Here is a 72,089-nt window from a genome sequence, read left to right on the forward strand (position 1 = left end):
GAAAATGACTCCGAGACGATGGGCTATAGCCCATCGTCTCGGAGTCATTTTCGTCTTTTTTTCAAATCCTCGTTTTTCATCATTTATGACCATGGGCTATAGCCCATATCGGACGGCATACTATAGCATGCCGTTTTTCATCATTTTTGAGGATTTGAAAAAAAGACGAAAATGACTCCGAGACGATGGGCTATAGCCCATGGTCTCGAACGGCATACTATAGCATGCCGTTTTCCATCATTTTTGAGGATTTGAAAAAAAGACGAAAATGACTCCGAGACGATGGGCTATAGCCCATGGTCTCGGAGTGATTTTAGTCTTTTTTTCAAATCCTTGTTTTTCATCATTTATGACCATGGGCTATAGCCCATATCGGACGGTATACTATAGCATGCCGTTTTTCATCATTTTTGAGGATTTGAAAAAAAGACGAAAATGACTCCGAGACGATGGGCTATAGCCCATGGTCTCGAACGGCATACTATAGCATGCCGTTTTCCATCATTTTTGAGGATTTGAAAAAAAGACGAAAATGACTCCGAGACGATGGGCTATAGCCCATGGTCTCGGAGTGATTTTAGTCTTTTTTTCAAATCCTCGTTTTTCATCATTTATGACCATGGGCTATAGCCCATATCGGACGGTATACTATAGCATTCCATTTTTCATCATTTTTGAGGATTTGAAAAAAAGACGAAAATGACTCCGAGACGATGGGCTATAGCCCATCGTCTCGGAGTCATTTTCGTCTTTTTTTCAAATCCTCGTTTTTCATCATTTATGACCATGGGCTATAGCCCATATCGGACGGCATACTATAGCATGCCGTTTTTCATCATTTTTGAGGATTTGAAAAAAAGACGAAAATGACTCCGAGACGATGGGCTATAGCCCATGGTCTCGAACGGCATACTATAGCATGCCGTTTTCCATCATTTTTGAGGATTTGAAAAAAAGACGAAAATGACTCCGAGACGATGGGCTATAGCCCATGGTCTCGGAGTGATTTTAGTCTTTTTTTCAAATCCTTGTTTTTCATCATTTATGACCATGGGCTATAGCCCATATCGGACGGTATACTATAGCATGCCGTTTTTCATCATTTTTGAGGATTTGAAAAAAAGACGAAAATCACTCCGAGACCATGGGCTATAGCCCATCGTCTCAGAGTCATTTTCGTCTTTTTTTCAAATCCTCGTTTTTCATCATTTATGACCATGGGCTATAGCCCATATCGGACGGCATATTATAGCATGCCGTTTTTCATCATTTTTGAGGATTTGAAAAAAAGACGAAAATGACTCCGAGACGATGGGCTATAGCCCATGGTCTCGAACGGCATACTATAGCATGCCGTTTTCCATCATTTTTGAGGATTTGAAAAAAAGACGAAAATGACTCCGAGACCATGGGCTATAGCCCATCGTCTCGGAGTCATTTTCGTCTTTTTTTCAAATCCTCGTTTTTCATCATTTATGACCATGGGCTATAGCCCATATCGGACGGCATACTATAGCATGCCGTTTTTCATGATTTTTGAGGATTTGAAAAAAAGACGAAAATGACTCCGAGACGATGGGCTATAGCCCATGGTCTCGAACGGCATACTATAGCATGCCGTTTTCCATCATTTTTGAGGATTTGAAAAAAAGACGAAAAGGACTCCGAGACGATGGGCTTTAGCCCATGGTCTCGAACGGCATACTATAGCATGCCGTTTTCCATCATTTTTGAGGATTTGAAAAAAAGACGAAAATGACTCCGAGACGATGGGCTATAGCCCATGGTCTCGGAGTGATTTTAGTCTTTTTTTCAAATCCTCGTTTTTCATCATTTATGACCATGGGCTATAGCCCATATCGGACGGTATACTATAGCATGCCGTTTTTCATCCCCATCGTCTCAGAGTCATTTTCGTGTTTTTTTCAAATCCTCGTTTTTCATCATTTATGACCATGGGCTATAGCCCATATCGGACGGCATACTATAGCCTGCCGTTTTTACATCATTTTTGAGGATTTGAAAAAAAGACGAAAATGACTCCGAGACGATGGGCTATAGCCCATGGTCTCGAACGGCATACTATAGCATGCCGTTTTCCATCATTTTTGAGGATTTGAAAAAAAGACGAAAATGACTCCGAGACGATGGGCTATAGCCCATGGTCTCGGAGTGATTTTAGTCTTTTTTTCAAATCCTCGTTTTTCATCATTTATGACCATGGGCTATAGCCCATATCGGACGGCATACTATAGTATGCCGTTTTTCATCATTTTTGAGGATTTGAAAAAAATACGAAAATGACTCCGAGACGATGGGCTATAGCCCATGGTCTCGGAGTCATTTTAGTCTTTTTTTCAAATCCTCGTTTTTCATTATTTATGACCATGGGCTATAGCCCATATCGGACGGTATACTATAGCATGCCGTTTTTCATCATTTTTGAGGATTTGAAAAAAAGACGAAAATGACTCCGAGACAATGGGCTATAGCCCATGGTCTCGAACGGCATACTATAGCATTCCGTTTTCCATCATTTTTGAGGATTTGAAAAAAAGACGAAAATGACTCCGAGACGATGGGCTATAGCCCATGGTCTCGGAGTGATTTTAGTCTTTTTTTCAAATCCTCGTTTTTCATCATTTATGACCATGGGCTATAGCCCATATCGGACGGCATACTATAGCATGCCATTTTTCATCATTTTTGAGGATTTGAAAAAAAGACGAAAATGACCCTGAGACGATGGGCTATAGTCCATGGTCTCGAACGGCATACTATAGCATGCCATTTTCCATCATTTTTGAGGATTTGAAAAAAAGACGAAAATCACTCCGAGACCATGGGCTATAGCCCATCGTCTCGGAGTCATTTTTGTCTTTTTTTCAAATCCTCGTTTTTCATAATTTATGACCATGGCCTATTGCCCATATCGTACGGCATACTATAGCATGCCGTTTTCCATCATTTTTGAGGATTTGAAAAAAAGACGAAAATGACTCCGAGACGATGGGCTATAGCCCATGGTCTCGGAGTGATTTTAGTCTTTTTTTCAAATCCTCGTTTTTCATCATTTATGACCATGGGCTATTGCCCATATCGGACGGCATATTATAGCATGCCGTTTTTCATCATTTTTAAGGATTTGAAAAAAAGACGAAAATGACTCCGAGACGATGGGCTATAGGCCATGGTCTCGAACGGCATACTATAGCATGCCGTTTTCCATCATTTTTGAGGATTTGAAAAAAAGACAAAAATGACTCCGAGACGATGGGCTATAGCCCATGGTCTCGGAGTGATTTTAGTCTTTTTTTCAAATCCTCGTTTTTCATAATTTATGACCATGGGCTATAGCCCATATCGGACGGTATACTATAGCATGCCGTTTTTCATCATTTTTGAGGATTTGAAAAAAAGACGAAAATCACTCCGAGACGATGGGCTATAGCCCATGGTCTCGGAGTGATTTTAGTCTTTTTTTCAAATCCTCGTTTTTCATCATTTATGACCATGGGCTATAGCCCATATCGGACGGCATATTATAGCATGCCGTTTTCCATCATTTTTGAGGATTTGAAAAAAAGACGAAAATCACTCCGAGACCATGGGCTATAGCCCATCGTCTCGGAGTCATTTTCGTCTTTTTTTCAAATCCTCGTTTTTCATAATTTATGACCATGGGCTATTGCCCATATCGGACGACATACTATAGCATGCCGTTTTCCATCATTTTTGAGGATTTGAAAAAAAGACTAAAATCACTTTGAGACCATGGGCTATAGCCCATCGTGTCAGAGTCATTTTCGTCTTTTTTTCAAATCCTCGTTTTTCATCATTTATGACCATGGGCTATAGCCCATATCGGACGGCATACTATAGCCTGCCGTTTTTCATCATTTTTGAGGATTTGAAAAAAAGACGAAAATGACTCCGAGACAATGGGCTATAGCCCATGGTCTCGGAGTCATTTTCGTCTTTTTTTCAAATCCTCGTTTTTCATCATTTATGACCATGGGCTATAGCCCATATCGGACGGTATACTATAGCATGCCGTTTTTCATCATTTTTGAGGATTTGAAAAAAAGACGAAAATGACTCCGAGACGATGGGCTATAGCCCATGGTCTCGAACGGCATACTATAGCATGCCGTTTTCCATCATTTTTGAGGATTTGAAAAAAAGACGAAAATGACTCCGAGACGATGGGCTATAGCCCATGGTCTCGGAGTGATTTTAGTCTTATTTTCAAATCCTCGTTTTTCATCATTTATGACCATGGGCTATAGCCCATATCGGACGGTATACTATAGCATGCCGTTTTTCATCCCCATCGTCTCAGAGTCATTTTCGTCTTTTTTTCAAATCCTCGTTTTTCATCATTTATGACCATGGGCTATAGCCCATATCGGACGGCATACTATAGCCTGCCGTTTTTCATCATTTTTGAGGATTTGAAAAAAAGACGAAAATGACTCCGAGACGATGGGCTATAGCCCATGGTCTCGGAGTCATTTTAGTCTTTTTTTCAAATCCTCGTTTTTCATTATTTATGAGCATGGGCTATAGCCCATATCGGACGGTATACTATAGCATGCCGTTTTTCATCATTTTTGAGGATTTGAAAAAAAGACGAAAATGACTCCGAGACAATGGGCTATAGCCCATGGTCTCGAACGGCATACTATAGCATTCCGTTTTCCATCATTTTTGAGGATTTGAAAAAAAGACTAAAATCACTCCGAGACCATGGGCTATAGCCCATCGTCTCGGAGTCATTTTCGTCTTTTTTTCAAATCCTCGTTTTTCATCATTTATGACCATGGGCTATAGCCCATATCGGACAGCATACTATAGCATGCCGTTTTTCATCATTTTTGAGGATTTGAAAAAAAGACGAAAATGACCCTGAGACGATGGGCTATAGTCCATGGTCTCGAACGGCATACTATAGCATGCCATTTTCCATCATTTTTGAGGATTTGAAAAAAAGACGAAAATCACTCCGAGACCATGGGCTATAGCCCATCGTCTCGGAGTCATTTTTGTCTTTTTTTCAAATCCTCGTTTTTCATAATTTATGACCATGGCCTATTGCCCATATCGTACGGCATACTATAGCATGCCGTTTTCCATCATTTTTGAGGATTTGAAAAAAAGACGAAAATGACTCCGAGACGATGGGCTATAGCCCATGGTCTCGGAGTGATTTTAGTCTTTTTTTCAAATCCTCGTTTTTCATCATTTATGACCATGGGCTATTGCCCATATCGGACGGCATATTATAGCATGCCGTTTTTCATCATTTTTAAGGATTTGAAAAAAAGACGAAAATGACTCCAAAACGATGGGCTATAGCCCATGGTCTCGGACGGTATACTATAGCATGCCGTTTTTCATAATTTTTGAGGATTTGAAAAAAAGACGAAAATGACTCCGAGACGATGGGCTATAGCCCATGGTCTCGGAGTGATTTTAGTCTTTTTTTCAAATCCTCGTTTTTCATCATTTATGACCATGGGCTATAGCCCATATCGGACGGCATATTATAGCATGCCGTTTTTCATCATTTTTAAGGATTTGAAAAAAAGACGAAAATGACTCCGAGACGATGGGCTATAGGCCATGGTCTCGAACGGCATACTATAGCATGCCGTTTTCCATCATTTTTGAGGATTTGAAAAAAAGACAAAAATGACTCCGAGACGATGGGCTATAGCCCATGGTCTCGGAGTGATTTTAGTCTTTTTTTCAAATCCTCGTTTCTCATCATTTATGACCATGGGCTATAGCCCATATCGGACGGTATACTATAGCATGCCGTTTTTCATCATTTTTGAGGATTTGAAAAAAAGACGAAAATCACTCCGAGACGATGGGCTATAGCCCATGGTCTCGGAGTGATTTTAGTCTTTTTTTCAAATCCTCGTTTTTCATCATTTATGACCATGGGCTATAGCCCATATCGGACGGCATATTATAGCATGCCGTTTTTCATCATTTTTAAGGATTTGAAAAAAAGACGAAAATGACTCCGAGACGATGGGCTATAGGCCATGGTCTCGAACGGCATACTATAGCATGCCGTTTTCCATCATTTTTGAGGATTTGAAAAAAAGACAAAAATGACTCCGAGACGATGGGCTATAGCCCATGGTCTCGGAGTGATTTTAGTTGAATTTTTTTTCAAATCCTCAAACATGATGAAAAATGGCATGCTATAGTATGCCGTCTGAGGCCATGGGCTGAACTTGAACCCACGACCTGTGGCTCACATAGACAGCAGCTTATCACAGAGTGCCACCATGCTCTCTGAGAATCTCCTCAGCTTTCCATCTCTTTCCAGTTCTCTTCTGGATGTTATTCTCCAAAACATGCTGCAGAGTGAAAGTAGGAGGAACTCAGCTGGATTTGAACTCACAACCTCTGGCTCACATGGACATCATCTTAACAAGGGTGCCACTGAGCTCTCAATGTTTTTTAGGTTGTAAGTTGTTCTTCTTGGTGTCACTTTTCAAATGGGGCCTTGGGATCATGTTTGTACAGAGAATTTGAATGGTGCTGTGCATCAAAGGTGTCTTTAGTGCTTTTAAGTGTTATCGTGGATGTTAATCAGATAATACAGAGGAGAAACCATGACAGGACACAGACAGCCTCCCCATTGGTGGATGTGATCCTGCAGGAAGGACCTATAAACCTTCAAGGCACGCACGCACGCACACACACACACACACACACACACACACACACACACACACACACACACACACACACACACACACACACACACACACACACACACACACACTTTCACCTAGAAACTGCATTCACACTGTTTCAAATTCAGCTTACTGTGGAGACACATGCTGGAACTTTTTACTTTGAAATGTTTTGTAGTTTCTGAGTTATTTACTTAAACGCACAATGCATTCTCAATGGCAATAGCACAAACTTTGGCATGCTACTAGTCCTACATACTTACACCTAGAAACCCCATTCAAACCTATTTAGGTTCATCTTACGGTGGACATGTTTGCCTGAAAAGGAATCTTTGAAATGTTTCATAGTTTTAGCATGCCGCTTTTCATCATTTTTGAGGATTTGAAAAAAAGACGAAAATGACTCCGAGACGATGGGCTATAGCCCATGGTCTCAAACGGCATACTATAGCATGCCGTTTTCCATCATTTTCGAGGATTTGAAAAAAAGACGAAAATCACTCCGAGACCATGGGCTATAGCCCATCGTCTCGGAGTCATTTTCGTCTTTTTTTCAAATCCTCGTTTTTCATCATTTATGACCATGGGCTATAGCCCATATCGGACGGTATACTATAGCATGCCGTTTTTCATCATTTTTGAGGATTTGAAAAAAAGACGAAAATTACTCCGAGACGATGGGCTATAGCCCATGGTCTCGAACGGCATACTATAGCATGCCGTTTTCCATCATTTTTGAGGATTTGAAAAAAAGACGAAGATCACTCCGAAACCATGGGCTATAGCCCATCGTCTCGGAGTCATTTTCGTCTTTTTTTCAAATCCTCGTTTTTCATCATTTATGACCATGGGCTATAGCCCATATCGGACGGCATACTATAGCATGCCGTTTTTCATCATTTTTGAGGATTTGAAAAAAAGACGAAAATGACTCCGAGACGATGGGCTATAGCCCATCGTCTCGGAGTCATTTTCGTCTTTTTTTCAAATCCTCGTTTTTCATCATTTATGACCATGGGCTATAGCCCATATCGGACGGCATACTATAGCATGCCGTTTTTCATCATTTTTGAGGATTTGAAAAAAAGACGAAAATGACTCCGAGACGATGGGCTATAGCCCATGGTCTCGAACGGCATACTATAGCATGCCGTTTTCCATCATTTTTGAGGATTTGAAAAAAAGACGAAAATGACTCCGAGACGATGGGCTATAGCCCATGGTCTCGGAGTGATTTTAGTCTTTTTTTCAAATCCTTGTTTTTCATCATTTATGACCATGGGCTATAGCCCATATCGGACGGTATACTATAGCATGCCGTTTTTCATCATTTTTGAGGATTTGAAAAAAAGACGAAAATCACTCCGAGACCATGGGCTATAGCCCATCGTCTCAGAGTCATTTTCGTCTTTTTTTCAAATCCTCGTTTTTCATCATTTATGACCATGGGCTATAGCCCATATCGGACGGCATATTATAGCATGCCGTTTTTCATCATTTTTGAGGATTTGAAAAAAAGACGAAAATGACTCCGAGACGATGGGCTATAGCCCATGGTCTCGAACGGCATACTATAGCATGCCGTTTTCCATCATTTTTGAGGATTTGAAAAAAAGACGAAAATGACTCCGAGACGATGGGCTATAGCCCATGGTCTCGGAGTGATTTTAGTCTTTTTTTCAAATCCTCGTTTTTCATCATTTATGACCATGGGCTATAGCCCATATCGGACGGTATACTATAGCATGCCGTTTTTCATCATTTTTGAGGATTTGAAAAAAAGACGAAAATGACTCCGAGACGATGGGCTATAGTCCATGGTCTCGAACGGCATACTATAGCATGCCGTTTTCCATCATTTTTGAGGATTTGAAAAAAAGACGAAAATGACTCCGAGACCATGGGCTATAGCCCATCGTCTCGGAGTCATTTTCGTCTTTTTTTCAAATCCTCGTTTTTCATCATTTATGACCATGGGCTATAGCCCATATCGGACGGCATACTATAGCATGCCGTTTTTCATGATTTTTGAGGATTTGAAAAAAAGACGAAAATGACTCCGAGACGATGGGCTATAGCCCATGGTCTCGAACGGCATACTATAGCATGCCGTTTTCCATCATTTTTGAGGATTTGAAAAAAAGACGAAAATGACTCCGAGACGATGGGCTATAGCCCATGGTCTCGGAGTGATTTTAGTCTTTTTTTCAAATCCTCGTTTTTCATCATTTATGACCATGGGCTATAGCCCATATCGGACGGTATACTATAGCATTCCGTTTTTCATCATTTTTGAGGATTTGAAAAAAAGACGAAAATGACTCAGACGATGGGCTATAGTCCATGGTCTCGAACGGCATACTATAGCATGCCGTTTTCCATCATTTTTGAGGATTTGAAAAAAAGACGAAAATGACTCCGAGACCATGGGCTTTAGCCCATTGTCTCGGAGTCATTTTCGTCTTTTTTTCAAATCCTCGTTTTTCATCATTTATGACCATGGGCTATAGCCCATATCGGACGGCATACTATAGCATGCCGTTTTTCATGATTTTTGAGGATTTGAAAAAAAGACGAAAATGACTCCGAGACGATGGGCTATAGCCCATGGTCTCGAACGGCATACTATAGCATGCCGTTTTCCATCATTTTTGAGGATTTGAAAAAAAGACGAAAATGACTCCGAGACGATGGGCTATAGCCCATGGTCTCGAACGGCATACTATAGCATGCCGTTTTCCATCATTTTTGAGGATTTGAAAAAAAGACGAAAATGACTCCGAGACGATGGGCTATAGCCCATGGTCTCGGAGTGATTTTAGTCTTTTTTTCAAATCCTCGTTTTTCATCATTTATGACCATGGGCTATAGCCCATATCGGACGGTATACTATAGCATGCCGTTTTTCATCCCCATCGTCTCAGAGTCATTTTCGTGTTTTTTTCAAATCCTCGTTTTTCATCATTTATGACCATGGGCTATAGCCCATATCGGACGGCATATTATAGCATGCCGTTTTTCATCATTTTTGAGGATTTGAAAAAAAGACGAAAATGACTCCGAGACGATGGGCTATAGCCCATGGTCTCGAACGGCATACTATAGCATGCCGTTTTCCATCATTTTTGAGGATTTGAAAAAAAGACGAAAATGACTCCGAGACGATGGGCTATAGCCCATGGTCTCGGAGTGATTTTAGTCTTTTTTTCATATCCTCGTTTTTCATCATTTATGACCATGGGCTATAGCCCATATCGGACGGTATACTATAGCATGCCGTTTTTCATCATTTTTGAGGATTTGAAAAAAAGACGAAAATGACTCCGAGACGATGGGCTATAGTCCATGGTCTCGAACGGCATACTATAGCATGCCGTTTTCCATCATTTTTGAGGATTTGAAAAAAAGACGAAAATGACTCCGAGACCATGGGCTATAGCCCATCGTCTCGGAGTCATTTTCGTCTTTTTTTCAAATCCTCGTTTTTCATCATTTATGACCATGGGCTATAGCCCATATCGGACGGCATACTATAGCATGCCGTTTTTCATGATTTTTGAGGATTTGAAAAAAAGACGAAAATGACTCCGAGACGATGGGCTATAGCCCATGGTCTCGAACGGCATACTATAGCATGCCGTTTTCCATCATTTTTGAGGATTTGAAAAAAAGACGAAAATGACTCCGAGACGATGGGCTATAGCCCATGGTCTCGAACGGCATACTATAGCATGCCGTTTTCCATCATTTTTGAGGATTTGAAAAAAAGACGAAAATCTCCGTCCTAAGAAAGAAAGACAGAAAAAGAAAGACACACATAAACCCAACTATGCAGCTGCCACCTGAGGAACCGAGACGCGGAAAAATAACTGAGCATCACTTGGGATGGTCACAAACTCTCCAACCATACCCTCCCCATGTATCTTGGAGTTACACTGGACAGGACACTCTCCTTCAAAAAACACCTGGAGAACACAAAAGCCACGGTCAACACCCGCAATAACATCCTGCGAAAACTAGTGAACTCCAAGTGGGGCGCAGACCCACAAACAATCCGTGCAACTGCCATGGCAGCTTGCACGGATCACAGTAATCATTGCTATAGAGTGTGTGTTCAGTAACAGGAATATTCCTGTCTCTCCAGCTCTTTAATAAATAGTAAAGGGTTAAAATAAATCAGGTAGGTGACAAAACTTCAGCCAATCAGGACGCTTAATGATCCAGTTCTCATTTTGTCTGTTACATTACAATTCCACTTGTTTAATCTGTATCCTGACTGCGTTCCTGATGCAATGATGGTCACGGTCACACTATAGAGCTATTTAACACTGTTACTGAACACACTATAGCAATGATTACTGTCACAATACAGAGCAATTTAATTTAGGTAACCAAATGAACCCCAATAGTAGAATAGTAGATGTTTACACTTTCAATAGTTTAATTGTCGTTAAGCATCTGCATTACTTAAACTCCAAAAAACTACACAATTAGAGAATGTAGAACTGCTACTTCTGGTCGTTTGTTTGTACTATGTTGATAATATTTATTATTTAAATATCTTACAGTGGCCGACTGGTTAGTGACTGTGCTTGGTTAACATGAGTACCAGTGTTCGATTCCCACCAATTCCAAACAATGTTTCTTTGCTTCCCGCCAATTTCAAAGAATGTTTGTCCTTTTACCAACCAAACAACAAACAATACTCTTTTCACATCTAGTCGATTATTTATTCAGCATTTGATCCACGGACCACCATTTGATGGCATTTAGCCTCTCAGACCCATTTGAGCCACTGACTGACTGACCACAATTGTGAGAGGCTCAAATGCTGAATAAATAATCGACTAGATGTTTGGACAAACATTGTTTGAAATTGCCGGGATCAAACAAACATTCTTTGGAATTGGCGGGAAGCGATACTGGGTCCTCATGTAAACAGACCGCCCACACTAACAAATCGGCTAGAGTTAACGTAAATAAACTAATTCGGCAGATTACACACATTCTTCTACATTCTCTAATTGTGATGTTACTTATGTTATTTATACTACTCCCCCTTTGAAACGTTTTCTTATAGCCGAATGGTTAGAGTACGTGCCTTGCAAACGCAGGACCCGAGTTCTAGCACCAGGTGAGGCGAAAGATTTTTTCCTTTTTACCAACCAACCAAACAAACAAATATCATACCCATTTGAGCCACTGACCACCATTGTGAGAGTCTATAAATGTATCATCAAATGGGTGGTCCGTGGCTCAAATGCTGAATAAAATTGACCTTTTGACCAGATGAGAAATGTATTTCGTTTGTTTGGTTGGTAAAAAGGAAAAAGAATAATGCCTCGACCAGGATGAGAACTCGGGCCCTCGTGTTTACAAAGTAGCGACTCTAACGAGTACACTACAGGAATATGGTTTAACAGTGGTGTAGATACATAATATATAAACTACATATCAAGTAACAACAAGAAAACCAAAGTATTAAAGTAACATTATTTACCTGCAGACGACGAGCACGATGCGTGACGTGGCATTCTCAACAAACTGTGATCAAACCCGCATCCACGCGCTTGCGCTGTATTTGAGGGGGGCGTCACTTCCTTCCGGTGTGACGTGGCACTCCCAACGTGGCACTCCCATCAAATACGGGGGCGTCACTTCTTTCCGGTGTGAAGCTCCGCCCATGAGTTTTTCCCGCGAGTGTTTTGTAGTCACTTGTAGTCCTACGTTACGTCCGGGTCCTAGTAGACACCAGCTCCCGTCCGCTTCTCATTGTAAATAGCAATATATGAATGCGTGAATCTTTTTACAAAAACGTTATTTTTCAGAAAGGAAGCCATTGAGGGTTAAAATGGGTCTTAATGCTTCCAACTCGAGTAGAATTATTAATGTAACTGTAAAGTGTCCACGAGAAAGAAAATATATGACGTGGAAGTTTCCTTGAGTAGAACCTAGGACCCGGAATTGGCTGACGTCACGGCTTAAATACACAATACAGAACGTGATCTCCAACCTGTTAATGTCTTCAGTGGTCTAGTGGGCTACTCATCCGCCTTTGAGTCCCAACATTGTAACTTTGCCAGTTCAAGCTCCGTTGGTAATTCTTTTTTAAACAGCACGGACTACTTGTTTTTGTCAGCTTATGTTTAGGGCTAGTTTGACATGCATTTAGGCAATCCCCATTTAGTGGCATTTCTATCTCTGGGACCCCCAATTTATATTGTAAAATCAGGGTTGATTTGTTCTCTGAGAGTGTATAAATCATGGAACATTCTGTCGGATTCTTTAGCTATAATAAACAGCCCTAGTGCTGAACCACTACAATGACATTTCTGGCCACAACGTGGGTGTCAATGCTGTGGTGTTCTGAATTTCACTGTCAACTCCCGAGGTGGAAAGCCTGGTGAGGCGAGGTTACTGCCAACTGCCTCTGTGTTCTTCTGTTTGTTTATACTATGCTAGTGTAGAATAGGTGCTGAATTACTACTTAGCTATGGTTAAGGCTCTTTAGTCGAGTGGAAACGTACTGTGCCTCTGGATCAGTAGGCCCAGGTTCGCCTCACCTCCATGGCTACACTAATATTGACTTTTTTCCTCTGCTGTTCTTCATCACCTTGTTGTTCCCTTTTCACAGCGAACAATCAAATCAAAGTCGGTGAAATACTTTGTAATTAATGACTAGCCTGACTATCTCGCGATTTCAGGCCTTTGTTTTATTTTATTCATCTTTGTAGCCAGGAGGAGCCGGGATTCGAACCGCCGACCCATGGATCATTGGACGACCTGCTCTACCTGCTCTACCTCTTGAGCCACAGTCGCACTTACAACCTAAAAAACAGTGAGAGCTCAGTGGCACCCTTGTTAAGATGACGTCCATGTGAGCCAGAGGTTGTGAGTTCAAATCCAGCTGATTTCCTCCTACTTTAACTCTGCAGCATATTTTGGAGAATAACATCCAGAAGAGAACTGGAAAGAGATGGAAAGCTGAGGAGATTCTCAGAGAGCATGGTGGCACTCTGTGATAAGCTGCTGTCTATGTGAGCCACAGGTTGTGGGTTCAAGTCCAGCACATGGCCTCAGATGGCATACTATAGCATGCCATTTTTCATAATTTTTGAGGATTTGAAAAAAAGACGAAAATCACTCCGAGACCATGGGCTATAGCCCATGGCCTCGGACGGCATACTATAGCATGCCGTTTTTCATCATTTTTGAGGATTTGAAAAAAAGATGAAAATCACTCCGAGACAATGGACTATAGCCCATGGTCTCGGAGTGATTTTCGTCTTTTTTTCAAATCCTCAAAAATGTAAATGACGTCCATGTGAGCCAGAGGTTGTGAGTTCAAATCCAGCTGAGTTCCTCCTACTTTCACTCTGCAGCATGTTTTGGAGAATAACATCCAGAAGAGAACTGGAAAGAGATGGAAAGCTGAGGAGATTCACAGAGCGCATGGTGGCACTCTGTGATAAGCTGCTGTCTATGTGAGCCACGGGTTCAAGTCCAGCCCATGGCCTCAGACGGCATACTATAGCATGCCATTTTTGAGGATTTGAAAAAAAGACGAAAATCACTCCGAGACCATGGGCTATAGCCCATTGCTAAAACTATGAAACATTTCAAAGATTCCTTTTCAGGCAAACATGTCCACCGTAAGATGAACCTAAGTAGGTTTGAATGGGGTTTCTATGTGTAAGTATGTAGGACTAGTAGCGTGACGACGAGTATAATAAACTGGAAGAAAGGTAACGAGTGTGTGTTCTGGTCCTGCTGATTGAGCAGAGCAGGACCTATAAACCTTGAAGGTGTATAGGTCCTTCTCAGCTCAATCAACAGGACCAGAACACACCTGGGCTGGCTGCCAGGATCACATCCACCAATGGGGAGGCTGTCTGTGTCCTGTCATGGTTTCTCCTCTGTATTATCTGATTAACATCCACGATAACACTTAAAAGCACTAAAGACACCTTTGATGCACAGCACCATTCAAATGCTCTGTACATGATCCCAAGGCCCCATTTGAAAAGTGACACCAAGAAGAAAAACTTAAAACTAAAAATCACAGAGGGCTCAGTGGCACCCTTGTTAAGATGGCATACATGTGAGTCAGAGGTTGTGAGTTCAAATCCAGCTGAGTTCCTCCTACTTTCACTGCAGCATGTTTTGGAGAAGAACACTGGAAAGAGATGGAAAGCTGAGGAGATTCTCAGAGAGCATGGTGGCACTCTGTGATAAGCTGCTGTCTATGTGAGCCACAGGTTGTGGGTTCAAGTCTGCATTGTAGCAGAGTTCCTTCTACTCTTCACTGTGGACCACATTTTGAAGAAGAACAATGGAAAGCTGAGGAGATTCTCAGGGAGCATAGTGGCTCTCTGTGATAAGTTGCTGTCTATGTGAGCCACAGGTCGTGGGTTCAAGTTCAGCCCTGCATGGCCTCAGTCGGCATACTATAGCACGCAGGTTTTCTACATTTTTGAGGATTTGAAAAAAGACGAAAATCATTCGAGGACCATGGGCACGGCATACTATAGCATGCCGTTTTTCATCATTTTTGAGGATTTGAAAAAAAAGATGAAAATCACTCCGAGACCATGTCCTATAGCCCATGGTCTCGGACGGCATACTATGTCATCCGAAACCATGAACTATAGTATGCAGTTTTTTCGTGATTTTCATATTTTTTTTCGAATCCTCAAAAATCATAAAAAACGATTTAGTATAGTTCACTATTCGGACGGCATACTAGTATAATATGTCGTTTTTCATGATTTTGGAGGATTTGAAAAAAATATGAAAATCCCGAAAAAACAACAACATAGGCCTACTATAGTTCATGGTTTCGGACGGCATACTATAATATGACGTTTTTCATGATTTCTGAGGATTAAAAAAAAAACTTGAAAATCACAGAAGAACGACATACATATAATACATACATTCATGGTTTCAGACGGCATACTATAGTATGTCGTTTTTTTGTTGAATTATACTAAGGTCCCTAGTTTCGGTGGGCATTTTTGTGATTTCTCTATTAGCGTTTTCACAAATGTTCAATTCTGAACAAGAAAAGAAAATATTTGCAAATGTCTGTTTGCTGATTTTAAATTGAACCAACAAAAATCATTTTTTTTAAATATATGTTTTATAAATGTTGGATTCAGATTGAAATAAGCCAATTATACTAAGGTACCCTGACCTTAGTATAATAGTATACTGTCTCGTTCAGCTACAGTACAGTGGTCTTTAGATGTAGTACAGTAGTCTTGCTGGTTGTGCCAACCTGCCAATGGAGGTGACCGAGCCTTCTGACTGCCCCCACTGTTCCATAGCCTGGGTAATAGTGTAAGAAAGGGTTAAAAAGGAACCACATGGGACATTATTTCAGCTTTGTACCTTGCAGAATATTAAAATAAACAATTAAAGGATTAAGGAAAAACTGTTGGAAAGAAAAAGTCCACTCCAAAAAGCTATTGAAAAGAGAAGTATAGATGTGATCTGAACATTTTCAGCAATGTTTTGGGTGTTTATGACCCAAAAGCATACCCTCCATAGAGGGTATGCTTAAAGTGAATGGCACATCGAGTGGCAAAGAGACAGGCAAAGTGAGTTTAACATTGTTTAATGTTGTTTAATACAATCAGACTTTTCTGTTTGGATGTATGGGCTGTCAAGGCCAGAAAGTAGTTTTTTGCCACTCAGTAGACGTTCCTGCATAACTTCCGGGTTTGATGATGTCACACGCATACCCTCTATAGTCGATCGATGTGCTTTTTAATTCCTTGGGTCCTAATTGTATGGAAACATGTGTTAATTTGTCCCTGTAGGTTGTTTGTCAATAGTTATGCTATCTGGTCTCTTTATTAGGTAGGTAGGTATACTATAGGGTATGTGTATTTGTGTAAGAAAGGGTTAAAAATGAACCCCATGGGACATTTCTTTTTCTTGGTACCTGGCAGAATCTCAAAATAGACTAGGGATTAGGGAAAAAACAAGTGGCATAAAAAAATCACCCTATGCGCATGGACCCCACTTTCCATCTAGACTAGAGGGAGAGTAGTGCCTGCAGGATTAGTTTAGGAAATTGGTACCGGGTGAAAACATGGGTTACAAAACCGTGGCATTAAAAAATAAAAACAGATCTTCCAAAATATAATGCAATTTCTTTATATATTTTTTTATAATCTTTTTATTCATAGTGCAAAGAAATAAGAGAGAAAGGATGGGGGAGAGGAAGAAGGAATGGACTATAGTATGCAGTCTATAGTCTGATTCACAGTTCAAATTTACTACCAAACTATAGGTATAGTTGCAAAGTAATCCATGTGGGGTTGCCTATTGCCTATTCTTTCAATTTCTTTATATTTTGATGTGTCACCCACCTCATTAAATGTATAGCCATACTAATATCACAATCTGCCTGGGGCAATATGCGTTGCAAAGGCAGATTGAAGGATGGCTCATTGGCTACGCAAGGCTATTATTAGTATCAATGCATCCTTGCTTACATACAGAAACAAACCTCCCTACTACCAGCAGTATATTGAATACAGTACATCTTTTCTAACCTAAAATTCACCTCAAGTGAGAAATATTGGTTTTAAGGTGGACTCATGTCTGGTCCATATAACTCCTAAAAATCACACCTGTGTGAAGTGAGTGGTGCAACTCCGTGTTGGGAGTTCCAGACCTACAGGATGCCGGCCCGGACTCCAGGTCACGCAATAACTAAGAACTGTAGAAATTGTGGCTTGTGCGTCTTGTATGAGCGTGAGAAGGAACACTGCTAAAATCTGAAATTCACAATTTACCCATGAAATCTTGACACATGGGTCATACACATTGCAAACACTGAAACAAGGAAAAGCAGCCATGATGTAAAATATGTACACATTTGTTTTATTACGGAACAATTTAAACAATTTAAACAGTTTGCGATAAAAAAAGAAGAAAAACATAGAAAAGTTATCATAATTTATCAAACCCAATGGAAAACTAAACGTAAAAAAATAAACATAAAAGTGTCCAAAGCAAATAAAAATCCTAAATCCTAAATAAAAATAAAAAGGGAATGAAACAAATAAAGGGGGAAATATATCTGTATTTACATAATGAAAACTTCAGTTTTTACTCTAGTGTTCAAAGTAATCAGTAATGAACATTTAAAAATAAATAAAAATAAACTGTTAACAGAGCACATTCAGATGAGGATCCAGCTAATTCTATCATTTACCATGTTGAAAATGCTGGGAAGATTCAACATCAAACTGAGGTTCTCAAAGTCAGGTGCTTTGGCCACACTTTACTTTACTATGGCGTTCTAGAGTTTATATTTGTAATATATTTTATAATAATACTTATGCAAGAACCTAATGCATTTAATTTGTGCTTAATGCTATCGTTATTAGCAGGGTGTACGTTTTTTTTTACCACTTACGCTCACAGCTTTGTACATCCATTATGTTTTAGTAATTTACTAGATAACATTTGTCCAGGGTGATTTATAATTAGTGAATGGCTCAATACCACTTTTACAGAGCAATAACACTTTTACAGAGCACATTGCTTTGGTGGTCTATAGTTTCCCTGGTGTCCTTTTTTTAATCAAGATCTTATACATTTCTCCCCGTTAAATACTTCTGATGTAGACTAATCTGAAGGTTAATACTCAGGTTAAGGTACTCAGGTACCCGATTCTTTATAATACCGTCAACCAACATCTTACAGGGAGGGAAGTCAAGAAAATCCTCCTCATTTTCAGATTTTGTTGTTTGACTCAACCTATGAGTGACAGAATATCATACCATGAATCCACTTGGAGACTTAAAAGGATCCCTGGCTAATAAGACAAATATGCCATAAAACATTATACTTGCCCTATATAACTAAAATGTATAACACCTTAAATATTTTATTTATTTCATAAAAAGAGAATGTTTCACTCAATAGGAACTGCTCCTGTCGCAAGTTGATGTCATATGTCCATGAGTGACTAATTCCCGTGCCAGTTGCCGTGGGCTCCCCCCCGCCCACCCGCTCCTCTGGCCGTGACCACGCGACAGTCTGTATCAAATATGAATGACTACTGACTGACTATCGTAAACGATACAGCTTTATAAACACATCAACCAGCACTCATCATCATCATCTATATTAGCTATTCAGCGCTTGTTGTGCCGCTTCAGCATTGCCCGTCATGCTGCGGATTCATGTTCTTCTCTCTCTGCTCGCGCTGTCATCCTATCGAGGCCGTGGGCGCGGGGGGATTGCACGGCAACTGGTATGATAATTAGTCACAAGCGTGTGGTCCAGCGGCAGCCCTATGGAATGTATGCAATGCACATGCTAATAACAAGTATTTAAAATATTGCTTTGATGCTCATATTAACCTTAGGAAGTATGAAGTTGTTTTTTATTAGCATATGCATTCCATACGGCTAGACCATATGACATCAACTTGCGACAGGAGCAGTTCCTATTGAGTGAAAGATTATTTATTTATGAAAGAGATAAAGGGATCCTTTTAACAAAGGCAATGTTCAGAGCCAACACAGGCACTAGTATCAACCAACAAGAGCACTTTTTTATTATTCTTCAGTCAAATGTATCCTACAGTATGAATGATATATACAGTAAATGTGTAGAAAACATGGTTCAATCAAAGACCAGTAGTCACCAAACACTATGCATGTCACAGCTAACTAAACTGACTAATCTGAAGAGCATCATAGATATAACATGCAAAATACAAAGACTTAAGTTAATACAAATATATTTAAGTTAATACATAACAAAGAAAACAATTATACTGTACATACATACATGAATTAGCTGGGGTGAGCGGGCATATTTGGGGGAGGATTGTTTGAGACGCAGTTGTAAGGATTTTGGATCTTTGTCTTCTGGGGAAGGAGGGTCACACTGACCAAATAGTAGATCCCCTGAAGCCCCTCTGCTAAAGACTGGCACCTGCTGAGGAAACATGATGTAGTGAGCATTTTATAATACAAGGATCACACTTTAGCCATCACCAACAAACCGGATTGAAATTTCAGTTACAGCAGGCTAACTATGTAAAAGTGCTATTTTTGAAAATGTTTTTAGATTTGTATGTCTTCTTCCTCCCTCGGTTTACACTTTCACACTATATCACTATATTTGCATTGGAAGCAACGAAACTTGACTTCACGGAGTGTGTTTGATTTATTGGCAGTCCACTCCAGTGATGGGAGATAAAGTATGCTCCAAATGCTGCTCTGGCTGGTTGCCACAAAGTCCATCACATTGCTGGGAAAGTGATGGACAAACTACTAGGCTCTTATGGGCCCAGTATGTCCGTTTATCATGCATCTTATGGGCCCAGTATGGCCATACTGGCCTACTCACCATAGTAGCCTGGTCAAGGTTTCCCCCTGGTGGACGTGTCATTTCCAACTATTGTCGGTGCATGGAAACTAGGGGCTACTAATATATACTATTCTCTGCCTATCGGGACGTAACTTGATACCAGTCGAAACGGGTTGTGTAGTGTAGAGTAGACCATAGATGGGCAGCTGGCGGCCCGGGGGCCACATGCAGCCTCCAACTTCACTTTATGCGGCCCACAGGTTAATATCTGTATACTGAATACTGATATATTGATTTCAGTTGTTCCAATTCCAAACATTCAACCTAACTAAATACATTTGAAATGAAAATTTTAAAAATACTTTTCAGGTTTTCCAATTTCAAAATATCAAAAGAAATTCTAGATTCCAATTCAAAAATAGCAAAAATAGCTACAAGCTCAAATGTTGTCAAGATGCAACACATTTTGAGCTTGTAGATGAGCTATTTTTGTGACATACTAGATACTAGAATGATGAAGTATGGCATTCATTTACAAAAAGTTAAATATGGAGATAAGAGGTTGTTTCTGCCCAACAGCAACAATATGCAATGTGGCCCCTCTGGAATGAGTTTGGAAATATAGTGGCCCTCTCCATCATCAAAGTTGCCCACGGTTTTAGACAGCGGTTTTAGAAGCCTGCTGTATCAATCAGGTGGCCTACAACTGCAGGAATGAACCTCTGTGCCAGTGTGCGCGTTATCGAAAATGTTGACATAAAAACATAGTAAAAAATTCCATTTGCCCCTCTTTAAAAGTTGGGGCAGACAAATGTTGGCAAATAGCACAGTAGCTGAATAGTTTAGCTCCCAATATCTCATACATGCATAGTAAGTTGCCAGACAGCAAAAAGACTATATGAAAATGAACTGCCGATTACATTCTGCATACACTTTTCTGCAACTGACAGCAGACATTTGTCAGTGTGTAGTCTATTTTGATTTCTGATTTCCAAACCGGCAAGTAGTGGTGGATTAGATTTAGTGCAGAGGAATCCAAAGCATTGACATTGTATGATCTTGCCCATGCAATTTCCATTCCCCTTTGGGACATTACGTTCATCATGAATATCTGAAATTAGTTAGCAGCGGGTAGAGGCTCACAGTCTTGCATTTCAGAAAGAAAGGAAAAAATGTTGGCTGTCCACGTGTCCACACGTTGCCTGTTCAGGAAATCAGATGATTTCTGTGCTTTGGAAAAACTTGTGGTGCGCAAATTATACATCAGTTTTTCTTGTGACCTTGAAGCCCTGGCCCTGTGCTGTTAATATTCAGACCTGTGACCTTTCCATAATGGGACAATCTCTCTAAACACTTGGGAAACCCTGCTTGCCGCTGCCTCAAATAAACAGAACAGGTCTGTTTTCCCCCCACAGAGCTGTCTGTCTGGCGGCTGATCCATCACACTCTTCAGCCCTTGGTCCTAGGAGACTTCTACACAAACGGAACAGTCCTCTGAGCCAAAAGGGCCTTCAGCCAAGCCTTCATGGCACAGAGGTGAGGGAAGGGGGAAAGTTAAGAACAACAAGGAGATGGGCTAGCCTAGCTAGCGGCACAAATTAGCTATAGCAACTATAGCAACTGTATGCATGCACATACAATGCCTGCCCACTGCAGTTTAGCCTTCTGACCATGGCCACGTTCCAAAGCACTACTCTCTCAACAGCTACTTATAAAAAGAGATGGTTTACATTCCTCACTGAGAAATGTATATGTAGAGGCACTGGGCAGGAATTTCAAATGAGGAAATGTGCTTGTTCGATAGACGGCTCCCATGTCTTATCCGTCTGCAGGGGTCTTAAAAATGTTGGCCAAACATAGCATTCCCCATAGGTAAAATATATATAATATATATATAAAAGACTTACTTTGGCATTAACTGTAGTGACTGTGCTATGATGCAGAGCTCATCGCGTGTCTTTAAGTATATATTTTATACACCTGCACAGTCTCTAGTCTAATACATACAGTACACAAGCAGGAGAGCATATCCGGAGGTTTTAATGGGAAAATTATGTTCTTTGTCACATGAAATGAGTTACACACGTGGAAAAGATGAGATTCAACAGCAGTGAAAGGATTTATGGAAGGATGTGTGGTGCTCCAGAGGCTAAAACTTTAATCTGTCTGCCATGGAATTTATTTTTAAGGGAATCTTCAATGTATGAAATTCAGCCATGGTTGAGTTGTTGCCTTGGGCAGAATCAAATTATTTTAACGAGCTAATGAAAGGAATACAGCAGGAAAAGTAAATAAAAGCTGCAGAAGAATGATGTGTTCTCAGTGCTTTATCAATAGAATGGTTTAATACAGCAAGGAAGAGTTCTTGGACTGAGTTGACCAAAAACAAACCCAAAAATATGTGAAACCCCATTTTTGTCTTGTTAGGTCTTTTCCCTATCATTACATTTTGGCAGATGCATCTCAATCAATCCCTTTCAGAGACAGCTGTGGAGCAGAGCTTCACGTATTGCAAATATTGACCAACTGACTCAAAACCAAAATAGCAGAAAAATCACAACAAACTTGTTTTTTCTATGAGTTGTCAGCGACATTCAATTGATTTTGGTATAGCAGTTCACACATCAAGTGGTGGATCACAGTCAACAACTGAAAACACTACAATATTTATGAATCAAATACAATCAATGTCTTAAAATGTTATAGACTTTCTAAACTTACACAAATTAGCAAGATATCTCAATTTTATATATGTGTGCAAAATATCTCAGATAAAAATAGGAACAACTAGAAAAGTGCGCTCCTCTGAGTGCAGGTCTCCACCAGGCCGGGTTGCCTACCCAGGGCCTACAAAGTCAGGAAGGCAATTATAGCCAATTGGAATGGAATCTGGAAGATCTGACTGATCACAAGACTCCAGAAATAATGTGTTCCAATTTGTGCGAGAAAAATTGTAGGAGTAGTAGCAAAAGGTGTTTTGAAGTAAACGTGAAATGGCATACATTCTGGACAGGCACAATATGGGGAGGAGCGTTCCAAGGAATCCAGGAGGAAATGTTTTTGATTGTATGACCTACGGACTGTCAAGAGTAAAGAGTTAGAGGCCAAAACATGAAGTGGGCTGTGATAATGCCACCATTGTGGACCCATGGTAGATGTTATTCCCAGGCAAGGTTTCACGGCAATTGCACCGCTGCATTCATGATTTGGGACATTTTGTACAAAACTGGAGATTAGTTTCTCACAAACACACTGACTGACAAAAACAGTCCCTGGCCTATTCGGCAATCCGGCCTGGCAAAGAATTATATTCCTTTATTAAAAAGGCCTGATGATGGCCCGGACGGTTAGCTCAACCGTCTGGGCAACTAGGCTGCTGAGCCAGCCTGACGGCGTGCCACGGGTTCGACTCCCGATCCCTACGGCCTTTGCCGCATGTCTTCCCCACCATCTCTCTCCCCATTTCCTGTCAGATTACTTTCAACACATCAATAAAGGCAAAAAAGCCCAAAAATATGGTGATTAAACTCACCACTGTGGCTTTTATCTTCCCAAGTTCCTGTCTTCAAAGACTGTGATCTCAATCTTCATTAACATCTAGTTAAGGAATAACATCTGAAACATGATTGGGACCATTCTCTTAATTCAATCAATTCATGGGAAGGGTTTTGCATCATGGAAAGATCTGGGTTTTTACAAAATAAATAGCTTCAAATGTAAACAGAAAATGAATTTACATTTAGTCTCTCAGACCAGTTCCATAACAGATGGTGGTGGTTAAGGGATCACATTATCATAGAAATACAGTCATCGGTCAGACTTGAATCAACAGGGGAGGTGTGTGTGTGTGTGTTGTGGTTGAGGCTAAACAACAGCACAAGTGTGACATTCTTGTCAATCTCCGCAACCCCCCCTGCCCCCCCCACCCCGAACTTCCTCTCATGCCAAAGTCAGCAGAGCAACAGCTTGGCGGTGTCAAAGACATAATCCAGGTCAGTTGTGCAAATGAAAACCATAATGCTCCAATAGAGAGAATAGCCCTCAGCTGCAAACGATTTTATTCATATTTTTTTTCACCATTTCTAATCCACCAGTTACAATTAATTAGAATGTTGAGTCACCCATGACCCTCCCCCACAGACTCTTGGAAAAACCGAGCTGTTTTGCACGCCTGCTGATTTTACACAGATGCTATGGATTACATACACAACTTTTATCTGGTGGTTATTATAGTGTATCCCTACATTTCCTGTAAACTGACCAACAATGCTGCTTCCCATTTACTGCCAGCAGGTCCAGAAAATGCAATAGAGGGGCTATGTGCACCGGCGTAGGGTCCATTGGGCCATGCAGGCCGTGGCCCAGTCAGTTTAGAACTGGCCCAGTCTAACTTCGAAGAGAAGGGGCGAAATAACTAGAAAAACAACAAAAGAACTTTGGCAGGCCTATGTGCATGCAAATGTCTGTTTAGTAGTAAACTACAGCTTGCAAGCCACCTTTGTTTTAAATGGTCCCCCATTAGCTAATTTGCCCAGTCAATCATTTGATCCACGCTACGCGCCTGGCTATGTGGATAGTTGCAATAAGCTCCATGGCCCATTTGATTTGTTAGGCATCAGGGCCACTAGTGCAACTCTGTGCTAGATGTGTACATATTTCCCATTACTGGCATCAATAGCATCCTGTAAGTCATCCTGTAAGTCAGGCTGTCAGAGGGACAGATGTGACTATTGGTTAGAAAAGATCCCCTGGCCCATCCCCCAAATTCCAATTTTAGCCCCTTCTATAAACAGCTTTTGTCCCCACACGTCTCAAGATTTGCCATTGACTACTGTAAGTGAATTCCGGTCAAATATCTGCTAAATTTCGTCCCCAACCGTCTCTAGTTTTGCCATTGACTATGAATGGAGAAATGACGTCAGAATTCCGCTGAATATGATGTAAATTAAACATCAAAACATTAAACGCCATTGACATTGAAGGGAAAATTTACGTCATATGTAAACGAGCAAATGAGCCAACCAATCACAGACAACATGCATTCTGATTGGCCAATGGCCAGTATGAGATGATGCATGATGATGTGTGATGATAAGAGCTGATAATTCCGCTAAATATGACGTAAATTAAACATCAAAACATTAAACGCCATTGACACCACGCCATTTTTTTCCAAACATTGTATCATGGTAATTGCCCAGGGTTATTTAATCCATTAAATTATAGCGCCCAGTCGATTTATAGCAACGGAGCACTTTTACCGACGGACCGGATGTTGTTCCGGATGTGGCTGTAGCAGCTAGATGTAGACAAACCACTCTCGATGCGATGACAACAACGGGAGGTAAGAATAAATCTATCGCGACTGGACAGCGGAAGGCCGTCTTAAGCGTTATTCATAGTCTGGTGGTGAGGTGACCACCGAACTACAACATGATGCCACAAGCCGCGGTGAAGAGCAAATCACCGCCACCGCCCCAGCCCTTTTCTGTTTTTACTCACCACCGCTCAACGTTATTTCAGCTCCGGTGGTCACCTCACCTGCACCATTTCTTAGTTGTTTTAGCAAATTCCTACAAACGGCTTCTCCTAGCTTATCATATATCTATCTATAAATGCGTGTGTGTGTGTGTGTGTGTGTGTGTGTGTGTGTGTGTGTGTGTGTGTGTGTGTGTGTGTGTGTGTGTGTGTGTGTGTGTGTGAGTGAGAGCTTGCCTGTTAGTGTTTTGACATCACAATGATGTTCTGACATCTGCATAGACTCCATATTTGAGCATGCCTGACAAATAACTCCATATATGGGCATAAAAAGGGACACAGACATAATAACTGGGCACCGCTCTAGTTATGTCTAACACATCAACAACAAATTAGGATTAATTTGAGTTAGAGTACACAGCCATTGTTAGACCACACCTAATATTCAATATCAGTTGTCAAGGCATTGTGGCTCAGATCATCACACTTCATTGTTGGCTGCTTGTAATGTTGAGTATATATGATTTCAGCTTATCCTCATGCGTCGTTAACACTTTAGACGTGTTAACACTTTGAAAGTCACTCTGAATGATACTGTCAGCACATCAACCACAAGTCATTTAAGATGTCACTGTTAGCGGTTAGAACCAAATCAGCTTTGAAAAAGCATTATAGTTAAAGCTAGAGGGAAAACTCCAACTCTTTCGACACACCTTGATGCTGTTGAGAGAAGTGAAACTGATTTTCCTTATTAGAAAAAGGTTTTCCTGGCTACAAAACACACATGGTAAGGATACAACTCGGAGTCCTCTTTCAATGGGATCAGTGAGCAGGAGACCTCGTGGGGCGTAGATCTTGTCGTTCTGCTCCTGAATGTACTTTGCAATCTTCTTCAAAACCTGAAAAAACAGAGGAATAACAGTGACAAATATTATAACGTAAATAAACGTATGTTTTAAAAAATACTATCAGGAGGCTCTAACATTCTCTAGCTGAGATTCTCAGCTGGATACTGAAGAGGAGTACATGCTTCTCGCATTGGGTCTGCACGACTCGCCTTGAGTCCTGGTCTGTGTTTTCCGACTTTGCAATCTTGCATAATACAATACAAATACTATGAATGATTTAGAAATGCTTTTTGATCCTCGTCTGGCTCTGTGCAGGATACGGCTTTGACATACTTTTACACAGACGGACAAACAAAATTACACTAATATATAGCACGTTAGCTAGTCTTCATTTTGCAGCAGTGGGACGTTCTGGGAACTCTTCATACCTGGGATGAAACTTGCATACTATTGGCTAAAAGGCCACCTCCATAAAACAACCAGCCAGCCTGCTGCATTCTTCATTTTTTTCCCTTTTTGCCAGGAGCTGAATAGTCGACTCCAGCGAATCTTTGGCTTGGCAAAGACCAGCTAATTCAAATCACCAGTCTTTATAAGGGTCTCGTAAAACCGCGAACCAAGCCAAACTGTTTTTCATCCTCGATTACTCCTGTCCACTCCAATACAAATCCCCTGGATAGGAGAAGCCTACTGACATACTGATTCATTTACATTCCGTGTGGGTTGGGCTTAAAGAGGGGTTTGCCAGAGGTTGAGGAGGTATATAAATCATACACATTTTGCAAGCTTTTACAGAGGATCATAAAGCTGTTGATTTATGGCCAAGCTGCATGGGCAACAACATGGCTTCTTAGGGTTTGAAGCCACTTCAATAATCTCCAATGTGGCTTGTAGACACATTTGTTGATGGGTTTATGTATAAATGTAATCAATTCACAATAGCCTTTTTTGTGTGCGTCTGTGTTTAGGACACTGGGGAGAGAGAATGACGAGTATGCGAGTGAGTGAAAGACAGGAGGACGATAAGAATGGATGGCTAGAGACCGAAAGAGAGAAGGAGAAAAGGAGACCACATTTTTAAGTGAGGATGGAATTATTGAAATAAATGCATGAAGCCTACATCATTAAAAGCCACGTATCATGAGCAGAACTTATTAATAAAAGCATCTATTGAGCCATGCAATCTCCCACCTTCTCATAATGGGTCTCCATACAGAGGAAGATTGTGTAGGCAGTGAGACAGGCCAGGCAGCCCTCCAAATATGACTGACCACCAAGCTTTTCAGCTTCAGCATACAGGTTATTCAGTGTCCTCACCGTCTCTTCAAACTGCTGCTTGTCAATCTGAAAACACACACAAGAAATGCAATCTGAATATAAAAGCAACCCAGGTCATTCATTAACAAGGTAATGTCGCTGTCCCCCACACACGCAGCTAGCTTCCCGATATTATATCGGTCACACACACACACACACACACACACACACACACACACACACACACACACACACACACACACACACACACACACACACACACACACACACACACACACACACACACACACACACACACACACACACACACACACACACACACACACACACACACACACACACACACACACACACACACACACACACACTTATGTTATCTGCTACTTATTAGAGGTTCATCCCCAAAGGGCTGAGTGAAATGTTATTGTTTTTGTATTCATTGTTCTTTTACTTCTTCTGTAATGGATTTGCTAATTCCTCTGTGAGAGGGTAAATGGCTATATTTTCCACTATTTTGAATTCTTTTGAAAAATAGATTTTGACCGATTGCTACTAAATCTTCTGTGGACCAAGCTTATCAAAACTGACAGATACAGCTGCTGGTTGATATCTCATTCATCTCCAATGAACTTCAAAATGGCCTGGCTCAGCACATACATATACCAAAGCCAACAACTGCCAATCACAAGACTGGATATGTCTAAAGAACGTGAAACATTCCCTGAAATCTATTGGGACCCCAATAGAATCCCTTGGAACAATGGCATGTTGAGAAACAATGTCCTAGGATGTGGCTGGGCGGGCGTGCATAAAATACACACACGTACAGACCCACCCACGGCACTTCTCCAACTTTTATTCTTTATATATTGGATATATATATATGCCATAATGTGAACCATGAAAAAGTGACTTTCAGTTAAAACAAATTGACTTAAAAGTAAAACAAATAATTTGAAATGAGCAAAATTAAACAATGACAGACCACAAGATAAGAGCACGGGGACTGTGGGGTGCATAAGGGGTAGATGGAAAGAGTCTAGGGCAGTGATTCTCAACCACTAGTGGTACAAAGGACCTCCTCTGTGGTACGAGAAATCTTCCCGACCATGAAAAAGGTGGGGGTGATGGGGGGTGCGAGTTTTGTTGTTGGCTTTGTGCCGAGCACTGCCGATGATGCGTTCATGGATCACAACAAACTAAACCGTGGCAACGCAGTGGCTGAAAATGGAACTATAAAAAAGTGTGGAAAACAAGGAGAATATTTTGACGTAAAAATTGCAGTGGTAGACGTCTCATAGTCAGGCGGACCTACAGCACTATTGCTCCAGGGAAATGACATCCAGTGCGGTGTTGTGGTCCCAGCACAAATTAGTGCCGTTAGGGGGCCGGGACGGTTCTGGCGAGCCGCCCCACGTCCGAAACGGTTGAGAAATGACAGAGTTACCGTGTGGGGGTCCCTCTACTGTACTGTACTGTACTGTAACACCCGAAATCATCATATATACTGTACAGTTAATATGTGTGTGTGTGTGTTAGGCTGCTTTGGTAAAAAGGATGAAAAAAGCATGATTTGGTAAAAAGGATGAAAAAATTATAATTTGGTAAAAAGGATGATTTGGTAAAAAGGATGAAAAAGGATGATTTGGTAAAAAGGATGAAAAAGGATGATTTGGTAAAAAGGATGAAAAAGGATGATTTGGTAAAAAGGGATGATTTGGTAAAAAGGATGAAAAAATGATGATATATATATATATATATGCCATAAGGTGAACCATGAAAAAGTGACTTTTCGTTCCCACATCTGGGCAGTACTTTTTCCTATGCATTTTTGAATAGATTACACCCTTGGTGTCATAGTACACATTTAGCAAAAAATCACACTTGTGTGAAGTGAAGGGCGCTCTTATCATCATAAATCCCATTCCGTGCTCAGCCAATCAATCATCTCAAATTTGGTACACAAACACACAAAGCTGGCCAATCAAATCATCTTAAATGTGGTACACACAAACACACAAAGCTGGGCATAGGAGGGGCTTGCGCCCCTCAAAAAAGACAGCTGAGCCAGAAGGCAAAGCTCTCCGTTTACCAAGCAATCTTCGTTCATACTCTCACCTATGGTCATGAAGTGTGGGTCATGACCGAAAGAGTAAGGTTGCGGATAAAAGCGGACAAAATTAGTTTTCTCAGACGGGTTCAGTCACAGGAGAGAGACTCAAGAGTAGAGCCGCTGCTTCTTCGCTTGGAAAGGAGCCAGCATAAGTGGTTTGGGCATCTAGTACGGATGGCTCCAGAGCATCTCCCTAGGGAGGTCCTCGCTGTCGCTGGGAGGAGACCCCAGGGCAGACCAAGGACCAGATGGGGGGATTACATCTCCACACTGGCCTGGAAACGCCTCGGGATCGCCCAGGAGAAAGCTGCTAATGTTGCTCTAGAGAGGGAAGGCTGGAAATCTCTACTGTTGCCCCTGCGACCCGACTCCGGATAAGCAGTTGAAGATGGATGGATAGACATGCTGTGACTGTGACATTGTATAAATATTGTATAGTGCTCCATATTGTGTACTCATTCTGAGCTGTAATCATCTATTCTAGTATTGTCCAACTAAAGTTAACACGTTTATATCCATTCATGGCTGTGAAAGCATTCTGCCACACACACACACACACACACACACACACACACACACACACACACACACACACACACACACACACACACACACACACACACACACACACACACACACACACACACACACACACACACACACACACACACACACACACACACACACACACACACACACACACACACACACACACACACACACACACACACACACACACTGTTGGTGCTTTGATGGCCAGTGCCATAGAAAGCACTGTTCAAATCTTCAATCTTCACCATTCGAGTCTTTGGATCAATCAGTAAATGAAGCGCTGTCTGATTTTATTCTAAAGATCAAATGGAAAATGATTCTGAAGATCAAATGGAAAATGCTCTAACAATGGAAAGTCCTCTAACAAACCCCAGATCACTTTTTTTCCCTCTGCTCTGTCTCTGGACCAATGAGTGGGTGAATTTTCCCAGACATGTAATTCATCAAGGCAGAGCTGCACCTCTTTCCAGAAATGGCAAAACAACTCTGAAATGAGAATGCCTCAGCTGTATTGATCTCTGTGTTCTTTCACTTACTTAGCTGGACAGTACACACACACACAACTAATATCCAGTATTGAGATTCACCGTGACCTTATCTCCTGACATGGATTCATCTTTTATTAACTCAACCCTATATCCGGGTAGATCAAGACTTCTGATAGCATCAAGAACACGGTTATGAAAATGGGCTGGGTAACAACAGAAGCAGCCTTTCTCAAGCATTCCTCCCATGGAGGCATGCTCCATGGATGTTTCATTCCTCCCATGGAGGCATGCTCCATGGATGTTTCAGGGCCTAAGGACTGCTGTCCTCCCATGGAGGCATGCTCCATGGATGTTTCAGGGCCTAAGGACTGCTGCTGGACTCTGCCATTGTTTTGACTAGGTTATCAACGCTAGTCTCCACTATGCTCTCCACAGTGCACTCACTGAGACCCACTCAGAACATAAGAGATAAGAGGAGAGGAGGGGAGGAGAGGAGAGGAGAGGAGAGGAGAGGAGAGGAGAGGAGAGGAGAGGAGAGGAGAGGAGAGGAGAGGAGAGGGGGTTAGAGGAGAGGAGGGGAGGTTAGAGGAGAGGAGAGGAGAGGTTAGCCTTTGGCTGGAGCCTGAAGCACAGATAAAGAGCCCTCTAATAAAGTGTTTGCGCCCGTTAATAAAGAATGTACGTTTCTGTTTATTCAGTTATAGGAACACAGGCACATTGTCTACCTTACGAAGCCTGTAGAGCTCACCAGCAGCCAGGACTTTGCCAAACCTTTGGACTCCTGGATCTCTGAATGCCCTAACGCGGCCTGACCCTCATGTGCTGGAAGAATGCATCAACATGCTCCAGCCAAGTGGTCTGATATAGTGTTTTGATGCCTGCCTACACAACAGTGTCAATTTAACGCTAGAGATTTTACTGGAATGGAACCAAAATTGGGTCCATTGGGTCCCATTTGTACACTCTGAGTTAAATGAACACTCAGGAGTTGACAGTATACGCTAGGAGCTTTTGTTCTACAGCTTATTTCCCATTTAGTGAAAAAGGCTACAATTCAAAAATGCACGTTTTCTCTGCTGTGATCATCTATTCTGTTGTTCAATAATTATGTCCATACACCAGTGTCATTGGTAGGATGTTATCCTGAGGAACAAGCAGGATGGATGGTCGAACCCCACCCAAGACTTCATCCTCTCAGCATTCCTTTATATCACCTAACCTTGGAATATGGCCTTCGTTCTACCAATGTAAATAAGACAAACAGAAAATAGATTTTGACACATATTCTCAATATAATAAAAAAAAGGATATGTACAGTACTCTCAAGATCAGTTGAATTGGCCTTGCACTGATTGTGAGGTCCAGTATGTTCATACTGTATGTTACACAACTCGTATTGTTCCCCACCAACGTCATCAAGACAAATTACTGTCCGTCTAGTAACTCTGAGTAACAAAACTCTGTCTCAGCTATCTTAGCTTGTCTGGCAAAGAAGCTGCCAAACACGAGTGCTTTCCCAGTTATTTGGGATTATTCTCCATCCAAATATTAAAACAGAAAAGCACTACCAACAATAATACATCAACAGCCCCAAATAATTATATGCAAGAATGTGCTTTTTCAATATGAAGACTTTTGCAATGAAAGATAAGTAGAAACAGATTGAACTAAATGTTAGCCATTAAAGATTAGCAATAGTCCAAATGAGGTGACATAAATAACAGGTCAGTAAAAAAAAAGAGGAAAAAAAGCTTAATAGCTTGGCAAAGTGCTGCCGCTGCATATCTGATAGTTTGCAGCAAATAATAAAAATATGTGTTGGAAACACTTTTTTATTATATGGCACTGAAGCAGTTGCCTCCCTTTAGGAGAAGCCCACTGTATTTCTCCAGCCATTTGGCATGTGTGTCTTCTACACAAAGTATATCCTACAAGAAAAACCAGACAAAGACCACCCAATCTAGAGGGACGCGCCATTAAACCACTAGGCTTAAGTGCTGCTAAACTGATCATTTCATGTGGCTATATGGGTTGCAAAAGCTGCTGCTGCTTTTTGTTCGATGAACTCTGAACCGATCACCCACCATGCACTTTCATGTGGCACAGACTCTGTTCAGTCTCAGCGACCTGCTCTTCTATCCCCCCCATGATCATTACTGAAGCGCCTGTCTGCTCGCAGTCATATGAGGACACAGTCCAGCAGTATTTTTCTCTCAGATTGGCATCTTTCGAAACGGCAGTGGAATAAATTTGCTTTCCACATCTATGCTCCTTGTTTCGATACTAGTGAAAATTGTAGCACCGAAATTCTTCTACGCACACTTTATTGTAATTTTACTTTATTGAAACTCACTTGTGCTCTTTTAAAGAAACCAAGTTCATTTGAAATTTATATTTGTTTGTTTGTTTTAATCTACAAGTGCTGTAGTATTCTAGTTGTTGAGGCCTATCATTGCGGAACAAAGGAAACGCTGGGCCAGAAGAATTTAATTGCGGTCGGGTTTTTTCTGCACCGAGCGAGAGAACAACCACCGGTCAAGACACCACACACAGCATTGTCATCGTAACACCCGGTTACGGATATTGGCTCTTCAAAATAAAGGTTGAAAGGGGAAAACCTTGGCAATGCGCGATAAATAGATTAATACATTTACCGCCAGCATTAATTCATTCATCGATAGCGTATTGCCAAGGTTTTATCACGCGTAACACTTACTTTGAAGATCCAAATATCCGTAATCGCATGTTTCTGTGAAAAACTGCTGTATGTGGTATTATGACCGGTTGTTGTTGTCTCGCTCGGCGGTGGAAAAAGCGAGTATCACAGCGCCTGCTACAGGCCGTTGAAAACGCTTGTCTGGGCCAGAAACTGCCCCCTCAATGTCCTTTCTGAGATACAGGGCTTTGAAGACAGGGCTTACAATGCAAGTGGATGCGCGCGCATCTTCAAAATGGCCGCGGCCAGTGTCTCACTCAATGTTTACGCGATAGCTTCATTAGCTACGATACGATCCGAATTAAAACTTGGATTAAAGAATGTAAACCCTGGTTCACGAGAGTCTCGTGTTTGGCGGGCTAGGGTACTAATTTACACCCTTGTGTTCATCGTTTGTGGCGGGCAGACTTTAATTAATCCTTGCGGTCTTAAATGTGCATCAGAGACACACTTCTGTGACTTCTTATTGCAATCTAGAGAGGTCATCAGTGAACTACACAACACCTTGGATAGGATGTGCTCATTTGATAACATCAACATCTGTAACAGACACTAGTTACTTCTTACCCTGTGTTATTGGTACCATAACCTGGCAGTTTGGATGCACAGAGGATGACAGACTCACTGGGACAAATCCACAAAGAATATACAACATCACGGTGCTCAGAGTCTACTTAATGGCACTCTTTAGTGCACTTAAGAGTACAGCAGGGCAGACCATCTCCTTGGACCAAACTCATTACACCAGGATTGGCTCTCCTCCAAATGCAAACCTCTGACATGTCGGCACTGACATAAGTTCTCCATCATTTTGGTTTGGCAAAGTTGACTTCAAGAATACAAAAATTAGGGACAGGGATAATAGTTGACTAGTCAAATAGTTTATCAGGAACATATGTCAACTACCAGTTTACGGCAGGGGTTAGCAAAAATCCCAAGACTGACATTATTTATGTCCCAATATGTGATTTGTAAAACGTTTTGAAAGGGGAACCCCCCCCCAACCTTATATCGGTCTACCCCTGTCGTAGACAGGGATAAAAGTCTGTGTAAGAGAAAAATTAATCATAAATAAATAACATGGCGCGTGCAGAGCACACCAATTTTTGGGGTGGTAAAATTGTGTTTTCCTGTTGCCTTTACTGATTGTGTGTGCCAATCCAAGCTTCATTTTATAGAAGCAGCTTTTGAAGTTCTGTTCTCATATCTTGAAATTATTACTGTAGGTAGGTGACTTTACAGCCACATGGTGCATAGCAGCAGTGTGTTAAAGTTAACATACATTGGGCTAAAGATTACAAATCGCCATGGTACATGGTAAATCTAGTGTAATTTCTGTAGGGATAAAATAAAAAGTTGACAAACATATTTTAGTTTTAGAATATTGTTTACTGCTTATGTTAATATCCATATATGGAGATCTAAGGATTGCTAGACCAGGCCAACGATGATCAAACGGTTCTCTAATATATCAGAATCAATATTTATTGTAACATCACTTGTAATGTGATCTTAGATCTCCATATATGGTTCTGACATTCCATATGTTGATCTGACCTCATCAAACCCTGTACACTCAAGACACGCTCCATATATGGCCAGACCTCATCGAACCCTGTACACTCAAGACACTGCCCCCTGCTGCCACCCTTAGATCTCCATATATGGAGCTGACCTATCCTGACATTCCATATGATGATCTGACCTCATCAAACCCGCAGGGGTTGACACTAACGCCTGCCCAGGGCAGGTAAGAAATATGGTCGGGCAAGACGGGCATATTGCCACCGGGTTGCCCGATCGGGCAGGTGTGCATTTTGAGTGGTGATACAACCGTCTTTACTTCGCTATAAACACAACACGAGATATCCGTCTTGAACGTGATCATAGTGCTCTGTGTCTCCCCCTCTCTTAGACACACGCACCTCAAGTGGCTGCGACGTGCGCTCCGCGAAAACAGCTGATCTGCGAGCTCATCACCAGGTTGCAAAATGAGCCATGAGTTTTCTCAAGCACCCCAAAACTTGGTATTTTGAGCACCTTTTGCTCCCTAATGTCTCTGTGAGCTTGCTGGCAGGCAGCTAAGCAGACGAGCAGTGTAGCTTGCTCGTTAGCCGTCACTCGTTAATTAATTTGTTCCACCTGTGTACGCTTAGAAACACACACCTTTACGGTGTTCACAGAACAGGTATTCAAATGCTAATACGGTGGCTTTGTTCCAGTGACCGCACGGTTCATTCACACTCCTGCAGCAACACTACACTGACACGGTCAGCGGAGAGGCTGCTGTCTGTGTACCGTCGGCCCGTCTGTAAAGAGCCATGAGCCGGGAGGGAGGGGAGGGGCAGCAACACCGCCGGGTAATCTCCACACTGACTTGAGACTTGACAAACAGCCATCTCAGCCAAAATATCCCAAAAGTTGACAAAACAGTGTCCGGGGAACAGAACTGTTCCTTTTCCTCAGACTACTTTTACTTTAATTAAAAAGGTAAGATGCAGTGGCTGTAATTGGGTCAAGGATCTTGCTTTCGTGAGCAATGGTGTACGAGATTGGTAATAAATTGGTCAAATCATGACATTGTTTAATAGACCATCTGGGGGAAATAAATAAATCTGCGTCGTCGTCCCACTCAATTCTAGCCTACCTAAAAGGTAAAATCCACCCGCCGCTTATGGCTGAAACAATTTAATGATTTACTGTTTGTTGATCATTGAGCATGCTGAAATGTTGAAACAAGATGCTGAAACAATTGAATGTGTTCGTTGTGAACTGAAAGCGCACCACTGTGTTTATTAGCAAACTGTAAATAAAGTACCAAAAACATGTTTTTCCCTCGCTGCGGCGGGGGGGGGGGGGGGGGGGGGGGGGTTGCGGGGCGGGGGGGCACCCACAGTGGGGGGGCACCCACTGTCGTTATAGGAACCTTCCGCCACTGGCTGCTAAAGAAGAAAGGTTCCCCATATCAGCTTAGCTATCATGCCGTTGTAACTTGTGCATACTGTCCTACAGAGTGTGCGTGTGTGTGTGTGTGTGTGCGTGCGTGTGTGTCCACTGTCCACACAGAGACAGTGTGTAGGACAGTGGTTCTCAAAGTGGAAGTTCCAGCCTCCCAGCAAAATTATACTGTAGATAGTTAGGAAGTAAACCAAGTGGACCCTTATAAGGGTCTGTAACAGAGAGTGCAACAATGGAACCAAATGAACTCTCAGAGTTAAATTAACATTGATTTTACAATAGAAATAAAAAATAATAAATGGGGGTCAGTTACCCAATGCATGTCAAACTGGGAGTCCTTGAAATTATCTTATCTCTCCAAATGGGTGTCTACATTTTGAAACTGGTAGCACCAGTTCTACCAAGTAAAAGAGTGAATTTTGAGCCCTGATTTACATGATGACTTGATTTATTGATTTACTTGGTTTACCGTATTCCTGTGACTTTCAACTTGGAAAGGAAACATTTCAAGCAAGTAAAGTAAAAGAAAGTAAAAAATAAGTTAAAAGATATTTTTTGGGGGCAAGTGGCCATGACCTGAGGGCAAGTAGAACATAACCTGTACTTGCGCAACAGGCAAGTGCCTCTGAGACTTTAGTGTCTGTCAACCCCTGATACCCTGTACAGACACGCTCCATATATGGCCAGTACAGAATTCATTCCATGTTGATCTGACCCCCCATGCCAAAGCGCCAGTGCTCTCCCAGCAGTCTGCCGTCACCCAGGCGGATGCGTGCAAGCAGTGCATCTTACTGGTTATTATTATTATTATTATATTAAACTCTTTAACCTTCATTTTTAAATTAAGACATACGTGTTGTAATTATGCTCCAAAATACATATAGTCTGTTCTTGCATATTGATTGAAGGAGCCATGTTTAACTTTTACAGCCAATTGAAACGCAGTCAATCTCAAGCACACTTAAAGCTGAGCTGAACACCATGGAGGTTTTAGCAAGGTGAAACATAAACGAAAGCCACTGGGAAGTTACAAGTTGGAACTTCTTCTGTGTGGAGCATGGAGCATGACGCTCGGATGGTGCGAAGGGAGGTGACTGACACACACAGCTAGTCTCAATGCCACGGTGAAATGATCATAAATCAGCATTGTACTACATTTGAATTTTCCTCTGTCCAGCTTTGGGTCGGGTTCCGTGCTACAAGTTTATTCAAATGTTAAAATAAACAAAGGTCCTTTCAGATGGGCAGCAATTAACGCGCCTAGTAATTCATTTTCAATGAGGGTTTTTTTGTACGGCAGAGAAGTCAAGGGGACAACGCAAGCAAATTTACATGGAAATTGTGAAATTGTCACACGCCCGTGACTAACTAGACTTGGATTGTGTTGAGCTTTTTTTTTACGCTTGTGTTGTCGTGCCCCTCATGAGCAGACCTGTCGTTGATCCAGGCGACAACGTCTGCGTTAATTGATGCCCACCTGAAAGTACCTTTAGGCTGCTGAGCAAGAGCAGTGTGCAGGATTTTTCACTTCAATTCACAAGTCTGTACTCTGTAGTATGCTATCATATGTATGTGTCTGTGCATGCATGATGTCTGTATCTAATGATCGATTGGCACACACACAGAAACAGACAGACAGATAGATAGATATCTTACTCTGGTCTCCAGGTCAGCGGGGAACTTAATCTGGAACTGGCAGACAGTGCCATTGGTGTAGTCCCTCTGGATGAAAACTTTAGCAGCAACAGTTGCCTGCTGCCTCATGTCCTGCAGGCTGTGAGTCTGTAACAAATAGTCTCCATTTAATAGGATAAGAAGAGTTTCAAATTGTCCCTTTATAAATGATACACACGTGTATTGAACTATTGAGTATTTTATTTAAATGTTTGATATGCAAAATAATACATATGTTCAGGGAAAGATATCAATACCAGCCATAAGATGGTCTTTGGCAGTTCGATAGCTATTATTCAGAGGTCCTGGAATAAAATGGGGCTGGCAGCCATCAATCATGAAAAGGGTAGTGCGCTGTGCGCACTGCGCACGCACATCCAAGTTCCCAGGTGTAGAACGAGCGAAAGTTCACATAAAAGATAATAAGGACAGCACACTGGTGAAATGAGCTCCACTGCTTTATTGCGTGTCAATGTTTCGATCTTCTTCTTCTTCTCTTGATCAAAACACGAGAAAACAAGGTTTCACCATTGTATTGCGTGTCAACATTTCCATCAAGAGATCTCCATCAGTAATTCCCGATTCCTCGATCAAAACATTGACACACAATATAAAACAGTGGAGCTTATTTCACAATTATTTTCTTTTACACTGGCATCAATCAGCCACCATGGATTTTTTTCTCCTTTCTTTTTAATAAAATGTTCCTCAGCTCACTCAGTACTTGACACAGGTCTAGAGCGCAGCATGTGTCATACAGTATCAGAATATCAGCCACAGCTGTTACTGTTTTAAACATAAATCAGGGGTAGTGTTTTGGGTTAAAGAAATTCAACAATCACTGATGTTAGAATAAACAGACAAAACCCATATCCTTTGGAATTATGAGAGAACACAATGATCACTACACTGTGACAGCCTGTAGGCTGCATTTTAAACGATTAGTGCGAGTTCAAGATATTGTTGTCTCTTGCTGGAGCTGAAAGTCATTAAGAGTACTTAAAGCCCATTTCACTGTTGTTTGATTATAGCTTTGTGCTGGCAAGCAGATTGGAATCAAAGTTCTCCAGGGTAAAATTGTGGTTTTGCAATATACTAGCCTACATAGTAGGGATGCTCCGATCAGGTTTTTTGGGACCGATACCGATCACTGATTGTTTTTCTCATGATCGGCCGATACTGATATGTCCGATACCGATACTGATCTTGTGAAATGTTGCACATTTTAATATTTCCAAAATTATTATATGTCAAAACTGTTTGTGTGTGTGGGGAGGAAGGGGAGAATGATTAGGGCTGTAACAAAAATGCAAAATGATGTTATACTATATATCTGATTGACATGTATACCACTTAAATGGTGTAAAAGATCAGTTTCTCCAGATAGGGTAAATTGCCGATCACAGATAGGGTAAATGCCGATTACCGATCAGAGTGAATATTGGCCGATCATCACCGATCACTGGCCGATTATCGGAGCATCTCTACAACATAGCGACAGGCTCTACAATTTTATGAAATACCCAAGTGGCAAGTTAATAGCATATAAGTGCACATGCAATGCAACTTTTAGCAAATATTATTTGCTTTTGTTATGTTTTAATTTTTACTGGTAATCCCATGTAAAAAGAAATGTAGTAGGTGGCGGCCTAGATACTAAGTGTAGCTCCGTTTGGAACCTCAATATCTACGCTGCTACACTAACGTGTTTTTGGCTATATAGAAGTGTACCGTATATTCGTACGTCTCTAAATGTTTTGCCCTAGCCTAAGATTTAGACTCTCGTAGACGTATTTATCGATTCTGATATCACTCTCTACGAGAGTCTAAGGGTACTTGCCCCATGGGTTGCTGTCTGAAAAGCTTTGCCTCAGAGTAACTCTTAATGTATACAAATGCAAAATCTAAGGTGCTTTCCCTGCTGCCCCACTTGTCCGATTGGTGTACGCTAAGCAATTACAACCCGTACCCCCGTAGTTTTCAATAAAAAAAGTATTTTAATCCACTCCGTCTCGGAATCTGGCATCCATCTTGGATTTCCCTCCATTGTAAATGCGCAACAGCGCGGTCTATTCTGATGAATAGACTAGGAATAGTGACTCATAGGAATAGACTATAACCGGGTACAGTCTGGTGACCACCGGAGAGACGGGTGACAGCCGGAATGTAGACGGCACCACACGCGGGTATGGGTTAGCGCCCCAGCCGGTGTCCTCCGTGAGGAGGAAGCCCAACAAACCTCGGTGAGGCCTTTAGGAGGGCCATTGTAATCCACCACTCCTGAATGAAGTGCCAGGTGCTGGGAGTCTGGTACAACACACAGGTCCTGGGCCTGGTGAGAGCAGGAGTGGACCTGGTGAGACGTAGGAAGGAGGGGCCCGGACAGGAGTCAACCCACAGAGCCTAGTCCTTCCATGCACCAGAATGTAGTTCCAGAACTACTCTGCCAGTCCCGGCAGAGTAGTTCCGGAGCAACGGATTGTGTGGCCTTGGTCTTTCCCTGATGGACTGATCGAGGGTAGCTACTTTTTTTTATTTGATAAACCCCGGCTGGGTCGCCTGAGTGAGGGGTATAATGTTGGTAGACCTGAAACCCTGTTGACCTCAGGATACATCACTGAGGAATGAGGATACGTCCCAGGTGCATTCATGCGATGTATTTTTAGTTATTGAGGCAAAGCTTTTCAGACAGCAACCCATGGGGCAAGTACAGAGAGTGATGATGTCAGAATCGATAAATATGTTTACGAGAGTCTAAAACTTAGGCTGGGTGGGCCCTATTGTAAACAAGTGTAATGCTTTATGGTGTCGTCCAGTTTTTGTATCGAGTTGTACTTGAAATGTACTGTAATTCTGCAAACGGTTAATAAATAGTTCAATCAAATCAATGAAAAAAAGTAGATAGTTTAGAACCTCAATATCTATATATCTATTCTAGATAGTGAGATTCCAAACGGCGCTATACTAAATGTACCAAATGTCAACATCGATCAAATACATCTACGAGAGTCTTGATCTAAGGCTGTACTAAACGAAAACACAAGGCTTTGTGGCGTGTTCTTTCACACTGTCATAGCACTATATTCGCGCAAAAGTGGTTTACTGCTAGTTCTGAAACAAAACGCCTGTGGTTTCCGAGGCTACTACTTCTGTCACTTGAGGGAAATACTAAAGCAAACATTAGCACACTAAGTTAGCACGGCATGCTAGTTATTTTATTTAGAATAAAATGCAATAACGACGGTACGGTCTACTATGACAAGTACGTATTTTATTATTATTAGTAATATTGTATTTTGTAACGTTGGCCAAGTTACTTAGCTGGTGAGCTACTCGTCATCTTTCGTTCGGACCTGTATGGTCGATCTTTGGAATCTATGGAAAATGCATGCTGTAAACAAGCTTCCACATTAGTGTATAGAGTCAATTGTTGCCTTGTTTGTTGTCCAACTATATATTTTAAATTATAATTGGTTCACATACTAGTAATTAAATCGTAACTCACCTCTGCCATGTTGACAGATTTCTGTTTATTTTCCGCTAGTGGGACGGCTGGTACGGCTGAGATATTCATCCGGGGGAAACAAGTTGTTGTAATCATAGGTTCCGGGTATACACATATTTTTGGAGTAATTTACGCAGATAACGTAATAATCTGTACCACTTACAGAGGTGAACTGCCTTATCCAAGTCATGGAGTTCCACACGTTTTGGTGCTTGAACAAAAGTTATTCACCTTATTCCTTAGCCCATATTAGCTTCTCTGCACTGGCTCCCTTTAACCCAGAAAAAAAGCCTATATGCCTACTAACTACTAGGAGGATCAAAATAATTAATTGTACCATATTTAATAGGGTACAAAATTATTTTTGAAATCCAAAACAAAACACTATTTTTGAAGTTGTGGTGCAATAATAGAAAAAAGATATAACGCACCCACTATATTCTAAATGGTAACTGGATAACTCACCCCTTTTCCACCTCAGAGTCAAAAGTGCGGACATCTCACCCCGAAAGTCGGGATTAATATTCTCTATAGCCTATGAGGCAATTCTCTGGGTAATATCGATAGAAGGCGCAGTGGAGTAACTAAAAGTATTTTTTTCCCGGTGGAAATAAAATCCCCTTTTGGCCAAAAAGTACCGCTTATACGTGTGGTGGGGGGCTCAGAGTGCTCCCACTAAGGAAAATAGGCTTTCTAATGACACAATCCGCCTTTGTTTTGGTGAGTAGCAAAATCTTTCTTTTTATTTATGCTATAGACGAGAGGCTGGTCTGCATTCATGCGAGCGGCGGAAGTCGAGAGTAACATTGCTCTAAATGCAAAAGCATTTAGAGCTATGGACGAGAGCTACCGAAAGTCTGGACATGTCGCCCAGGGTGAGATGTCTCTCTCTGTGAGTGAATACTGGATAACTCACCCCTTTACCAACTCACTGTAGAGACATCTCACCCGACATGTCAGAAAGTGAAGACATCTCACCGGGTGAGTTATCCAGTATTCAACTAAACAGTATGTAGGTTAACTAGTGGTTAGAATCTCCAAAAGTAGAATACTAGATATATAGATATAGATATGTATAGAGTCTTCAACAATAAGCTCCTTTCCTTTCCAGTTTTAGTCCGGGAGGCAGACACCGTCTTTACGTTTAAGAGTATAGGCTCAAAACCCTTTTTCCTTTTTTTTCCTTTTTGATAAAGCTAGCCTTATATGCTCCTTAGACAGCCGGAGGACACCGGAGCGCCGGGAGCAGAGAAGACCAGTGAGCTGGCGATTGGCCAGCCTCCTCAGACTGTGTGGAGCAGCCTTTTGAAAGTCAGTCTGACCATGACCAATTAGTGGTAAAGTTCATTTTAATGACCAACTACATTTGCATATATACTTGGTTATTCTCTACACTCAAGGAAAGATGCAAAATAAGTTTCCTTTCTCACATAGTTTTGTACAAGAAGAGTGTACTGGCAGATACTGTAAATGCTGAACCTTTTATATTTACTGCAGTGAGCAGTCAATTTGCAGTCGGGTTGCAATCAGTCACCAACTCGATGCATCAGATTGGGGGCAACAGTGGTCATTCTAGTCTAGTGAGGATGCATAGTGTTTCCATTAGAAACCCACTTTAGCATGAGATGGCCTGAGCAGCAGTAAAACTTATTGTCGTTGGCTATTAACCAGCATGTGTTGTAAATGAGGGGCCCAAATGGTCTTCATTAGTGGGCTCTCCCAGGCTGGCCATCAGAGGAGGGAGAGGGCTTTAAAGGCCTGGCCTCCTTGCCAGGAGACAAACAAAACCAGGACCAATAGAGGGATTTCCCCCCCCTACATTTATACTGATCCACACTAATTGCCTCCTTAAAGCCAGTCCAGGCCCTTGTGATGCACAGGATGGCCGTGAAAACACACTATTCGCAGCCAAGTCACTCACATCAGCAAATTGAACACCAGCTCCTGCAAGGCTGTGAAGGTTATTGCCATATAGTTCTAATACCCCCTGAAAGGGATATTGTGAAGGTATTTTAATGCCATTAGCCACTGAATAGAATGAGTTGGGGCTCGTGTCATTTGTCGGAGGGCAGGTGCGATGAATGATTACTAGTGTTGGGATTATTATTTCTCACTCACTAACCTTCCAAGTTCTGGTCTTATCAGCTCTTTCTGTGGCAGAGTGGCTCTTTATGTATACAGTAGTGATTTTGGTATGTGTTTTTATCACAGATTCTACAAAACAGATTCAGTCTGCAGGACAATACATATATCTGAGATGAACTGAGAGAACTTCAGAATACATACTGTACTATTACACAACAGACATTAGTGTTCAGTAGAGGTTTGAGTGGTGACTGATCCAAATGATCCATGCACCACCCACCCTGTGCTTGTTTACTGATTTTCTGTAGCCAGGACTGCAGCATTTCATACTAGAATTGTCACTACAGGAGGCAAGCATGAAATCTCTGTCTCTCACTCGCACGCACGCACGCACGCACGCACGCACACACGCACACACACACACACACACACACACACAATTTGGACCCATAGTGGTTATTATCATTTCTGAAGATATCCAGAGCTTGGCTGGGAGCCTGTCTTATTTTGGCATGTGGTCCACACACCCAGGAGTTGTGATACAAGCTGTTTAATTTTAAACAGAGATGTACAGTCCTGAGAATAATAACAGAAGACATCAAGACACAATTGCCACATTCTTCCTACAACAGATATACAAGCTGTTACATCTGCTGCTGGTAAAGCTGAAATCAATTTAAATGCTTGTATGATAGCCCTCACTGTCCTCGCAGTCCCAACCTCTTCCCCATGATATGACATGACAAATGCAATGCAAATGCTGTTTTAGCTATCCTACAGTTTTACAGCATTTCACTGTATGGGGCGATCGATCCCTATAGATTAGAAGAGGGTCTGGCTGTGTATGAGTCTGTCAGTCTGGGGCTAATCTCGCGAACGGCTGCACCGATCAGCGCCAAATGTCTTGTGTGCATGCTGCCAGTAGGCCAATAAAGTAACTCTCTACAATTTCTTCCACATGTGTTTCATATTTTTGAAATTTGTATTTTATCTTCACTTTTATTTTACCATGCTGATGACCATCGGGAACAAAGCCTGTTGGGAACGCATGTCCCTCCAGTTATGCTCGGTTATACCTGTTGTATCCAGTGTTAGACTACCCAGTGTTAGAGTATACCACGTTGTCAGATTATCATAGTACTTGGAGGGAATACAAGAACCCCGGCCCGGGTCAAATCCGACAACCTCGGAACAGTCACCACCAGGTATACCGAAATGCAACCTCAGTCAAACTATGCCTAACCTTAAACGTATTCCTAACCTTATCCTCAGTAAAACAAATTATACAAGAACCACTTGGGGTGAGCGGTCCACGAAATGTTTTTGGGGCGAACCTTCCGGTTACCCTTGGAGGCCATGACATCAGTCCTGACCTCAGGGACACCTCCATTTGGGCTTAAAGGACTCAAGAGACAGACAGACATTTTCATTTTGTCAGATGATGCCAAATGGATAACGTAATAACCTGACAAATTAAATAATTCTGTGTTATGAAATGACAAATATTTATTTATGAATTCGCCATTTCAGTTTGATGAAAGCTTTATCCTGGAATTTGACAACGTCATGCAACTGCAAGTGTGACTTTAATGTGCTTTGCGTGTGCCACTCGGGAGTTCCTTATGTCAGCCCAAATGAGTACCATAATGACATGCCATTATTACCTCAGCTTCCTTGTGAGTCACTGCGTCAAATGTGGTAGACAGCATTCAGTCAATAGGCCTACATTGTGGAAATTCAAAGAGTGTCTTTTCCCCACACTGCCTGGAAAGTATTTAAAGGGAAACACACTTCTCTAAACGTTTATTAGCTGTTTAATATCCTGTTTAGAGTGGCTTTTATCAGATTGGTGTTTCCTGGTTATTTCACCATTTCCTGTAGGTACCAATCCTCCCCTGCCTCCCCCTCTCCAAGTCATCCCATTCAACTGGGAACATGCTCAGAGTGTGGCTGGTGTTTCCCAATCACTGGGTTGGGACCAAATTGGTGGAGATGTTTTGACAGGGATGCACACAATGAATAATTTAAACCTAATTTATACTGAATATACTAGAACATTGTATTATTTGGTCACCAAAATTGGAGCATTTACCAATCTTGAGTGCCATTCTTTGCACAAATAGAAACAGGCCAAAGCCCCCTATTCAGTGAAGCAGGATGTGGGTTGCCCTCATATCGGGCATGTTTTGACTGGGATTGAGGAGTCGGATTACCTCATATTTCGTTTAACCAATGTCTGAGAGGCGTTAATCATCCCGTTAAATCGAGACAGTTTTATAGCCTTGTGTGTGTGCTTATAGCCCGCATAGCTCCACTGCGCACTCAAGACCTATGTGCCCAAACGTCCAACTTAACTAGCCCATTTTGGGCGGGAACCCCTTTTGGTGTTGGCATTATGTTATGCTTTAGCTATTGAAAAATAGCAGATCTACAAGCTCATAGCGCGCCACCGAGTGGCGCGCTACGAGCTTGTAGGTCTGCTATTTTTGAAAAATCGAAGGACGACTGACATAGAAACATAGCTTTTTCAGAAAGCTATGTAGAAGACATTTTTAGAATCTGATCTCAGGTCAGAATTAACAAGCAGAAATGTTTATAGTTGCAGGGCATTCCTTCACAATACCAAAGGCCAACAAATGTTCCCTCATATAGTACCAGTTGGCCAAATGTTCCCTCATATAGTACCAGTTGGCCAAATGTTCCCTCATATAGTACCAGTTGGCCAAATGTTCCCTCATATAGTACCAGTTGGCCAAATGTTCCCTCATATAGTACCAGTTGGCCAAATGTTCCCTCATATAGTACCAGTTGGCCAAATGTTCCCTCATATAGTACCAGTTGGCCAAAACATTTTGACCAATACAAAACTTCAATATTGTATTCTTCTTAGACTGTTGAAACATTGTACATATTCTCATACATGACAAATCACACCCATGTGAAGCGAGCGGTGCCTTTTTATCATGATGATGATGTATAGTCCCACATGATCTTACATGACGGTAACCACAATAACTGTGCTGCTACCGACTAATAGACACCCAAACACACAAAGTCACATGTTGGAGCAGTTAGCACCACTTACCACTGTGTGCGTGCGTGCGTGCGTGCGTGCGTGCGTGCGTGCGTGCGTGCGGGCATGACCAAATGTTATTTATTATTGTATAAAAGGTCAAATAAATTGACAATATGACTCTATTAACATTTAGCATAAGATTAATAGAAACAGAAGAGATCACTGTCTTGCATGTAAACACCTTACAATGTAAGTGAAACAAAATGATAATTTCCCCCCATAAATATTCTTTACATGTAAGGCTTACATGTAAAGAATATTTAATTACTTTGTCCTTCCATAGATTCTGGTTATGGTGGGGATGGGGGAATGATCATTTTGTTTCACTTACAGTAACGTCCTGTGCAAGTTATAATGGTATGATGTATCGGTGCTGTATGACTCCATATTTGGGCAAGGTTTCAGTCTGAACTGACCGCCATTGACTTCCATTATAATCATAAATGTATTAAAGTTTAATATTAGAATCTAAGTCACCCGGAAGTGACTCACAGTATAAACCAGCTGCTCTTTTACATATAGGTCTTCTCCCTAGGTACGTGCGTCTCCAGCTGCGACTGCAAGGAGGCCATGGGGCAGACTATAAGGATCAAATGGTGGGATTACCGTATATCTCCACACTGGCCTTGGAATGCCCAGGCAGAGCCAGTTAGATGTAGATAAAGTGGCCCAGAAAAGGGATTCTCTGCTGGAACTGTTACTCCTCAGCCCTGACTCTGGATAAGTGGATGGGGATGGATGGACAAATGAATATTTCCCCAAATCAAGAAATACATACAGTATATGTGAAGAAAAATGTGTGGAGGTAAGGTACTTCCTTGGCCTACTGTGCACAACAAATGGGTAAATGAATGGTGCATTACTGCATTTATATAGCGCTTTTATCCAAAGCGCTTTATAGATTACATTCATCCATTCACACACCAATGGTGGAAGAAACCATGCAAGGCACCCACCTGCACATCGGGAAGTTCAGTGTCTTGCTCAAGGACACTTCGACACCAACTCTGGGGGGGCCCGGGATCAAGCTGGGAACCTCAGGCTTGCGGTTCTCATCCGGCTGTTCTACCGGCCACTGTTGACCTAGCCCCATATGTGCCCTCTCCCTACGCTCATTCTGTAGCTCAGAGATGAGGTCACACACAGGGCCCCTCCCACCCCGTTCAGAAACGGCGCATGTTTCCACAATTCCACCACGATTCTTACCCTTTTCTAAACAATGAATCAAAAACGTGGCGTGAAGGGTTTACACTAATTCAACGTCAACAACGCCAAATAAAATCCAACTTGAAACGGTTACGAGCGTTACAGCGGTTGGTTTAGTCAGCCGCTTCCATGTTTATCAAGGGATTTGTGCGTGTGCGCGTGCATGTCGAGTGAACTGAAGTCAGTTGGAAATTTTCGACCAGGGGAAGCACCGGGGAGGCGCTAAAGCTTTTCAACTTCCTTGAAAAACATGCTAAACAACCGCTAGACGCTCGTATAACCGTTTAAAGTTGGATTTTCTTTGGCGTTGACGTTGAATTAGTGTAAACCCTTCACGCCACGTTTTTGATTCATTGTTTAGAAAAGGGTAAGAATCGTGGTGGAATTGTGGAAACATGCGCCGTTTCTGAACGGGGTGGGAGGGGCCCTGTGTGTGACCTCATCTCGGAGCTACAGAATGAGCGTAGGGAGAGGGCACATATGGGGCTACTGTTGACCCTAATAGGGACAAGGTAATTATTTGGCCTATACTGGCAGCGTGCACAAAAGATGTGTGAGAGTATTTGCTTGGCCTAGTAGGCTACACAGGAAATGTCATGCTGATCGGTCCAGCAGTTTGCGAGATTAGCCCCGGACAAACAGACTCACAAACAGACAGACAGTTTCTACTACGGCTCGCCTCCAACAGAGCCACGTACGGGATAGAAAGTGCTAGTGCTGACTTTCTAACAATGAAGAAGAAGACATTGAGGATTAAGTCAAGACAGTGAACATTGCATATCTGTTGCACAACTATACAAAAGCCACCAGGGTTGAATTCTTATGTCATGTTGTTAAGACTGCTTTGTTTCCTGTCTTTTTCACTACTCACAAAGAACAAATTATATTGATCAAAGCTAACCACAGCCTTTGTGGGGCATTCCCTTCTGACGTTGTCATAATTTTGTGGTTCATAAGAAACATGATAGACGATGATGAAAATAAATGGTTTGTGCAAACCAAAAGGGGCTTTATCCCTCTCAAACCACTTAGATTACAAGGTCCAAAATTGAATCGTCTTCCCTCCCTCTGGCTTTCATTAGAACATTATGCCTTCTGTGGCATTACTGTGGTGCATAGTTTATTCAGTGCCATTTCACGTAATGATTACCAAACAGGCTATAGGTTTGCACATGGACAGCTATAATAAGGCAATGTTAAAAGGGTGGTATTCAACATAGTGGAAATGTGCATGCAAAGTTTCACCGCAATCGGACACTGCGTTCATGATTTGCAGCATTTTGTTCCTGCAAACTTTAGATGTCTAAATCTTAGCAGGATCGGGATGGAATATGAAAAATCAAACAGATCCATCTTGATCACATGACTATAAAGATCATGTGTACCGATTTGCGTGAAAGTATAACAGGCAGATGTGAAAAATTAAAAGGTTTTTCCTTTTACTCTGCGGAGTGAGAATGTATTTATAAAAATCACACCTGTGTGAAGTGAGGGGCGCTCTTATCATCTTACAACATCGAGGAGCCAATAAGAGACCACTATTTTTACCATGACATACATACCCAACCGACTCGATCGCATTGCACCGATCACCCAAGATATCATCAATAGCGAATAAAGGGCACATTATGGTATCTTTTTTTTTAATACATACAGGTATGTTTTACGTGTAACCTCTATTAATCTAACTAATATATTAAAGTCTAACTCATGTTGCTATGATTAGATGATGTAATGATGTTGTAAAACAAACGGTGTCAAAACAAATTGTTAATGGCATTTAATGTTTGTGTTAGGGACAAGATGACGTACATTTTCTCTTCATTGTCAATGGCGTTTAAACCTGTATATAGTAGGGGCTAGCACCCCTCAAAAATGCGAATCGCCTGTCATAGCACCACCATGAGACACACACACATACACACAAAGCTGCGCATTGGAGCAGCTAGCACTGCTCAAAAATCTGAAAGACCTGTTTCGTTTAATTCTTTCTCTACTAAGTACGAACATGTTCGTACCCCCCAGCTATGGGACGTTATCAGCCAGGTACTCCCGTATACTCCATATATGAAGTGGTTGAGCCCCAAATCAGCTTTTAACATTGGTCCGGTTGCTATGCAACGTCACCACCAGCTATGGGATCTTTACAACTCCTATCCATTTACCTTGGTTCAAAGCAGGATTTTCAAAGCTCCATATAACTCTGAAACTATGAGCGCTGTCCTTGGTGATCGTCATCAGTTTGGATGTCATTTGTGACTTTGTCTCGCATTGCTCCCGAGATGTAAACATTTCTGGCAAAAGGTAAACAGCGTGAGCTAATGCTAATGATAGCCGACCCTCACAATAACAGTCTGCAGGCTGCTACCGCGGGGATGAAAGTGATCCTTTTAAAGTGAACGCAATACTGCTTGTACTATCGATGAGTGATGTTTGGACAAAATCTGTAGGGGTACTGTAAAAAAAATAGCGGATTGGCCAAGGAGTAGTACGTGCTAGTCTGCCTGTCGGTACAACTTGGGCGCTGTCCAATCCTACATCCTCAAATTTGGCGTGTGTCCCAGATGACACCGGGTGCAGTGCCAAGAGACAATTCTGTTGGACCAATGACTTCCATGAACCGAAAAACCACGGATGTCTGTATCGGTCAGTCTGTGGGTCTGCGGAAGACGCACCTCTGTTGTCTGTTTGGCCAACCCGGCGCATCGGCTTCACAGATTGGCCAATAGCTTTTGTCACGTTTGTGGAATTTGTGCATGCTCATGTATGTCAACACAACTTTAACAGTTTCTGACAACATCAGGAATGTTCTACATCTCCATATTTTGTTGACCGGTCATATGGTGGGTACTCTGATAACGGGCACAATGGGTGGGGCATGCAATCCTAACTTGAATCGTTCCCAACCTGCATCATTCCCGATTTACATAATTCCTGATTGGCCACGTTGTATGTACCAAATGTATTTGGCTCATCGGTGCTTTGATCACTGATGGGCGTGGTTGGTCTTTAATGCTATAGGGACCTTACCATGCAGCCTGATCCTAAATTCATATAAGCACAAGATGCACAGTCACTAGTCAGCCATGCCCATCAATGGCTTCACTGTAGTTGGCTGGGCATATTAATGTTATATCAAGTAGGGATGTCCAAATCAAATCACCAAAAATGTATTTTCGAATTGAGTAGCCTATAGGTATATGTCTTTGATTTTAAATATATTAGTTTTGGTGCAAGCTTTGCCGATTGGCGGCACGGTCAAATGACAGGAGAATGTCCTGGTTAACATTTTAGACACATGTTGTTGTGGATAATAATTGTGCACAGACAAAATATTAAATGATAGAAAACCAAATTCCTTGAACTGGTGCGCAGATGTGATTCAGTGAATTATTGCACTGCACTATGAGATTAATTACTGGTGCAGTTGTACTACAGCAGCAAGTACTTTTTAACTACTTTAGAATTACAATAAAGCACTTTTTAATATCGGAACCAAGGACTTCCTGACCAACTCCATGTGACAACATAATGCCTTCTGCCAAATGAGGAAGTGGGTGTTGAAAAAAATCTAACCAAAGAATCTTTGGTTTTTGGTAACTTTGTGATCACAACAAAATGCTGGTTGCTGCAATCATAAAGCTAAACAAACTTTTGTTCTTTTGTCGAATAGTTCTTTTATCAAAAGTTCAAACATGCATTTTGAGGACATGTCCAATCCATTGAATCAAAGCCAGGAGTGTGATGGATCTGTTCAAAGTGGATATTGGGGGAAACATAATTCAGTCACTGATTGGATGCAGTTTTTCCAAAACTATCCTATTCATGCTGTGGTTGGTAGGAGTGCCACCTGTTTTGATCACTTAATCTGCTCCTCTCTTTGGCTATGCAGTTAATCATGAAATGACCTGTATGCAAAAAGAGAAGGAGAGAGAAGACATAAATGCAGAGTGAGAGTGAGATGGACGTATAGAGGGAGAAAAAGTGAACATGAACAGAGGAGAGAGAGAGAGAGAGAGAGAGAGAGAGAGAGCAAAATCCGTGGGGGGAGACATATTACTACACAGGGCTTCTTGCTTCTGGCTTGTCTCTGTGACTGAGTCAGACCAATACAGACTGAAGAGAAGTAGGTCATACAACAGACAACCTGAATAAGGCACCCACCAGGAGCATGCCACTATGGCCACAACTTTTAATGCATCCCCTTCTTTCATAATTAGAGCCTCTACAGCGGTGCCCGTTGGACACTGGCCTACTTGGAACGATGCAATTTGGAAATGCAAGTCAAGTACCACAGACGAAAAACAGTCTAAGTCCAAATTTCAGACTGACCCCTCCACGAAAAGGCCTCGTTGTCCTGAACCCTTATCTATCATTTATATATTATGGATCAATAGTGTGGACTTAGACTGTTATTCGTCTGTGGTACTTATGGACCCTGGGCAGGAGCCCTGTCCAGAGCCTGGGCAAAGGCCTTTTGGGGCGGTTCTGGAACCACAACCGTGGTTCCAACCGACTCGACACCGGGCACTGCACTCCCTGTGGGGGTGTGGAACGCTTGTGTCGAATTTGAAGTAGGTGGGGCGAACAGTTCTGGAGTTACGTCGATTACAGACGTATACACGTACAGTACACACGTACACACAGAGACTTGGTGCATTTATAGTTAGATGATGATTTCTTTGATTAATCCATATCTCAACCGTATTCAGTTACCTGCTGTTTACCAAATTATCTCACCCTGCACTTTGGAAAGCAGGCTAAACACGGCTTGGATCGTATTTTTGGGGAACTGGAGTCAGTGGAAGGAGACAAAAGTTCAGGTTTACAGTATGTATACCTTGAAGTTGCATCCAAGAACCTCCCTCCCCCACCGGCTCCCTGGGGAGTAGAAAAGTCTCATTGATTCGTCTATGGTTATGGAAATGCCATGTACAATGACCCTGAGTTCAACCACTCTCTGGCCCTGAAACAGACCCAGGGAAAAGAGGGTCTGAAAATGGGGAGCTGCAGTGGAGGAGGTGGTTATATCCATGTGAAACCCAGCCAAACAAAGACTCCCTGTTTCTGGGGCCAGACAACCCCCCACCTCTCCAAGCAAGATAAATAAATAAATACAAATGGAAAAAGAAACCATATACGCCCACTGAAAAGGCCTGTGAGAGAGTGAGTGACAGACAATTGAAAAGACAAATTGTTACATTGTCTTTGGGTGGGGGTGGCCCCAAGGCTGATGTGCAAAGGTAATTACCAGGAGATGTGAACCACAGGGTCATGGGTCAGACTATGTGTCTGACCCCAAGTTTTAGGCCATCGCTTGGCAAAGAAATAGGCTCTGAATCGGGCCAATGTCTCTTCTTACCCCTTGCCTGCCTACATCTTGCATTGGTCGCCCAGGATAGTGACACGAAATGTCATAGCCCCCTTTTGGTGGAGGGTTTCAATGCTCTTTTTCTTTCAATACCCCTCTTTCCACAAAAAAAACACCAGCTTTTCTCTTTCTTAAACATGCTGACCAGGCATTTGTCCTGCAGCTACTCACCCATGTTTTATTTAATTGCTTTTCCACCCCTCAGTGCCACAGCTCTCAGCAGCTGGCTCTGACTGATGGACAGTACTGGAAGCCTGAGGGAAAGGTACTGTTATTTTGACAGTCAGGCGAGGAGACAAGCTTGACCTGACCCATACTACTTGGCTGGCTTTCCCATGGTGCTAGAGGGGCTGGGAACTGGGTGGATGGATGGCTGGGAAGCCCTTTGGCTGTCCCTATAGGATCTTTGCTTCAGTGTTTCTCTGGCTTTTTAAAGTTAAAGGTTAAGGTTGTGTTTTAGAAGACTAACATCTTTTTGGAACGAAAGTCTTTCTGGGACATCTGTAAAGTTTCCCCCCTGGTACTCTTTATTTCTGAGAATGTGGTACCATCTTAGCAGTGCTGGTAATAGTCAAAGAAAAGGATAATGCACCTGGAACTTCTGGACCAATACCGATATTGACCTATATCTGATACTTATTAGGGGGCCATGCCACAATGTGTAGGACCCACTTGGAGAGAAACTTCTCTCCTCTTGGAGAGAAGTTTGTAAAAAATGAAGGCAATGAATAATGGAGTTTTAGGAAAATTACTACTTAATGCAGAGTCACATTTTTATGAAACTTTGGAGTATGGTAGAGAGTCATGTCAAATAGCATTGAAACAAATCTTACTCCAATGGGCCAAAGCGGCGCTATTGCAATCGTTTGAAAATGTAAACTTTGGCAGAAGTCATGCCTTGTTTGGCCTAAAGTCATGAAACTTGCTTATACAAGTGCCTCTACTCATGATTTTCATTGTATTTAAGTTTTCCTGAGTTCAAATGGAGGGACTGTATGTATGAACGCAACATTCCGGATCAGTACGACCAGACATTTTTTGCGGGCCAGAGCCTTGACTTAAGTCATTTGGCTCAGATTTGGCTCAAACTGCTCTCTGTCTGAATGCACCTGGTGATATTCCGGTGAATTTACATTCAGCGAGTGGATGTGTTGATGATGTCGATGCGTGGAGCCTCCCCTCCTTCCGAGGTGTATGGAGAGAGATTACAGTAATTACAGTAATTAACAGTTTCATTCTCCTAGTGTTTGAGTTGGAAATATTCACAGATCGAACTTCCATGAATTGCTCATAAGTGAAACAAAACATGAACGTCTCTTTAGTAGGTTAATAGTAAACAAGAGCTACACATCTGTACATAAATACCAATGTTATTTTTCAGCTCGGAAGACAGACGGCTCATTTTGATGAAAAGTAGGTTGTAGCGTAGCTCCGAACTTGTCTACATCAGGCCTACTATGGCAGGAAAGATGTTTCGTTTGTGTTTTGTCTGGGTGCATTATCGCATGTCATGTCTTTGGAAGGAAGTTAAAATAAAAAAATCACACCCATGTGAATTGTGAACTGAGCGGTGCAGGCTGTGTGTGTGTGTGTGTGTGTGTACTCTGTACTGTACTGTGCTATTGTTATAGTTATAGTGGTCAGTGTGAAGCTCAACAGCTGTACTGTAGTAGCCTGGCTAAAGCCAGACCGAATCAGCCGTTGGCTGCTCAACAGTGCCACTTTAGGTCACCCAGCGGTACTGCAGCTGTCCATACTCAAACAGACATACCATGTATACATGGAGACATACATACATACATAGAGACAGCCTACACTATGTCTTTTTCAAATAATTATGCTAAAAACTGTTTGATATAGCCTATTTAGCAGGTATTTTAGAGATATCTGTCATCACTTTTGCACGGTAAATTAGATGGTGCTACTTATACTGTAATTCCCTGTTTGCTTGGCCATTGATAGGATAAGCTGTCCTCCGTCACTGATGCCCGATTTATGTGACGCTGTCACGACACTGTTGTATGACACCGTATAAATCAAGCTTAACAAGGAACACCCTCCGCTCTATGAAAGCACAGTTTGACGTTCCATCTGAATGGTATTATTTTCCGTACACTAAAGCCTGATTTATACCTCATCACTTGACCGTGTTGCTCAGCCAAAGCAACTGATTTACAAATGAAAAACAAAAATCGTACGACAAATTAGCCATTACTACATGCATAGACAATAAATAAAATGCCACTGAAGGAATATACAGTAAATCAACAACTGCAAATAACTTAAAAGGTACACGCACGCACACACACACGCACGCACCCTGGCACGGTCGCGTGCGTGTGCGTGCACACACACACACACACACACACACACACACACACACACACACACACACACACACACACACACACACACCATGATATTTCCCTGCAATGTCATAATAAAAAAGGGTGGAGTGTCAGAATAAATGGCTGTGGAGGATGGGTGAACTCAAGTTAACATGCTTTCCTAGTTAGATGCAATGGGTTCCTGATGAACCCCCACTGGGGATAAAAAAAATAAAACGACTGGAAGGATTCTCAAGACAAGGCTGATACACAGGCAGCATCCCCTGGCTATGAGTAGCAGCTGAAGATAAAATGCATAGTTAAACTTACCGTGTTACTGTTTCTCTTTTGGCTAGCCTTCAGTTGTTTTTTCAAACCTTACAAACTTGTTTGTAATAAATCGTCCGTTGTTTGTACACCCTGGAAGTAGTACCCCAAACTGGCAAGGATTGTTAGGATTTTGGTCTTTCCTTTTCAGATTAGCTTTCCAAATTGACCACTGGGGGAGATTCCAAACAAGCAAGGCCACTGCACACAGACTATGAGGTGATAGAGGGCTGGGGTTATATGTTTAGGGTATGGAGAGGAGGTGGGGTGAGGATTTGGTTTGTTTATAATTATGTGATGCTGCTATTAAACTCAAGTATGACAGATGACATCTAATTGATTGCATAAAAAATGTCACTTAATAATTAGTTTGTTTGGTGGGGGCAGCAGCTCTGTGTGTGTTGAGCTTTCGCCATGGGGAGGCTCATTAATTGTAATGTTTATGTATGTCAGCCAGAGTACCCTGCAAGCGCTGCTTTGTGTCACAGACAAGCTATGCAGAGAGTCTGCAAGCCCTCGGGGTCCAGGAAAGCATGAGAGCAGGGTGCTACAGAGGCCATCTCTGTATCTGCCACTGCAGAGTATGCCCACAACCACACAACCACATTCAACCACACCTTAAATGGTTTCACTCAAGTGGCGTACCTTGAGAGAGAGTAAGAGTATGAAAACTTTATAGGCAACAGGAAAATACTTTGTATCTCTGGTGGAAAGTTGTGGAAAGTTGTGATGTCAAAAGTCCCCCAAAAAGTGTACTATACACAACCATTGTTGTATTTCATATTCATATTTTTTAATATGTTTTAGATGCAGTTTACTTCGCCACTAGAGCCAAATTCCATTGAATGTTCTTAAAGTTTGGGCTGATTTCAACTTGAAAGAATGTCACAAAATTCATACTGACATGAAGATAACCCAAGCAATAAAAACTAGTTTCCAAATGTAGAAATAAATACATTATAATAGGATGATGAATTGGGTGTTGTCGGGGCTGTAATTATGTACAGATGGATATCATAATGTCTATTAGGGTCACCCACCCCTCCTAAACACACAGTTACAGCCCAGAACTTCCCTCACAATGATGCTGTCTACACAAAGAATAAAGCTTTCAATGATCAGTGCCTTTTAAGATGATTTTGATTTTCATGAGCTTATACTAGTAATGGGTTCAAGTAATGCCCTCTCTGAATGATCTTACAGTGTACACCCAACCCAGATTATTCCTGTGTATTGGTGACTGTAATGTATAACGTGGTGAAATATTATAGTTCTATTACAGAGACCGAAGTCACAATCAAAGTCAATCTGTCGGACGACGCCCGAGTTATGCCCAGGACAGGCAGACTTAGATATGATCAAATCATTTAACCACAAAACCCCTATATACTATATACAGTTGACCCGGGTCCCTCAGGGGTCTATCCTTGACCTCCTCCTTTTTACCATCCATCCATCCATCCATCTTCAACCGCTTATCCGTAGTCGGGTCGCGGGAGCAACAGCTCCACCAGAGTGCTCCAGACTTCCCTCTCCAGAGCAACATTAGTGACTTCCTCCTGGGGGATTCCGAGACGTTCCAAGGCCAGTGAGTCGATGTATTTCCTCCAACTGCGCCTTGGTCTGCCCCGGGGTCTCCTCCCAGTGGGACGTGCGTCGAGGACCTCCCTAGGGAGGCGCCGGAGAGGCATCCTAACCAGATGCCCGAACCACCTCAGCTGACTCCTTTCCAGGCGAAGGAGCAACGGTTCTACTCCGAGTCTCTCTCGTGTGACTGAACTTCTCACCCTATCTCTAAGGGAGATGCCAGCCACCCGTCGAAGAAAACTCATTTTGGCCGCTTGTATTCGCGACCTTATTCTTTTTACCAGCTGTTTGGAAAGTTGCTGGTCAATAAACGCACTGGAAACGTAGACGACCTAGTCCGTGATTGGCTCCCGCTAGTCATGCTTAGCTGCCCCTAAGCCAATGGGATACTCTGAAACGCTGCCTAAGCCAATGGGAGTCTAGCTTCGGTCCCAGGCTTACTCATCTGCGAAGAGAAAAGCCTGGTCACAACCTAAGGCAGAGACAGTATCGGCGGAAGTGTCGGCCGGAACATCCGTCAGATGCATTTCCCCCGGATACGATATTCTTTCGACCAATCACAACACTTGTTTCATACAAGGAGAATGTAAACTGATTTGTAAAGCGTTGATGTAATTTCCTTGAGCGGTACCTCTGCCGAAATCCTGCAACTTCCTCCCAAAACAAATGATACCGTCTACAGCGTAGGTCTTGCCCAGCGTGATGGGAGTCTGAACCAGCGGGAGCCAATCACGTAGTAGCGACCTAGTCATGATTGGCTGCCTGTATTAGCGACCGCAGCCAGCGTGGAGCATCTGACAAGTCAGCGGCTAATGTTATTAGCTAACTAGCAGGACAGCCATAACAAAAATCAGTGATTGAACCAACAGCAGAACATCAGAAATGAACGAAAACCACAGCCGCGATGTTGTGAAAAAAAGAGGGGGGGGGGGGGCAGATACACATCGGACAGCATCATCATATATATATCATTCTATATCATCCTATCCTATCCATCCCATCCTATCCTCTTATTATAACGCCATTTAGGTCGACATCATGCTATAACTTCATGTTGTGATAATAATATAGCAGTAGCAGCCTACTATACCAGTGATTCCCAAAGTGGGGTCCCCACTTTGACTCCCCAGGGGTCCTTGAGGCAGTTCCAGGGGGTCCCCAGCTAAATGATAGTTTGGAACCAAATGGACCCTTATGGCTCTGTAACTCTGACGGTGTACAAATGGAACAATATAAAAGCAGCTGGTAATAATATGACTATGTCATAATTTCTCGTTTCCCCCTCTACACCAAATCTCTTTGCTGACAATAGCTCATATACCAGCATATATAAGCTCACGTTGCAAAGTGTTGTGATCTTGTATAATGTTCGCCAATTATGACATGCCCAGAATATAGGGACTCTACATGGGTTCAACTGGTTAATACATATGACTATACAACTGCTGCAGAGATATCCATCCAAATAGGTGGGCTGAACCCAGTGCCCTTGGGAAAGAGACAACCCCAAAGTGAATAAGGATTTCTATGAAACATCTGCAAAAGTAGACAGGCATTTTGTTGCTGTCGGGCAGAAACCTTGAATCTCCATATTTCAACTTTTTACGTTTTTTGTAAGTTAATGCCCTACTTACATATTACAGTGTCACACAAACGTAGCAAAAACATTTTTTTAAGTGAAAGTGGTTAAATCTGTCTGTTATGTTGGTTATATGAGTATTGAACCAATGAATGAAAAGTAACTTAAGTAAATTAACAAATAATAACTACATTAGATCTAATGGAAGAAAAGTAACGGTTTTGGACATACAAGTTTTCCATCCAACGGCGATGATTTGATAAAGTGGACTGGAGATGGCCCATCCTGCATTCTGACTTGTGTGGTATTGCAGGATAAGCAGTGCTCACAGATCACACCAGTGTGCATGCGTGACATGTATACAGGCCAGTGGGTTTTCCAGTGCTTTCCTTGGCCAGGTGCTAAGAAAGAAAAGCACTGCCTTGTTTGTTTTGCTGTTTTTTCCCTTCTTGACACAAATCAATCTGTCATTTCTGGCTAGAGCACAAAAAACATGCTGGGTGAGGATTTGAAGTCAAGAACCAGGTTTGGGCTTTTGGCACAGCCTGATACCGAACTATGCATTATGGCCAACTTGAGTATCTTTAAGTGTCCACTTTATTAAGTCCATGTTCTTCTACTATGATTCAGGGTTTTACCAATGAAAGCTCAAAAGTCAAAAGTTAATTTAAAAACATTGCCTAAAACATGAATGTGCAGAAGAACTTGGTGTGGGTAAATCCCCAATCAATAATAAACAGCTTTGCTCTAGACTGGAAAGGATAATTGATATAATTGAATATAACTTCAATCAATACAAAAGTGAAACATGTTTTACATTTGCAGCACTAGCAGATGCTCTTATTCAAAGGGACTTGCGTTCCGTGTCTTGCTTAAGGACACGTGGCTGCTGATGAACACATACTGGCTGTTTCAGGGTTTCAACATGTGGCTTGATCTGGTTTACAGGACAGTCTCTCTGGCTCCCTGCCACCCCTTCAATAAATGTGACTGCAGACTGCAACTGAATGTGACCAGATTTGGAGCATCCCTCATCACAATTGGAATTTGAATCACTTTGTCTGCCAGGGCACAGGAATTTGTCTTTAGGACTGTGGAGCAACAACAAATGGTCAAATGGAGGAGCGACAAATAAGTATAAACAGGTCTGTAGTGAAGAAACAGCAAGAATTCATTGGAAGTGAAGGGTGAAAGAATAAAGAAAGTAGGAAAATCTGAAGTATCGGTTAAAGTAAGTTGAAGCATGATTGCTGCTGCTAGTCCAAGGGTACATTATTTAGTTAGAACATCAGTGTAGTGAGTTTAATGGAAGTTCTAATGGTTGTTAAGCATATGGTAGTACATGCTAGTTCCTGAGGCTAAAGTGACTTATGCAGACATACAAGTAGCATACTTGCCAATGATGGCAGTAATGTGATTTATTTCACCAGGTAATGATAAAATGTTAACTGTCCATTTTATTACCTAATGTCTACATCACTCAACAAGGCTCAAGGCTTGTGCATGGTAGCCCAGTGATGCATTGTACCAATGTAAACATTTTGTGAGATAGCATAACATAAATGATTAATAATTTCATCAAAAGCAACTGGCAGTAGGCTATGCTAACTTCTTACATTTTGCAGATGGCAACAGCATAGTAATCACAAGGCATAACGCTGTTCTCACTCTTACCACTGCTAGCGATCACACTGAAAAGTGAAGGTTGTACTGTCTAGAATGGAGATAGATATGTGAAATACATTCTGAGCATTGTGGGTCAGATAGGCTGTGCGATCTCCCCCACTGAGCAGTAATCCCAGAGCCTGAGCACGAGGTCTGAGTTATGTGAGAGCTATTCTGTCCCAAGTCTTCAGCAGCACAGGAGCATCATTAACTTTAAGTAACTGCTGTGTGCATAGGAACTTTCCCCCTTCATTCTCCTCTTCATATGAGTTACCCATGCACATTACCCCTGATTTATAAATCAGGCACTGAAAATAACCGATCTGGAAGACTTGTGAGCTTGTAGATCAGCTATTTTCAGTGAGCAACAATGCCACGCAACTATAAGTATAAAGAGTATAAATCACCCTTCATGGCGAGGGCATAAAATCCAAACAAGTTAACACAGGCAGGCCTACACTAGGGCTTAGGCCTACTGTCTTGTGAAATTCCTCCAAGGTGCTGGAGTAGCATTTCCTTTGAATAAGAGATCACAACCCGTAGCCGTGTTAAAAAAATACAAGGGGCAGAATGTTAACTTATCTCCCACTGAGTATGAAACGCTTCACTAGTAAAAGACAACATCTACTGATGTCTCAATGCTTAATGTTTTGTGTAAATTACTTTGAATTAGCTTGTTGTTGAAATGTGCTATAAACTTGCCTTGCCTTGAAGGTCAAATGATTTATGTGAATGAAGTGATGAAGGATGAAGACTTTAGGGTGGCAGAGTAGTTTCAGGAGCTGGCTGGCTCTGCTCTGGAGCCCGCCCCCCCACAAGAGGGATGTGGAGGCTGTGAAGCAGAACAAACAGGTGGGTCATGCAATCGCAGGTGTATTTATGCATTGGTGATTGTGAATGGTTTATGCATTGGTGATTGCGAATGGGGAGCGTCAGGGAAACGTAGAGGGTGGTCTTTACTCCTGAACTTGCATTGCAGCCTTATCAACTGAATTTATCATTTCATTCAACCTTACAGTATAACATTTTACGGCAGCAGCAGGTCCATACTAATATTAAACTGCAATAAATTCACAAGGACGTTTTTAAGTTTTGATATAAATTAGGCCTTGAAAGTAGCCCAAAAAAAGCCCCTTCTCACACACACAGTGACACACACACTCACACTCACACTCACACTCACACTCACACACACACACACACACACACACACACACACACACACACACACACACACACACACACGGGTGGACTTCCCATTGACATCTTGTGCTAATCATGATTGTCTCAGGTGTTCTACAAATAATGTGATATGCATCTGCTCATACAGTTGCTCTTTACATAAACAGACCACCCCCTGATGCTCTGCTTCATTTATCTTAATGTTATGCGAAAGCTCTCAGTGATAGGAAATTCCCCACATATCCTTAACCACTTAAACCCATTAAGACCTAAGGCCTATTCTACAAAAAAATGCCTCCTAAATCAGTAGTTCTAAAAGAAAATGTCCCACAAAATGCTATGTATCTGGCTGTGCCCGTGGACCCCCCATCTTAAAATGTTTTGTGCCAGGGATGCCCAGAAGAGAAGATTTGTGTGTAAAAAAATAAAAATAAAAGGTTTAAAAAAATAGCAGATGTACAAGCTTGCAGTGCATGGCACAAGGTGGTGCTGTGCTCTGAGCTTGTAGATCTGCTATTTTTTAGAACCACTGTTCTGTTCAGTTTACGGCATCATTTCTGTAACAGAGACACAGCTTGTAGATATGCTATTTTAAAATATTTTATACATTTTATAAACATAATGATAACTTGTGAAACAGGATATTCTGCATACATTTTACTTTTGGTACTACACATACTTTTACTCAAGTATCTTTTTAATACCAGACTTTTACTTATACTAAGAGTGTTTCTACATTATTGCAGTATTGATACTTTTATTTAGTAAAAAAATAGTAAGTACTTTTTCCACCACTGCATTTCTCCAGTGGAGCATGTCGAGACCTACAGGGCTGTGTGTAGAACACTCCCCCGAGAGCTAAGTGCTACCTGACAAAAAGCAGGTATATGCTTGTTATTTCTAAACATTTTTTTATTCTTACAATTTAGTTCCCCACCCTCTCCCACACCGGTCATGAGAGAGCTTTTTCACCCACACCATTCTTCATATGCATGTACATCTTGTCAGCCCCTTTAGCCCTGACGTTGCACTCATGAAGGGACCCAGTGTTTAGCCAACGCTCAGGGATGACAGATGCCTAACGACATACATGTACGTTCTGCCAAAGCAAAATGCCCTTTCATGGAGAATTCATGCACATGTATGTTAGAGATTATGGATTCAAACATGGCTGAATGGAGATGGATCACCAGACTTTGGGAAACTCCATTTTCTCCGGAGCCCCAATAGTCCAAATATTTAGTCTCTCTATTGTTTAACACATGCAGAGTTTGAAAAGTGCCCTGTCTATGTATATGCCTGTGTATATATAGAGTATATGTGATAAGCATGATATATGCTTATGTTTAGAAGTTAAATGTTCAATTCTCAGTTCTCTGTTCAGACGTGAAAAAACTGTAGCCTATTAGTTTGTCTTTGATCTCTTGTTTGAGGTTTTCCAAAACACCACAGGTCATTTGTGAATCACACAATTAAATATGATACAATTTAAGGGTAAAAATGTAAAAGCTTACTTACTTAAAATTGTGTGTGTGTGTGTGTGTGTGTGTGTGTGTGTGTGTGTGTGTGTGTGTGTGTGTGTGTGTGTGTGTGTGTGTGTGTGTGTGTGTGTGTGTGTGTGTGTGTGTGTGTGTGTGTGTGTGTGTGTGTGTGTGTGTGTGTGTGTGTGTGTGTGTGTGTGTGTGTGTGTGTGTGTGTGTGTGAGTGAGGGGGGGGGGGTTGATGTGAAACATCCCGCTGGTTGTTATTAGTAGCGCTATCACTGCTGTCAGGGAGCTTCCTCATGCATTTGAGCAAAAACAGTTATGGTAGGAGAAAGTGATGGAATTACCAAGAAAGATGGAGGAAGAGAGGGAGAGGTAGGGAGGAAGGGAGAGAGAGTGTGTGAGGGAGGGAAGAAGAGAGAGACACAGAGAGAGAGAGAGAGAGAGAGAGAGAGAGAGAGAGAGAGAGAGCTGTCCTCACTCCTACATTTAAAGTTTGCTTTAGCAACCACCTATGAGCAAGCTGTAGCTGGATGGCATCACCCCTATAAAGCAGTCAGTGTAGCTGCTATATACAGAGACACTGGCAGCCTTTATTAAGACCTCGCCGTTTATTTGAAAATGCCAGCAGAGGAGGTGCAATCTAAAAAATAATTTGGGGGAGAAATCTGCTGGCGTGATCCATCTACATGCCTCACTGCTCTGGCATGCTCGCTGCTGCTGTAGAGAGGTCTCAGTAAAGTTATATAAAATTACAACCTTGCAGAGACTTCAAATGCTGAGACTGTAAAATCAGTGTTACATTAACTCTGAGAGTATATGGAGTTACAAATGGACAAGTTAACGCTGAATATTTTACTGTATAGGAGTCTTTTTACTTGACATTTTTATTTTACACATTTAGCTCAGGCTCTTATCAACATACCATGCAACTGTTGATTAAGACTGAAGATTAAGAAGAGTGAAAAGTCAATGATTTGGATAGACTTTGAAATCTTGTGTCAAATTAAAATGTGTTAAGCTAAATTTCTCATTATCTGATAAAAGTTTGAATTAATTTACATATGGTTTTATAGCCTGCAGCCCTGCACCACCATGATATGCAATGCCAGACTTATGAAAGGTTAACTGACCAAGACTTGAAGTTAATGCCTCTTCTCCTGGACTGAAATCAGGAAGGTAGGCCTATATGGAGAACATTTGAGGTGAATGGTGGTCTCTGGTTGACACAGCTGTAAATTACATTAGCGAAATACTTAATACTTAACAAGATTATATCTGTGTGTTAAGAACACTGCTGCAAGCATTTACAGAACAATGGCATACAAATTAATGGCAATTTAAATGGATGGTTTCACACCTTCTTTGTCTGCACCAAACAGAGCAAGGCAGGAGATGGTCAATTTGCTTAAGCTTATGAGTTTCTAATTAGATTGAGCAATGAGTATGTTGCTATAATTGTTATTGTTGTGTAAACTTGTGTTCTGTTAGTTTTGCAGACCTTGCCACAACATAATTTCGCTGTTTGTATATATATAGAGAGAGAGTATAGGCCTGGCCTATTTTGACTGGACTTGATGTCAATGACTTGCCGTTCAAAAGCTTCTCACATAACTAATGTAAGCTGTAAATGAAATGTAGTTTAGCCTACTTGCATCAATTATGTCTGACTGACAACATTGGCGATATAAAGGTTTGTATTTATTTTGTCACAGTCGCCAAAACATCTTTTTGCGAACAACCATTTGCCATTTAGAGATTGTATTTTCGCTGAACGGTCAGGTCAGGTAGTTTGTTTTGACAAAGGAAGGGGAAAAGAGTAATGAAGGGGGGCAGGGATGGTTGGTAATTGAGCACTTTGATTGACATAAGAGTGCCAAAAGGCACAGGCGCTCTCCGATTGGCCGACGCGCGCTTTACAATCTCCCCTTGTTTCCACGCTGCGCACGAGCAAGCAGCAGTTATCCTCCACAAGCTGCAGGAGCCACACCGGACTGGAGGAGAGCAACAAGAGACGAGAGCTAGAGCAGCCTGCTGCTGTGGACTAACTGAAACACGAAACCTTCTCCCGACCGAGCTAACATTTATCAGCTTCACAGATTCTTCTTAAATAGAAAGAAAAGACAGAAAAAAATCTCAGGCAAGTTTGTTGGTTATAGTAGGACAGGCATATATCTTACTTAGTGAGTTATATATATATTTTTTTGGTAAACTCTGGTCTGGTTACAAAAAAGAAAAGAAAAAACAATTATGATGTCTTCTGACCCTTCGTGGAGAATGGTCCCCCTGGTTTTGACAACAGCTCTTGTTCTGTCAGTGTGCAAAGCCTCAGAGTACGAGTACCTGAGCTGGAAGTCGGACCTGTACAACGGGGGGCGCAGCTATGGCAAGCCTCCCCAGTGCGTGGACATCCCCGAGGAGCTGCGGCTCTGTCACAACGTGGGCTACAACCAGATGCTGCTCCCCAACCTCCTGGAGCATGAGACCATGGCGGAGGCCAAGCAGCAGGCCGGCAGCTGGGTGCCTCTCGTGCACAAGAACTGTCACCCGGGCACCCAGGTCTTCCTCTGCTCGCTGTTCGCGCCCGTGTGTCTGGAGCGCCCCATATACCCGTGCCGCTGGCTGTGCGAGGCGGTGAGGGACGGGTGCACCCCCATCATGGAGTCCTTCGGGTTTCCCTGGCCCGAGATGCTCACCTGTGACAAGTTTCCCCAGGACGACGTGTGCATTGCCATGACAGGGCCCAATGCAACGGAGGCCACCAAGCCAACAGGTAACAGTCTAGCAGTCATAACGCTATAGCCCATGTAGGCCTATATAAAAAGTATTTATTTCTTTCTTTCTTTCTTTCGTTACCACTTAAAAAGTAATTGTTTCTCTGGTGATAGTTAAATGCACAATGGGACATTATATAGCTCTGGTCCATAGCCCTAATTCCCTTTGCTATGCAAGAGCTAAGTGGGACATAGCAAGATAGTTTGTGGGCTAATTGACGGTCTATTCAAAAACAAAACAAAAAACTAATTATAATTTACAAGTAGGCCAAGCCTTATCATGCACCAACTCAGTATTTTTAGTAGCCTAACTGATTATTTTGTCAAGGAAGGGTATGCTACTTAACTGAGATAACAAGATAGCCAGTACTTTTGCCACAGTGTAAGAATTGACACCCATACAGCTCAATGACCATGAGAATGTTGTTACAGAGGTTAAGGTTTGTTTGCAGAGGCAAATCCCAACATAAACAAATCATGTCCATACCTTTTGGGTGGAATTACCCATGACCCCTTGAATTTGATCCCCCACCCAAAAAGTCCATATAATCACTTTGTCAGTCAGTGTAAGTCCCATAAGCTCTGACATCTGCATGGTGCATATATTAATATGAATAATGCCTATACAACTGAAAAAATCGTTATGTTGTAATATAGAAAATTATCAACAGATGGTAGTCATTTATTTCAAGGTGTTCTTGTTGAGTTGGAGGACAATGCTGGGACGAAGTCCAGCGAGCACAAAAGCAAATACCTGCATCTAATAACTAATTTCATGCTGACCCGTCAATGGCCAATAAAACAAAATGAAGGAACGTTGAACAACACGCATAATTTTGAAACCAGATTGTGAACATAATGACAGAGAGAGAAGGGGTGTGTGTGTGTGTGTGTGTGTGTGTGGGGGGGGGGGGGGGGTAGAAGAGAGAGAGAGAGAGAGCAAAATCAATGCGAGCCAGGGGGGTGGATATGGCAGAGTAGAGCCAATAGATTCTAAATAATGCTTTCAAGGACATTTTACCCCCCACCCTTACAAATCACATTTCTTACTAGGTTTCTTGGCTGGAGATTCCTGAACCCTGTTGGGATTTTGTGTCTCTTAGTATGAAATGAAGCCTAAATTGAGTAGTCTCAGACACCTCACGCTACATGAGGGAGAAAACACAGTCCAGGTTAAAAGTGTTCCATTTCTGAGCCAGATTTGACAAATACCATGGCAACCACTGAAAAATGCACAAAAACAACATGCCCATGGAAAAAAATACTTTGGGAATTCAAATTAGATTTAGTTGGAAAACGCGTGTTATTGTTCAACACTTGGGTGTTGTGTTTTAGAGCCGCGTCAGTGGTTCTGACAGCCCTCAGTGTCTTTCTGAGAGAGGCTTCTATTTGATACCTTGGTGAGGTATACTGAAACAAAGTTGATTCATTCATGCCTATAAATCAGGGGACTTTCCATCATCCACTTCAATATAAACTATAAAAGCACAACTACAGAAACAATTACAGAAATATCTCAAGACTTGAACACGGCATCCTAATCCATTTTGAACATTAACATCACAGTGATTGATGGCAACAGGTAGAGAGCGCTCCTGCAGTAGTACTGCTAGTACACAGTTTACTGTATCCGAGACATTGCAGTAAGAAAGGCAAGTCTGGGATGTCTAAGCTTGGGAGTGGAGAGGTGAAGAGTCAAGTGGTAGCAGTGCTGCTAGAGGCTGACTGACATGGAGGTATGGACGGGGGCCTGATTTCCTGAGAAAGGCTGCAGGGACCACACAGGGATCCATGGCCCCCAGACGTCACCTGTTATCATGCGTTGTCAGTGCCAGTGATAAATAAAACTCTTTGCACCCCCAACCCAGCAGGACGCATGCAGGATTTGGGTTGTTTTAAAGCCTCTCAGAGGGAGGCATCTCCCATCTGCTGAGTTAATGGGAGAGGTTTTTGCTTTTGTTTTCTTTTTTCAATTTCAATTCACAAACTTTGACTAAACTGCTGAATATTCCTTTAAGAGTGTAGATGAAAGTGATAGCTCCTTTGTATGATTAAATGAGGCTTAAATGACCATACCGACGATCTGGCATGTGTAGCCCATTCACTAGGCTATGCCTCACCATATACTGTACTTGACAATCATTACTACTGCAGTTTATTTTAAATATCGTAGTTTGTCTGATTTTAGAAGAAACTATTGGATTTCAGTCACAGTACAATATGAAAATCAACTTACAGATACCAAATTGAGAGGGGGGAATCTGCACAGTAAATCCACAGTGTTAAGTGTGTTCATACACGCTCAGAGTTATAACACTGGATTTTACTGTGTGATAGCACTAATGGATGCTAACAGAAGTAAGCAAACAGAGCTGACCACTGGCTGCTGAAATAGACTGGTGATAATTGGTTTAAATGAGAAACAAAAAGGGAGAAGTGGACCCTCTTAACTCTCAACAGTGTTTGTTTTCACAAGCTCTTTACACCTGGGTGTTACTTTCACAAGCTTTTGTCAAACACATGTAATAGACAACTGGCAAGCATATCAGAACAGAGAGTAGGCTGATGTCGACTTAAATGTTATTATTATTTGTACACAATATGTACAGTTGAAAATGTCTCTTAAAATGTCTCAATGCCAATGTCTATGGAATTTGTTATCTTCTTATGGATCCAATTTGCTAAGCACGCTCAGCTGTTTTGGTGTAGAAGAATCAATCACTGCAAGTAGGGGGAAAAAAAGGTCATATGAAATCATGATATATTCACGGATATGCCTCTAGACCAAACCTCTTTTGGCAAAAACACATTTTGGCTCGTTGACCATAGTCAGAGTCAACCATTATTGTAATTGAAATGTCATAAGATTCTAGATAGAATATTGCCATCGATAGGTTCTGCTTTTCCTCCAAGATTCTAGCATTTATTCCTCTTCCTACCCTGTTGCACTCTGGGAAGATGTCATTTCTGACCACGGTTAATCAATTATATCTCAGGAAACACTAAGTAATGTGCATATTTATAATAAACAATTAAACAGTATGAGTATAGATGCTTTACTTTATCTGGCTTGATACATTTCATTACAATGTATAAATGGCCGATGTTTCTTAAATCTAAGAATGGGTGAAACATTTGCTGTGGGCTTGGAGATCTTAAACTCTAGAGTGACATAATGATATACCATAAGTGATGCCAAGTTGGCACGGTTGCAGTCTCACTGTGCCACAGTATCAGGGGCCCCTTAAATGTATAGTGTAGATTTCAGAAACTGTCTTTTGAGGCGAAGGTCTGTGGTTCAAAACCCATACTGTCTGGGAAAGTCCTGGTTGGGAAGGTAAATGAGAAATGCCGTACTCTCCCTCAGCAATTACCAATGAGGTGCCTTTGAGCAAGGCATTTAACACTCAATAGCTTTTACTAGGAGAACCACTAATTTGCCAACAATAAGATTGTGGTTGTACTTAAGTAGACAGCTCCCAGGAATGAATACGATTAGCTTTGTGAATGTTAAGTACACTGCTTCAAAAGTGAACCTTCCCTGGACAAATGAAGCAATGATTCCCTGTACAAATTATGCAACCATATTCCCAGGAAAAACAACGCAATCCTTAAGTTACAGTGTCCGTAGTCTTAAATAATTATAAGACTGTCTATCTCAGTGTAGGTGGATGCAGTTTTTACTGCAGCGCCTAGTTACAGCCGGCTATAAAAGCTGAGGACATTCCTGACTGAGGTCAGGTCAGGGTTCTGACCAGCTTCTCAGAGCACAGAACTAAAGAGTTTTACTGTCAAAGACACAAGATAATATCTCCACACAGACAGGGGGGGGGGGGGGGGGGGGGGGGTGTTGGTGGAAAGCACAGCTGACTCATTGCATGAAGGATTGGAAAGTGGGAAACACAGGCTGGGTTGTTTATCCCAATTAAGACCCGAGACAGATTCTACAGATTCTTCTAAATCAGTAGTTCTCAAACTTTTTCGTAATTCAAAATTATTCAACATTTTTCAAACACAAGATTTTTCCAAAAATGTTCAAAAATAGCAGATGTAGGCCAGGCTCGCAGTGTGGCACAATGTGACATGCGGTGAGCTTGTATATCTGCTATTTTTAATAGCCAACGTTAAAATCTAAAATGAAGACAGAATGCTTTCCTGGTGCTTTTGTACCTGTGATGATTCCAGGTTCTTTCTAAAAGGAAAGATTACTGTTTTTCAGCCCCTATAGAGCGTCGCAGTCCCGCCCTCTTTCATGACGACGACAGGCCCAGGAAATAATTCCCCATGCATTTTTCCCATAGACATTTCAAAAAGTATTTATTTAAAGATCTGTAAGCCTCGAACAAAGCCAACTCTAACAAATAATTACAAAGAAGAAAAACAACAAAAAAGTGTTGTAACCTGCCTTTTTTATTCTTCTTTCTAATTATTTGTTCGGCCCAAAAAAAGTTTGTTGTCATGATTTGTCACGATCCGAGTTGGCTTTGTCTGAGGCTTACAGATCTTTCAATAAATACTTTTTGAAATGTCTATGGGAAAAATGCATGGGGAATTATTTCCTGGGCCTGTCGTCGTCATGAAAGGGGGCGGGACTGAAAACTGAAAACTCCAATAAATTTTTCCCATAGAGATTTAAAAAAATATGTATATCAATCAACGTTTTGATTCTGTGGAAATAAATAATTGAATATTTAATTATATGACAATACATTTAATAAATACCCTTTGTTTAAGGTTTTATGGTCATGAGTCATGATGACTCACCAGGATCCTGGATGGCTTGATTCTATAGGCTTAAAATAATTGAAATATTTTTGTAAATCTCTATGGGAAAAATGAATGGCCGATTTTTCAGTGGGTCCAGAAAACCACGCCCACTGCTATGCTCTATTCCAAATACCTTTAGTTGTTTTAGATGTGAGTGTGATATCCGGCCAATTTTCTGTCTGTGCTATTAACTACAAAACTCTGCCCCCCTCCTCCCCCCCAGGTTATTCACCCATCTGCCCTCCATGTGACAATGAAATGAAAACAGACGCCATGATGGAGCACATGTGTGCCAGTGAGTTTGGTAAGTACCCTACCAAGCACACACACACACACACACACACACACACACACACACACACACACACACACACACACACACACACACACACACACACACACACACACACACACACACACACACACACACACACACACACACACACACGCGCAATAAAAGTGTCATGCACAATGCATGCAAAGACATGCACCACTCCATTTTACTAATCACTTGAATTTCATTGGTCCACACACACACACACACACACACACACACACACACACACACACACACACACACACACACACACACACACACACACACACAGTAGCATGACTGTACATCGCCCACCCCTCCCATCTTAAATCTTCAAAGTGATTATTACACAAACACGCTTAAAGCATTTAAGCATCAATGTTATTCTTTGGGTGTGCTTATGTGACCACACATGAATTATTCGATTGCAGTTAAGCTAAAAAGCTTTCATTTGTTTTCATGCCTATGATGATCAGTGCAGCTCATTGTATAGCACAGCCGTTCTTTGTATTTCTCTTTTAAGTGAGGCCCTCAGTGAGATCAATGAGGCAAATCTGTTTTTACTGCAAAAAAGATCCCCATAAGTTTGCATAAAGCTAAGTGGGGAGAAAGAAAGGCATAGATCAGACACCCTAAACATGGCAGCTTTTAGTTTTCAACCCTTGAACTG

General features: G+C 41.8%; 2 protein-coding genes across 6 annotated transcripts in view; one reads left to right on the top strand and one right to left on the bottom strand.

Moving 5' to 3' along the window:
- Positions 1-19,194: 19,194 nt before the first annotated feature.
- Positions 19,195-41,766, bottom strand: LOC306934164 (golgin subfamily A member 7). 5 transcript variants are annotated; one of them, XM_079516686.1, is made up of 7 exons: positions 41,674-41,766; positions 41,486-41,543; positions 38,151-38,276; positions 27,581-27,733; positions 26,339-26,440; positions 23,596-23,648; positions 19,195-19,688 (listed from the first exon to the last, which is right to left on the bottom strand). In XM_079516686.1, the coding sequence occupies exons 3-6, from the start codon at positions 38,256-38,258 to the stop codon at positions 23,607-23,609; spliced, it is 405 nt and encodes a 134-aa protein (XP_079372812.1). In that variant the 5' UTR covers positions 38,259-38,276; positions 41,486-41,543; positions 41,674-41,766; the 3' UTR covers positions 19,195-19,688; positions 23,596-23,606. The 5 variants fall into 5 exon arrangements, with proteins under 5 accessions (XP_079372812.1, XP_079372809.1, XP_079372808.1 ...); XM_079516683.1 differs by lacking the exon at positions 41,486-41,543 and having other exon boundaries at positions 19,195-19,685; positions 41,674-41,756; XM_079516682.1 differs by lacking the exon at positions 41,486-41,543 and having other exon boundaries at positions 41,674-41,756.
- A 23,756-nt stretch (positions 41,767-65,522) lies between these two features.
- The window catches only part of sfrp1a (secreted frizzled-related protein 1a), a 16,374-nt gene continuing 9,807 nt past the window's right edge, over positions 65,523-72,089 (top strand). Inside the window, exons 1-2 of the mRNA XM_079517106.1 lie at positions 65,523-66,335; positions 71,327-71,407. Of these exons, the coding sequence (XP_079373232.1) occupies positions 65,813-66,335; positions 71,327-71,407 (604 nt within the window). The 5' untranslated portion in view covers positions 65,523-65,812. The remainder of the gene's footprint in view (positions 66,336-71,326; positions 71,408-72,089) is intronic.

The sequence above is a fragment of the Electrona antarctica genome, assembly GCF_951216825.1.
Source record: "Electrona antarctica genome assembly, chromosome: 12".
Taxonomy (NCBI): Eukaryota; Metazoa; Chordata; class Actinopteri; order Myctophiformes; family Myctophidae; genus Electrona; species Electrona antarctica.

Coding starts and splice junctions, on each gene's coding strand:
- LOC306934164 (XM_079516683.1), bottom strand. CDS start 41,742: ATGAATATCTCAGCCGTACCAGCCGTCCCACTAGCGGAAAATAAACAG. Junction 27,734..38,150: donor CCGCTGACCTGGAGACCAGA/GTAAGATATCTA, acceptor GTGTGTTTTCAG/ATTGACAAGCAGCAGTTTGA. Junction 26,441..27,580: donor TGGAGACCCATTATGAGAAG/GTGGGAGATTGC, acceptor CTGTTTTTTCAG/GTTTTGAAGAAGATTGCAAA.